The 72,089-nt window shown below is 38.2% G+C and overlaps 4 long non-coding RNA genes across 5 annotated transcripts in view; 2 read left to right on the top strand and 2 right to left on the bottom strand.

Moving 5' to 3' along the window:
* Positions 1–13,975, bottom strand: part of LOC126815752 (uncharacterized) — a 17,801-nt gene extending 3,826 nt beyond the window's left edge. The window contains exon 1 of the long non-coding RNA XR_007678048.2: positions 13,765–13,975. This is a non-coding gene — a long non-coding RNA (uncharacterized LOC126815752). The remainder of the gene's footprint in view (positions 1–13,764) is intronic.
* An 11,745-nt stretch (positions 13,976–25,720) lies between these two features.
* On the top strand, positions 25,721–28,124 carry LOC126814950 (uncharacterized). The gene is made up of 2 exons (XR_007677814.1): positions 25,721–26,191; positions 26,690–28,124. It is a non-coding gene; the product is annotated as an uncharacterized LOC126814950 (long non-coding RNA).
* A 10,593-nt stretch (positions 28,125–38,717) lies between these two features.
* Positions 38,718–58,462, bottom strand: LOC126815708 (uncharacterized). Its single transcript, XR_007678042.1, has 4 exons — positions 58,337–58,462; positions 48,216–48,451; positions 42,014–42,208; positions 38,718–39,932 (listed from the first exon to the last, which is right to left on the bottom strand). It is a non-coding gene; the product is annotated as an uncharacterized LOC126815708 (long non-coding RNA).
* Positions 58,463–58,891: 429 nt separating this feature from the next.
* LOC126814975 (uncharacterized) lies at positions 58,892–71,665 on the top strand. 2 transcript variants are annotated; one of them, XR_007677818.2, is made up of 4 exons: positions 58,892–59,130; positions 66,503–66,723; positions 67,559–67,753; positions 70,193–71,665. It is a non-coding gene; the product is annotated as an uncharacterized LOC126814975 (long non-coding RNA). The 2 variants fall into 2 exon arrangements; XR_007677819.2 differs by lacking the exon at positions 58,892–59,130 and adding an exon at positions 63,389–63,471.
* The last annotated feature ends 424 nt before the right edge of the window (positions 71,666–72,089 follow it).

Here is a 72,089-nt window from a genome sequence, read left to right as displayed (position 1 = left end):
AAATTTTGAACTATAAAAAACGAAACAAAATAGGATCTGTGTTTTAATCGGATTGCTTGTAAAATACACTTGACGCCACATTAAAGAGATTACTTGAAAATATGAAAGAGATTACTTGAAAACATTAAGAGATTACTTGCCCGGAAAACGTGCTATATTATGTATAATAAACCAGTGTTTTATTGTGGTCAGTGGCGAAATATTACTCCGGGACTACACTTGATACACAACAACTTGTAAAATACACGAGATTTACCTACAAACTTGGCAGGCTGAAACCAAGGGCTTCCAGATCCAGGGTTCAAGGTGTATAATAAATTTGACACGGTCATATTCTTACACACTCGTTAGTCTCAATTATACTTCACCATCTCCCGCTTCGCTCAGTTGTATTGAAAACACGGTATCATCTACCTCTAGTCGTGAGGGACGGGAACTTGTGTGAAATAGTTTTATTTAACATCCGACTTCACCGAATTGATATCAACAACAAGTGGAAGTTAAGTGGGAGGAGCCTCATTAGTACAATAGCCAATGACAACTCTTTATCTAAATGTTTGATATCCGTTATTAAGGATTGATCAAACAAGTGGACGGTGGGTGGGAGGAGCCTCATTTGTAAAATAGCCTATGTCCGCTCTTTATCTAAATCCGGCAATGTTTAATATCCGTTATTACACATACACACCACATTTCAGACATTGTCAGCTATCACTTAATCTAATGATAGTGGTTCGTCTCGACTTCTAATGATGGATTATATCTATCTAATGACCATGATCTCCTGACTTCACTGATCAGTTTTATACTTTAAACATCCAAATCATTGTAAGTAATCAATTTCCTATTTCTTATCTCCTTCATAATCTCTAAATCTCTCTCAAAAATGTTGGGATAATGTGAACGACTTTAGACATATTAACTAATATTGTCATTAATTAAAATACAGATATGACGTCATTCTTTGATGTTGACGTAACAGTATTTCACACAATGTACGGACAACGTGTCAATTATAAATTATAAATTATTTGTACTTAGATGAAATATTAGATTCGGGTGACGATTTCATTGACATGCAGTTGCATGTATCTGTATTTTAAATTGTTTAAGGATCTCAAGCAAGACATTGTGTTATATATTGAAGCAACACCGGACTAATGATCCAGTGGGCATTATAGTAGTTAATTTCTTGCCCCCCCCCCCCCCGACAGTTATACCACACATAGACTAAAAACAGTACCAGCAATATAATTTTGTGAACAACTGAATCGATTTCCTCGAATTTGTATTTTGACCACTGGATTAGCGTTGATGGGGTTTGTATTTATAAATATTGTTGGTAGTGCGGTCTATTGACATACAATATCAATACGGAGAGAGAGAGAGAGAGAGAGAGAGAGAGACGGGTTTAACGTTCACTCGACACAAACTAGGTCATTTCGAGACTAACACATGGTTCAATTTTATTTCAATAATTCGCTTGCGAGTATAGTCTTTAGCAGTGGGCGGAAACCGGGCGACCGGGAGAGAGAGAGTGTGAGAGATTGAGACATGGGTTAACGTCCACTCGATACAAACTAGGTCATTTCGGGACTAAACGACGGTTCAATTTTACTTCAATAATTCGCTTGCGCGTAGGGATTTTAGCAGTGGGGGAAACCGGACGACCCGGAGAAAACCCACGAGGTTGGACAGGTGGTATCAATACGGACACAGGCACATTATACAAATCAGCATACCGTCCCTCATCGAGTTAGCTAGGAATGGACTTCCTTGTATTTATAGCCCCCCCCCCCAACACTTATTTATAGCCCCTCCCAACACCTATTTGCACGGCGAACTTTGTTGATTGCTTAGCATAGCATCAAGGGTTTTTCGTCAAGTATGTACGGCCTACACGGGACATGTGTTTTCGTCCCATCCGATCGACTATACACTGTTCCTTGCTGTTGATTTAGCGCCTTACTCATTGACGCACCATGGCTTTCTAATCATCTCGACCTGGTTCCATCTTACCTGTAGATATTTACATTTGGTAGACTGTATTAGTATTACAGTGTCTGCTTATACCAGGTGAGTTGATGTTTATAAAATCTGGGTGGTCGAGTGGCCGCAAGTGTTGTCTGTTGAAACGACGAATTCAACTCAGTTATTTAAATGATTCTGGAACTAGAACTGTCTGGCGTTTCTACACAGTGTATGCTTCTCCTCCTCTTTAACTTCTGATGGGACTCATAATGCTAATAGTAATGACTCGTCACGAACCACCAAATATTTTCCTTTAAATTCCAATCTCTTCGTAAAGTTTGCTTATGATAAATGGAAATTTTGTCATGCAAAAACGCCACAGAGAGAGAGAGAGAGAGAGAGAGAGAGAGAGAGAGTATGATACAATCTATGTTGAGCTAAGAAAACGCCTTTATACAAGATGCTGTACAACGTATCACGTTACACGTGCATCGTATATCTGTCTAAAACACTCGCCAAATATAAACTATTTTAATGTAACGACTTATGGTTTTATATATTATTCACAAAAATTCTATTTTAATGTAACGACTTATGGATTTATATATTATTCACAAAAAATCTATTTTAATGTAACGACTTATGGTTTCATATACCATTAAAAACCTACTTGAATGTAATGACATATACTATTAAAATAAACTATTTTAATGTGAAGACTTCTATCTAGAAATTAAAGTAAATTTAAATATTGAACGTAAATCATTAGATATATATACCTATATTGATATGTGCTTTTAGACTCATGCTGATCTATATTAATGTTTCAGAGAATACAGCTTTAAGCCATTAATTATATTCAGCGTGGTTGTTTTATCAATAACAATACTGCTAATATAACGTAGTTGTTTCACAACCAGACTCAAAGGTTTTCCAAATATTAGCTATCATACACGAAGAGTTCATACATCACACAGCCAAGAAACATATATAACTATTAAACATCAATTATATATGGAACTTATATTAACAGATCATCTTTCAAGATGTTTTATAGATTATCTCCTCTCTAGTTCTTGTCTTCAATGTGGTTTTGTATTTATGTTATAAAGGAAGTGTCATCGTTTGCTGTGTGTGTTTTACTTGATGAAGAATGAACAGAACGGCTGGAGTTTAAGCTATGTTTTGGTTTAAACCGTCGACTATTAGTTATATCTCAACATGGGGGAAGGGGGGCTGGTTCGCTCACCAGAAGAACAAGGGATTGCCCCCCCCCCCCACACACACACACACACTTTGGTAAGGGCTCCTCGAGATTTTCCGGTATCGTTTCATCTTGTCAGTCTCGGAGGACTGGTAGGAAATAGCGTCTGGGATGAAAAACCGAGGACCCGTGTACACGTTGACGTGCACGTAAAAGAATCCTTGGCAGTTGGAATAAGAATTTCGATATAAGAGTAGGTCGTAGCGCAACTATCCTGGTACAATTTCCCTCATAGCACACTGCATGGTGTATGTCTGTCTTCATTAGCCCAGTCGGAGCAGAACAGTAGGACATTAAACCCCGTTTCATTTCATTTTGTTATCTACATCAACTTAAATTTCAACAATTTACAGAAACAAACTCAATCAAATATTTTTAATCGATATACTTTGAGGTAAAACTATTGTGTTTTCATCTTGGTCTGGAATATTATAGACCTTTGTAGATGCACTATGTAAGATTTAGATAAAGAACTGACCGTTCAAAACTAGATAATGAAAAAATGAATATATTGAAAAAATTCCCTTCAAATTACTTTATTCTGAAAGAAATTATCATTGTTTAAAGATGTCGCATAGATTGTTTAGTATCGTAGCAACGGTACTTGTTAATCGAGACTTTATTCGCCATTTTTAATTTAAATCATTAAATGGTGACTGTGTTTCAATCTGATTCAATCTCCACCATTCGATGGTCTAGATAGTTAATTATAGGCTTGTCATGTGAACAAATGTCCAAATAATATTTTGTATAACTTTTAAAGCCAAAAGAGAGAGAGAGAAATGGGGTTTAACGTCCACTCGACACAAACTAGGTCATTTCGGGACTAACATATGGTTTAATTTTATTTACATAATTCGCTTGCGCGTAGGGGTCTTTAGCAGTTGGAGGAAACCGGAGGACCCGAAAAAAAAAACCACGAGGTTGGACAGGCGATCCTACTCCTTGCCACGTACAACCGGGGATTGAAGCCAAAAGAAAGACCTGCAATAGGCCGATTTGGCTCTTACATTTTTTTCTTTAATTTGTGGTATTGCATAACGCATCTTTAAATATAATTTTCCTGTATTAAGTACCCTGATTGCAACATATCATAATAACATATAAAAAGCAACGTTTATCATTAAATTAGGTTTATATTTAGAAACTCTTTCTCATATCGTTATTAAAATCTTAACTTTTAGAAATGAATCTCACGTTCCTAAATGTTTTATCAATATCTTTACAGAATATTAATTTCACGAATCTTCTCCTATTCGGTGGGTGGTTATCTTAGACGTTATAAATGCCCATTTCTCACAAGTAAATGATATGTAAATATGATAGCAGTCTATCCAAGAAATATTTGAAATGTGGGCGTGTCTAAGAAATGTGGGTGTGTCTAAGAACTGCATACTTTTGTTATCATTTTCCATTTCGTTGCATTTTAACGGTTCACGAGTGCCGATTTCTCATGACTCAACCGTAATGAAAGGTTAATATGGTAGTAGTCTACAGATACATATATATTTGAAATGTGATTAAGAAATATGGGCGTGGCTAAGACATATAGGCGTGGTTAAGATATACGGATGCAGCTAAAAATGAGGTACTGGCAGAAACTCGACATTTAAAACTTTCGTTATCGTTTTCCATTTCGTCTTATCTTATATAGCCTCTTCACAAGTTTTCTTGACTGAAAATCGGTCAATCCTACTCTTCGTCGAATACTAATAGCCAAGGCTCTGTCCGTGTCACGCCACATGGACAAGTCGAAACCCGAGGAACTGTCCCGGCTAACACATCTAAATCCTGTGGTAAATTGTAAACACAAACAGATTAAGTTAGGTTTTGACATACTGCGATCTACGAAGATTTATAAAGAGAACACCAAACACTGTTTTTCTCATAGTAGAAAGTCGCATATCCACATAGTAGAACGTCGCATGCGCATCTTAATTAGTCCGACGGGTGCCCACAAGTAGGGCATTAAATCGCATTTTATTTTATTTCTTACGGTCCTCGCCAAAGCCACGCCCACGTATCTTAGCCACGCCAACATTTTAATATATTTGGTAATTCCGTTTCATTTCTATCCCATTCTTCAAAATGACAACGATATGTAAAACCCATACCATTCCAATCTATTTAAAACATGGCTAGAAGTAGAGTTTACTCCCTGCTGACATGTCAGGTAGAATAGAACATGATAAAAGATGGCTGACTATTGTTATTTCACTTACACTAACAAAAACTACTACCACTTGGCGTATACATCACATTCCTACAGCTACATGCCAACTACTGACTTAACAAAAACTTTCTGATGATTTGTCGAATTTAAAACATATACTACACCATAGTTCACTTAAATCAAATAAAACAATATGGAGTTCAACGTCCTTGTATTCTGCTACATACTGGGCTAATGAAGACGTGAAATGAAAGGTATTTGCTGATTGTTTGGAATTCTTGGAATTATAACTGCCATCGTGATTTTCGTTGAGCTAAAACCGGCCATGGCGTCGGGGAGTATGGGGGCGGGGAGTATGGGGGTGAGGGGGTGAGGGGCGGGGGTATTTATGTCTTTCCGGTAGGGCTAACACTAATATGCACATGTGTACACATTGACAGGTAAAAATGAATTGGAATTCGAAGATAAGAGGAGCGAAACACTGCAAGTCGTCTCTCATCGCACTGCAAACCCGAAAACAACCGTCTCGCATCGCACTGTAAACCGGACAATGAAATTACTATATGTGAGACTCAAAATAAAAGAAATTCAAGTTCCCACATATTTATTTTCATCTTGATACACTTCCGTTTTACAAAATAAAATCTCACAAATCTCACAAAATCTAATGAATGATTAAAGCCGTCTTACAATATATTATATTGGTCTACTACCGGAAAGGGCGTCATACTCAATGAACTTCCGGTAATGGAAATGATTAGGAGAAAATATAATCTATTGCAGTTATTTTTCTTCATATGACAGCTCAATGGAATTAATTAGCTAAACGAGTAAGTACATCCTGCATCGTGTACGACAACCGTCTTTTATTGGATACATGAAACCGTGCTATAAGAAGGAAAACTGTTAAATATATATATAGATATGAATATTACATTATTAGCTATGTATTCAACGAATCATCTTTCCTTTTAAAATGTTGTATAAAATTCCTCAGGACTTCCCAACGTGGTTTCACGTGTCAGTGTTATAACAAGGAACAGTGTCTAGTTGTTCAGATAGGACGAAGAAACGAGGTATCGGTAACATATTGCATTGCAGAGCACGTAAAAGAACCCTTGACAGTTGAAATTATAAATAAGAGTATATATAGTCCGTTGAGCCAATTTCCAGGGCAATATATACCCCATAGCACACTGCATGGCCGTATGCCTGTCTTCATAGCCCACGACATGGGCCGTATGCCCGTCTTCATAGCACACGACATGGGCCGTATGCCCGTCTTCATAGCACACGACATGGGCCGTATGCCCGTCTTCATAGCACACGACATGGGCCGTATGCCCGTCTTCATTAGCCCGGTTGGTGCAGAAAAGTGGGACGTTAAACCTCAATTTATTTCATACAGTGAGTAACGTATAACGTTATAATTTATATCTATAAATATATAGCACCAGTAATAAGTGAGTATTAACGTTATTTATGGCACTAGTAATTAGTGAGTAGTGTATATTTTTAATTATAGCACCTGTAATTAGTGAATGCTAATTATTTCAGCATGACAGTCAGTTCATTTACCAGACAAACAAAAAAATACATCAAAAACAAAAACAACCCCTCGTTTCATCAGCTGAATGTCAAACATTCTTTATCTTGAAACGTTGTGAGAAAATGCCAATCCTACTTAGATCTGTATCAGAAACTGGCAGTAATTTAACATGAAACAAATACAAGTACTAAAAGCAAGTGATTCGACAGACATGTAGCAGGATGTAGGCATATTATAATACTTAGTACATGTATAGTACCTATAATACATCTATAATACTAATGTGTACATGTATAGCACTTAGTGTACATGTATAGTCGGAACTAACACTTAATTAAACATACATTATGCAAGAGCTAAATCTGCCTAAGTCTCTCTTTAGGCCTGAAATGTTTTATAGATAGAACTATAATCGTTCATAGTTTGGTTTTATTTTCTTACTGAAATGTTAAAAATCGATTTGAGTACATAATAGCATGACTTAAAGGAGCTAAATCGCTAACATTTGGAATCTAGAAATTGACACAAGTGGGTCGCAACTCATATAATACTGTAAGATGAATGTATATAAACAATGGTTTCCGTTTTTACTCCAATTTCAAATCAGTTATGTTCCGCGAAATAAGCCCGCAGTCTCAATCGAATACAAATTTCTAGCGCCTGGTTATTCCAGTCTACATACGCTGTTTGGTTTGGTGCAATATGTCTAGCCTCGTTCTTCGAGTCTCTTGCTAGAACTGGGGCTGAAACGCATTATGGTAAACGATTCGTGTACCAATGGCAAAATGTTTATTTTGTCTTAAATATTGGATATCAGAAGCCCATCTTTTTCCGGTAAGCTCACAGCATCAATGTTGATTTAAATTGACAAATAATTTGTGTTTTCAATGTTGAAGATTTTGGATGATATCGAGTTAGAGACTTAGCTACTTTAAGGCTTAAAAAATGAAATATCGTCTCGAAGTGCTAAATCCATCAATATACCGACAACAGACCTGTATACAAGAAAAAAATGATACACGCCTGATACAAGAACGGGACACAAAATGAAATGAAATGGGGTTTAACGTCCTACTGTTCTGCTCCGACTGGACTAATGAAGACGGAGAACGTGACATAATTAGATATTTACAGAATATATTATTGGGTAGGAGAAAACTGATTTAACAAAACATGTAGTGAATCTGGGCAGATGATGAAATTACACAACAACAAAATTGATCATGTTTGAAAGGTTTCATGCCAACTAGGCTAAAATAATACAAAAATCCACCAATCGTTGTTCACTGAGAGAAATGTTGTATTTACCCAAAAAGTACCGGAGTTCTAAAAAAAGATAGCCGTCTTCATTAGCCCCGAAATGTAGGGCGTTAAACTCATTTCATCATAATACTTTGTCACATCTAGATATTGTAGTATCAGTATTTTGATCAATAAATACACTCTGATATTATCATACACCAAACAAAAACATACCAAGAACAAGCAATAACTGATTAGCGTCATTTACAAATTGTCTGTAGTTTTTATCATCTGATACCCGCCAAACATCATAGACCTAAAACCAAAACACCTTACTCATATAAATATAGTTCGGGCAATAAAACCTTTATCGGTTCCATGGTGTATAATTATAGTTTACCAAACCTGATAGAAAAGGTGATAAATGAACCAGTCTAAATAATTTTGGGGGTTGGGTGGCTGAATGGTTTAACGCGTGCGCTTTTGATCTGAAATTAGGTCAAGTAGGTGTGATTTCGATGCCCCACTTTAACGTGACTAGGAGTAGGCTCGATTGGCTATTCTCGTGGGGGTTTTCTGGATTCCTCCTATCGTCAAGCGAATTAATGGAAATGACATTTATTTCAGCGAATTTTCCGTTATTGAAAATGCCAATGTTGCCCCAGAAACTAGGAGATTGTAGAGATCTATTTTCCTGGTACAAGTCATGAAGACATTAGTTGTGGAGATATTATCTATGTTTCGATCTTTTACGTGCACGTCAATGTGTAGAGGGGACTGCGGTTTTTCGTCCCATCCGAACGAATAGACAGTTATCCTTGTCAGGCCCTGTATGAGGATAGTAAAAGTTAGACATTAATCTCTATTAAAGCATCTGATAACACTTCCAGTTTAATTAATTAATTAACTTATAACATAAAGTAGGTAATTAATGTATATTTCAATTAACTAATACATCTGTTCTGCGTTATAGAAAAACCTAATCATATTCGCATGATAAATATTAAATGAAATGGGGTTTAACGTCCTACTATTATGCTCCTAAACTGGGCTAATGAAGACGGGCATACGCCATACAGTGTGCTATGAGGGAGATTTTGCTCGGGCAGCGACGCTAGAGCCCACTCTTATATCGAATTCCAACTGCCAGGGGATCTTTTACGTGCACGCCAATATGTACACGGGACCTCGGTTTTTCGTCCCATCCGAACGACTAGACAGCTGTCCTTGTCAGGCCCTCCGTCCTGCATCACTGACAAAGAGAAACCACGCCGTAAAATCTGGATAAACTTTCTCGGCCAATGCAGGGATCGAACACCCGACCTGCAGGCTAGCGAGCCAGCGTCTTACCCACTTAGCCACCGTGATCCCCGAAATATTAAATGAAATGAAATTTTCGGCACTGACTGGGCTAATAAAGACGGACATTGTCCACGAAGTGTGCTATGGGAGATATTTTGACCGAGCAGCGCTGGTACAGCCTACTCTTATTTCGAATTCCAAATGTCAAATCAGGGTTCTTTTACGTGTACGCTAATGTATACACGGGGTCTTGGTTTTTTGCCCCATATGAACGAGAAGGCGTTGTCCTTGTCTGACGAATCATCTTACACAACTGACAAGGGAAAATCACACTGGAAAACGGGTGCAAGCCAGCGTCTTACTCTTATTTCAATTCCAAATGTCCAATTATAGGGTTCTTTTACATGCACAGGACTTTGGTTTTTCGTCCATCCGAAGGACTAGATAGTGATATTGTCAGGCCCATCGTCCTACACTACGCCGGAAAATCCAAAGGAACTTCCTCGGCCTACACCGTGATCGAACCGAAGATCTCCTGGTTTGCGAGTCAGCATCTTACTCACTGAACCACCGTGGCTCCATTATAACTTACAGAGGTTAAATATATATAACACGGATCTTGAATATGTTCAATTCATTTAGCACTGATGAATCTATAAATAGGTTTGGTTTATTTCTACATGTCGGTTATTACGGTGTTAGAATCTTCTAGTTGCTGTAATCGGCTCAATCAGCGTATTCGCCAGTCAGTCATACCGTGTAATATATCAACCTCCAACCATTTTACCTTAAAGCACGAACACTCATCCATCAAGAATGATAAATATTCACTTATTACTAACAATACACAATCGCAAAGAAAATCTTGGCCCATATTTTTACGATCTTTAAAGAAACATTATTTAAGAGCTAAATTTGTCAATTGCTGGTCTTTTCTTTTAAAACGTTTATACATTATTAATTAGACATATTAACATGACATGACCATAATCAATTCTCGATGTCATCGGATGCTCGAGATTGTAACTAGATTAGAATGGTTCAGCCATTTAATGATCTAATTTAAAAACAGAAAAGCGAGGCTAAGACTCGAATATACCAGTACCTTGATTACGGTAATCTATTCACAGTGACAACTTTGATCGGAATAAAGTAATTTTCAATATATTCATTTTGCATTATCTATTTTCGAACTATTATAGCAAGAACGACCAGCTCTTTACTATAAGTAGCTGTAACTTGTAAGGAGAAAAAAAAAGTTCTAAAATGGATAATGTAATGAACACGTTGGCCAACAATAATTCATTTTGTTAAGATTAAGGTCCCATATGAAGGACTATACATTGTCCCTCGACAGGCCCCCCGTTCTGCGCGCACCACTGACAAGGGGAACCATGCCGCAAAATCCCGAGAGAGAGAGAGAGAGAGAGAGAGAGAGAGAGAGAGAAATGGGGTTTAACGTCCACTCGACACAAACTAGGTCATTTCGGGACTAACATATGGTTTAATTTTATTTCAATAATTCGCTTGCGCGTAGGGGTCTTAAGCAGTGGGAGGAAACTGGAGGACCAGGAGAAAACCCACGAGGTTGGACAGGCGACCGTACTCCTTGTCACGTAAAACCGGGGATTCGAAACCACGCCAGTTGACTCAATGGCAGGCTTTATGATACAGCGCGCACGTGCTATCCATTCAGCCATCCAGGGGGATCACGTGGCTAAGTGGGTAACGATGCTGGCTCGCTAGCCTGGAGGTCGGGTGTTCGATCCCTGCATTGTCCGAGAAAGTTCATCACGATTTTCCGGCGTGGTTTCCCCCTTGTCAGTGATGCAGGACGGAGGGCCTGACAAGGACAGCTGTCTAGTCGTTCGGATGGGACGAAAAACCGAGGTCCCGTGTACACATTGGCGTGCACGTAAAAGATCCCTTGGCAGTTGGAATTCGATATAAGAGTAGGCCGTAGTGCCGCTGCCCGGGCAAAATTTCCCTCATAGCACACTGTATGGTGTATGCCCGTCTTCATTAGCCCAGGTTAGGAGCAGAACAGTAGGACGTTAAACCCCATTTCATTTCATTTCATTTCATTTCAGCCATCCAGCCCCCCCCCCCCCCCCCGTGGTTAACTTATTAAAGAAGCAGTGTTTTGTACAATTATTCTACTCTGCAGTAATAAAATATATTTTAAAACAATACACAATATTACCCAAACGAGCAGTAGATATAAGGTCTGCAGCAAATGATCACGTGATCGTGTCAATGCCAACATTCAGGAAATTTCTGTTCTGCAGAAAACTATTGAAATCTGATAATATAATTGAAAATTCATTTTTGTTTCACAAACCAGTGGCTTCTTTAAAATGTAGAGTCTGCTCCAGATAAAGGATCTTTTCCCCGAATAATGTCGTCTGCTGTGAGTTATTGGCGGGCTATTGATTAGTGTAAATGTTGTATTGAATAATTTGTATTATTTCCGAGCTTACTGATCACCATGTCTGGGCACCACGATCTTTATACAATATGTCGGGTCAACGTGATCAAATATAATGAAATGGAATGAATCGAAATGGGGTTTAACGTCCTACTTTACTGCATCGACTGTGCTAATGCTAATGAAGACGGGTATACGTCATACAATGTGCTATGAGGAAACTTTTAGCCCGGACAGCGCCACTACGACCTACTCTTATATCGAATTCCAAATGACAAGGGTTGTCTTACGTGTACGTTGGTTTTTTGTACCTTCCGAATGACTAGACATTGTTCCTTGCAAGGCCCTCCACCCTAGACCACTAATCTCTAGAAACTTTCTCGGCCAATACCACCTGCTCTTCTTCCATTTTCTTATGTCCACGCAAAAGAATATATTAATGGGCCTTGGGACTTTTTTCACAATCTCCGAGTTACTAGATACGTTTATTTTTATAGCCACGCATACGCCACTGACGACAAAAATGGCCCGGTTTGTAAAGTCACGCGGATTCGAGCCCGCCCCCAAACTACTACGCCCCCCCCCCCCCCGCCCCCATCTTTCCAGGCGAATCCCATCATGAATATTTGTTCCAATAAATTAGCATTGTAATGTATTGGGAATTTAATATAGAAGTTAAGAGAACGTATTTTGTATAAAACCATTTCCATGAATCAAAGCATGTTTATGGAGTATGAAACAGGTGAAGGTATTAATTATAAAGTTGTATATCACACCAATTACACGGTACATCTTCTCTTCTCATCTGTTTACCACATATTATCAACGTACCAGCCATTGGTAATGCGTGCGCGTTTGATAATAAGGTCTGCCATTGAGTCAAGTGGTGTGGTTTCTATTCCCCGCTTGCACGTGACAAAGAATAGGGTCTTCTGTCCAACCTCCTTGGTTTTCTCCGGGCCCTCCGGTTTCCTTCCACTGCTAGAGACCCTTACGCACTATCGAACCATTGAAATAAAATTGAACAATATGTTAGTCTCGAAATGACCTAGTTTGTGTCTCCACCAGCATCTGCATCTTGGAATTATGATGTGATATTATCAATTTCGTGCATGAGGTATGCTTATCTTTTTCTGAACAACTATTATCAATCAAAACTCAACTCATCTGAATACATCAAAAGTTCCAGAATGGATCAACATGTAAATCTTTTAAACAGGATTTCTTTTCCGAATGCAGTATGTAGGTCATTATGATACTAACATAATTACAATTTGCGGGGGGGGGGGGGGGCACTTAATCTTCTTCGAATTATAAACAATGAAGGGATCTTTAACGTGCACTGTCAATTAATATATTTCGGACCGCGGGTTTTGTAGAATGTCAGACGCTCTAACACCACACCAGTGGCTCAGTGGGTAAGTTTCCCCATGACATTGGTGCAGGAACGAGAGCTGAGAGGTTCCTGTGTGGTTTACCCATGTCAGTGTGGTGCAGGACGGAGAGCTGGACTCGGAGCAAGGTCTAGTCGATCGGAAGATATGTGCACATGTTAGCATGCACATAAGCATCCTTGATAGTTGGAAAGAGTAGGCTGTAGTGCCGCTGTCCGGGGAAAAAATCCCTCATAACACGCACTGCACTGCGTATGACCGTTTTCATTAGCCCAGTCAGAGCAGAAAATGGGACGTTAAACCCCATTTCATTTCATATTGCATTACAATTTTACAAGAGTGCAAATAAACCTGAAAAGTAAAACTCTTTTTCATTACAATTCAGCGAGCGTAGAAATAAATGAACAATATTTGAAATGAGTAGAGTTATAAAGTGCTTACCTAGACTATACAATGAGGGTATCGGATGGATGCCAAGCTTCAGTGTTATAACTCCTCACACTCCAGACTCTAACTAGACTAAAACTAACAGTCTGTAGATAATTATAGATCTCTTGACGAGTCGATTCCTCCACTAACATCCTCCCCAGTTAGTCTATTTTAAACTTTCTACATTATTCTCTCTCCTCCTTCTCCTAGTTCACGCTGTTTTAACATTAAATTAGTAATAATACATTTATTGCGCAACCTTCATCCTCTTGCCTGCAACATCACTTTAGATGGTAGGGTACATTAACCCCCAGTTTGCATCCCGCTACGCATCGATCCGGACCCGGTAGAGTGTTTTGGGTTAGAATCCCATTTTGGTCCCAGAAGAACCTCTTGGTTAATTCCAACATGGGATAAAACAATGGGCCAAGTCCTTCGGATAGGCGACAAAACACTACAAAACATACATAAATGGAGCTGAAATGAAATGGTGATTAACGACGTACGTTTTTTCGGTCTAATGAAAGCGAGCGTATCGCATGTAGTGTGTTAATGGGTGGTGGGGGGAGGGGTACTCTTATTTCGTAATTCGAATTCCAACTGTCTGGGTATTTCAAACATACGGGAACTTTTCCATGCCAGACACCTCATATCATTCATTTTATAACCCACGGTTTGTATTGAACATAACCCACGTTTTGTATTAAATATAGTCCACGGTTTGTTTTGAACATAACCCACGTTTTGTATTAAATATAGTCCACGGTTTGTTTTGAACATAACCCACGTTTTGTATTAAATATAGTCCACGGTTTGTTTTGAACATAACCCACGTTTTGTATTAAATATAGTCCACGGTTTGTTTTGAACATAACCCACGTTTTGTATTAAATATAGTCCACGGTTTGTTTTGAACATAACCCACGGTTTGTAACCCATGGTCTGCATTGAACATAGCCCACGGTTTTGTTTTACACAATTTTTACCTCTAGTTATTCGTCATGGAAGATAAATGTAGACCGCTATTAAATCTCGTGTTTTATTGCCAGTGAGTCAGCGTTGTTATCGTGTACACCGTTTTTATGTTTTACTTGAGAATTCATCATCTCCTTCTCCTTGTTTAATCAAACTATTACCACGCGTGCGTGTTAGATCATAAGGTCTGTCATTGAATCAAGTGGCGTGGTTTCTATTCCCCGCATGTACGTGACAAGGAGTGAGATCATCTGTGCAACCTCGTGGGTTTTCTGGGCGAGCACATAATTGAAATGAAAGATGTTGGTCCCGAAATGACCTAGTTTGTGTTGAGTGGACATTAAACCCCATATTACTCTCTCTATTACCAAACCCTATACGTAAAGATGCATTCCCACGATGTATTTAGGGGTAGTTAGAAACACTCAATCGTAGTAGAAAAACGCCATGACAGTTACGTCACGTGACGAAAAAGGATACTTGAAATAGATTTATTTTTTTACGTCATGGAGTATTTCCTTTCAAGAAAATGTTTTGAGAAGGATTTAAAGCAAACTTTTGATAAATAAATTAGAAGTTTTTGGTCTAAATATATCATTAAATTACACAATTTGTACGTGGGAAGGCATCTTTAAAAACTACAATATCAAGTTTCTGATTATATCACACTGAAGATAGCTTGTAGTAGTTTATCGTGTATGGAAGATAATGTCAGATCAACTGTAATGCTATACATCCACCCTTCAACCTATCAAAGTGTAAAACAAATTTTAAATAAAGTTTTACCATGTTTAAAGATAAAGTGAATTAGTTGTAATATTTATATACTCACATAAAGTAAGTTTTAAATTCTGTATAAAGATCCACACAGTGTGGGGATCACGTGGCTAAGTGGGTAAGACGCTGGGTCGCTAGCCTGGAGGTCGGGTGTTCGATCCCTGCATTGGCCGAGAAAGTTCATCCAGATTTTCCGGCGTGGTTCTCCCTTGTCAGTGATGCTGGACGGAGGGGCTGACAAGGAAAGCTGTCTAGTCGCTCGGATGGGACGAAAAACCAAGGTCCCGTGTACACATTGGCGTGCACGTAAAAGATCCCTTAAAAGGCCGTAGTGTCGCTGTCCGGGCAAAATTTCCCTCATAGCACACTGTATGGCGTATGCCCGTCTTCATTAGCCCAGTTCGGAGCAAAACAGTAGGACGTTAAACCCCATTTCATTTCATTTCATTTCCACACAGTGTAATTATCTTGGCCCCGAATTCACAAAACATTCTCAGACTAACTCTAGAATTTACTCAACTTTCATTGACTTTTTATGAGAAATATCTATGATCCAGAAACACAATACTCGGGGCTTGGTTTCATGGATACTGTGCATCCGATGTAATATTCTGTAATTTAATAGTCCATCTGTACTACTGTGTTATAATAATACCCACGAAGTAGAAAATCACACCCCAACATTTTACGGCATCCTGGAACAAACAACGGGTTTGGAATACATAAATATCAGCCCGTCTTCATTAGCCCAGTTTAGGAGCAGAACAGTAGGACGTTAAACCCCATTTCATTTCATTTCGTTCTAAAAAAATGTTGCTAACATAAGACCAGAGCACATGTGCTAAAGTAGAATTATGTTCACTATTGTAGTTGCTATTGGCACCGATAGGCTAAATGTTATTATGGTCGTGTATTAAAAGCATTTCAATGAAACTTATTCTCATTCTCCTGATTTAATATTATCAACAAATCATTTACAAAGAAACAGAGTTATCTTATAATGGATTCTAAAGCTTTTAAACCCAGTTTGATGCCATAATAAATCCAAATGGCTTGTCTGGTCGAGTCTACACGCCGCCTGGAACAAAAAATAAAAATAAAAATGAAATCTCCACGATGGTTTTAATATCTCACACGGTTTTATTAAAGCAGATAAAATGATAAATATAATCCAGATTCTTTCTCTTTCTGATAAATATTTGTTTTTTGAGATTTATGATCAACATTAATTTAAAATTTTCTTCCCTTGCAAAATCATATTACATGTAGTTATGTGCATGTCGAGCTCCACATGCACATACATCTACTTCGTCATTCTCCCGTCAAAAGGCAAAACCTAGTAACTCACTTTTTTCTTATTTTGAGAAAACAAAGGAAAACGTAATGAATGAATATTAAACCCCAGCTCATCCATTGATTTGACTATTGAGTTACTAGGTTTTGCTGTGGCAAATGAAAGAAGTTGCTAGATTGTATCATGGATGTAACTGCTTACAAAATCAAAAGATTGGAATATCTAGTACAACAACAGGAAGCACATACCCTAGTAACTAAAAATTTGGTCCTAACTAAATTTTGATAAAAAAGTGAGTTACTAGGTTTTGCCTTTTTATGTTGAAACTATTCGAATATATGTTATTATTGATAGTTCGCACATTCATTGGATTCATCAATGGATTGTATGGATGCCAGGCCCGTTGTTTGGTAGGACATTTGTCTTACAACCAGACTGTTCCGTGCTCAATTCTCTTCGGATAGTGGTTGTTGGGTTGATTAAGCGACAGTAGATTTGATGTGGGGTTGGGTCGGATAGTGGCTGTTGGGTTGATTCAGGGGTAGTGATTGTGGGATGGAGTTGGGTCGGGTAGTGGCTGTTGGGTTGATTCAGGGGTAGTAACTGTGGAGTAGGGTTGGGTCGGGTAGTGGTTGTTGGGTTGATTCAGGGGTAGTAACTGTGGAGTAGGGTTGGGTCGGGTAGTATGTGGAATGAAAAACCAGGATCCTGGCAATTAACAGCTGCAAGGGATCTTTTAAATACACGGGAGGTACAATTTGGTAGTGCTTGTAAAAAATCTAGGTTCATTCAAATTATCTGCCCTTATGTCTGTGTTTGTCAAGGGAATCATAGTGGCCGAGTGAATAAGACGTTGGCTTGTTAGCCTGGAGGTCCCGTGTTCGATTCCTGTGCTGGCCGAGAAACCTCATCTGGATTTTCCGGCATGCTTACCTGTGTGATGCAGGGCGGGTGGGGTGGGATGACAATGTAGAACGTATAGTCGTTAGGATGGGATGAAAAACGAGGTCCCGTGTACATATTGGCGTGAATGTAAAGGGTCATCAGTTTGAGTAGTAGGACGTTAAACACCATTTCATTTTATTGCATTTTAACATACAAAGAGTCATAATTGTTTCTTTAAACAATATGACTGTGTGCCAGAGACAATTCGACGTGAACATTAATCGTAGATGGCTGGTAGAAGTACCGTCTGTATGAGTGTACAACTAAATATAGAAGATAGAAGAAATTTAATACATCTTGTGTCTATTCTTGTCGTGTTTTATATATGAACAGAACATTCCATATCTAACATTAACATATTTTTTTACTCTTTTATTCATTTATGTATTTTTTACTATCCTTTTTCTCTTTTCACTCTTTTATATAATCCAACCCTCGTGGGTTTTCTCTGGGTCCTCCGGTTTCCTCCCACTGCTAAAGACCCCCATACGCAAGCGATTTATCAAAATAAAATTAAATTATATGTTAGTCCCGAATTGACCTAGTTTGTGTCGAGTGGACGTTAAACCCCATCTCTCTCTCTCCCTCTCTCTCTCTCTCTCTCTTCACTCTCGTGTTAATATTCTTGGTGGGACACAATAAATGAAATGAAATGGGGTTTAACGTCCAACTGTTCTGCTCTGACTGTGCTAATGACGACGCACATACGTCATACAGTGTGCTATAAGGGAAATTTTACCCGGTCTACACTTATATCGAATTCCAACTGCCGAGGTTGGTGGAACACTACTGCAATCTTATAAACCCTAACCATTTCGTGTCCCGGACACGGGATGTTCTGAAACATCTGATGTCATGTTTTGTTTGCGTCACGTTCCCCCACCGAACCCCTCACGACGCCCGGTTCTCGGTCATAATATTCCCACAATAATTTCACTCTGGTGTAAATATTCTTGGTTGGACACTACTGACATCTTGTAAACCTTATCCACTTCGTGTACGAAACAGGTAATATTTGTTCTTTCTGGAACACCTGATGTCACTAGTCCAGAATCACTGTGTAAACGTTTGCCTCATTTAAATGTGCGTAACCGGAAGTCAGCCATCTTCTAACGAGTTGATGTTTTCATGTTGACCTCTACATACCATAATAGTTAATACAGGAAATGAAGTAAGATTAGGTTTAACGTCCTCTTCTTCTGCACCGACCGAGCAAATGAAGACTAGGGTTAGGGTTAGGACTTGTATATCGTTGCGAAGTATCTCGAGAAAGGCCAGGCGGCCCTACTTCCCGAAATATTTAAATAACTTGGTTGAGCTCCGGGTCTTCAAAGACAGAATACAGATGATCCACAATATCAACACGTGACACCACTCTACACGTATGAATTATTCAAACGACAATCCTGCGGAAAAGAATCAAACAGCATAGATCAGATGAACTTGGGGGGGGGGGGCTGCCTTTAGCGTTCACGGTACCGTACAGCCAAAGGGCCTGACACACATTTCGTGTCTTCGGGCAGCTTGATTTCATTCAGGTTCATAATATTTCGAGGGAATGTGTGGGTGCAAATTATCTGACGCCCTACAAGACTTACTGCCTATTCTATCGTAGAGTTTTACGTCGTTCTGTAATAGCATTGAGAATTGCCAACTGTATGAACAAAAACCAATCACAACTCCTCCCCACCCCACCAAAACAGTTTATTGTTGATCAAATCTTGGTTTATTCTAAAAACAGAATCTATTTAAACTGTCAGGTATTGTTTTGACAAGATCTAAATTAGTCGAGTTATTTTTATTATTTTTAGATGTATGAACCCTGGGTCAGGTGGTAAAACCTGTCATTAAAAACACTGAAGAATATAAACAGTACATTACAGCCACCACTTTAATGTTACTTATTTTGTTAGGAATGCAGCACCCCCCCCCCCCCATTTTCTTCCCTTTCCATGGCAATGGTAGTGTTAACTTTGAGTTTTAGAATAAAGTGTTAGGTTTACATTTATTCTGTCAGCTTTTGTGAATGTTTATGATTTTGAGGCGGGAGAGGATGTTTACTACTATGGTTCTTCCCGTCTGTGAACCTCAAACGTGCCTTTTGAACAAGACGTTGCGAGATGTTACCCGGTCTGTGGATGAAATGATTGGGTTAAAGAAGATGGACACACGCCATACAGTGTGCTATGAGGGACAGTTTGCCAAGGCAGCGACACTATCGCCTACTCTCAATATCGAATTCCAACAGTCAAGGAATCTTTTCCGTGCACTCCAAGGTATACACGGGACCTCGTTATTTTTCGTACCATTTGAACGAATATACAGCTGTCCTTAACAGGCGGGGATCACGTGGCTAAGTGGGTAAGACGCTAGCTCGCTAGCCTGGAGGTCGGGTGTTCGATCCCTGCATTGGCCGAGAAAGTTCATCCAGATTTTCCGGCGTGGTTCTCCCTTGTCAGTGATGCAGGACGGAGGGGCTGACAAGGAAAGCTGTCTAGTCGTTCGGATGGGACGAAAAACCGAGGTCCCGTGTACACATACGTAAAAGATCTTGGCAGTTGGAATTCGATACAAGAGTAGGCCGTAGTGCACACTGTATGGCGTATGCCCGTCTTCATTAGCCCAGGTTAGGAGCAGAACAGTAGGACGTTAAACTCCATTTCATTTCATTTCATTTCCTTAACAGGCCCTCCGTCCTGCACCACTGACAAGTGGAAACCACGTCGAAAACACCCGATGAACTTTCTCGGGCTAATGCAGCGATCGAACACCCGATCTCCAGGCTAGCGAGCTAACGTCTTATCCCCTTAGCCACCGTGACTCCAGTACGTGGTAAAAAAAACATTCAGTCGATCGAAACATTGAAGATCCAATAATCTGTCTATTGAAGATGTTTATTTATTTCAAACGTTATATAATTATAATTTAAAGATTTATTCACATGACAAGCCTATAATCAATTCTCTAGAACAAGGGATGGCTTAGAATTTAAGTAAATTAGAACGCTTCAGCCATTTAATGATTAAATTTAAAAATGGAGAAGCGAGACCGAGTCTCGATTAACAAGTACCGTTGTTACGATAATATAAATAATTTCTGTCAAAACTCTAAATAGTGAAAACTTTGCTCAGAATAAAGTAATTTGAATGAAATTTTCTATATACAGATATTGATTTTGCATTAGTTCAGTAACTACAATACTATCCAATGAAACGGTGGAAGGGGGCGTGGAGGGATAACGGAACTTAATGTCCCGCCAACTCACGTTCCCCAATTATATGTTAACGATGCATTGCTACATAACTTATCAGTTAGACATTTATTCAACTCCCTAGACCATTGGGTGGCTGATATATTGAGTGAATTACATAGTGCCCACGTTGAGCTGAACGCCACTCACCGACACTGCGGATTAAAGAAAAATTTACCTTATTTATTGTCAAAACTTCAAACATTCATAACGGTCTGACTTTTTTAAAGATACATTATGGGAGATTAGAAACAGAAACAGAGCAGACAGTTCTTACTATAATAGTTAAAAACTAGATAATGTAAAGGGTATTCGCGGAAAATGTCAGACAAATTGGTCCACTCTGAACCGAGAATTGGGCGATTGAAATTTCGGCCTAGCCTCGATCATCATTGTCGGTACGATAAAAAAAACATAGTACGATTATCCATTTCATGATTAAATCATGAATGAATGTTGAGCAGCAAATCGGATCCTAATCCAGTAAATATCGCAGGCTAGCGATGACACCGAGAGTTGATTATGGTCTGGATAAGTTAATTAATGTATAATTAATAATTTAGATAACATTTCAGACCTAGTGAAAGACCTGCAATAGGCAGATTTAGAGTTTAGCGTCCACTCGACACAGACTAGGTCATTTCGTGACTGACATATGGTTTAATTCTATTTTAATAATTCGCTTGTGCGTAGGAGTTTTTAGCAGTGGGAGGAAACCGGAGGACCCGGAGAAAATTCACGAGGTTGGACAGGCAACCCTACTCCTTCTCACGTACAACCCTGGATTCGAAACTACGCCAGTTGACTCAATGACAGGCCTTATGATACAGCGCGCATGTGCTAACCACTCGGTCATCCAACCTCCCACTTTCAATGGGATAATGACGGTGAATCTTACTTCCCTTATTTCCAAAAAAAAACGTAATTAAAACATTCCCTCTACTCAATGACAGGCCTTATGATACAGCGCGCACGTGCTAACCACTTGATCATCCAACCTCCCACTTTCAATGGGATGATGTCGGTTAATCTTACTTCCATTATTTCCATACAACGTAATTAAAACATCCTCCCTACCCCATGTTATCTTTTTAGACGAGATATGATGACCGCCATCTTGACAATAAACCGTTTAATGGCTGAATTAATGATAAGCCAGGTTTACAGCAGCTGTTGTCGATCGTCTATTGGACTAATAATTCATCAAATTAATTCTGTCTACGAAAACATGTCTACAAAATAGTCTCTGATTTATTAGGCACGTGCTGTAATCAATATGGCGGATCAAATAAACCGGATCTTCTCTTCTTATGTTTGAGAGTCAATCAAGGGACATAAATCAGGTAGATTTTCTTAATTACTTGACATGTGCACTGCCATAAACGTTTAAAATCTAAGATTGCAAAGTTTATTCATTACCAGTTGAACAAGTCTTTATCATTTATATGGTGGCTCGGTAACCAAGAAGTCTGGGTTCGATCCCGCTGTTTTCTGAGAAATTCTTCGATATTTTCCTTCGAGGTTCCCCCTTCTCAGCGGTGCCGGGTTGGGTGCCTAGCGAGGAAAGGTATCTGGTCTTGTGGATAATACCAAAAACGCGAGGTCCCGTGGATGCCTTGGTGTGAACGTAAAAGATCCCCTTAGAGTTAGAATTCGATACAGGAGAATGGCGTATGCCCATCTTCATTAACCCAGTTGGTGCGGCACATCAGGTAATAACCATGTTCGAACGTATTTTCCTAAAGGTGCTGTAACAACCAAAAAGCTAAATATTACTGATTTTCAGAATCGTTAACAACAGATTTTTTACGGCTTTAATTGTTATCGTATTTAAGACGTCGCTATGCCCGACATTGGTTTCAGAACGGAAGGACCAAAGGAGATTGTTATTGACACCGGTTACCACGGATTTCACTCATTCTGTTTATTATTTTCTCTTTCTTCAATTTGCAATTTTTGCTTGGCGATTTTTGTTGGAGTTTATGGCGTAGAATCGACGAAAAGGGTATGAATTTACATTTTTGTCAGGTATCAGGGAATATTCATGCGTTTGAGGTGAAAGGATACTGGTTTTATTTCCCGATCATATCGAGCATTACACGACTATTATAAAGGGGGTATAGCTACGATGTTTTTAATCATTATAAAAAAAAAACTATACTCCTATGCATTGTTTTTTGTTTATTTTTTTTGTTGGAGGGTGCGGGGGGGGTCACGTACCATTTCTGTCACGTACAAGCAGCGTGCACGTTCAAGAACCAGTGACACTTGAAATTCGAAAAAAATAGACGGAAACTATGCTAATGGCGTATGGCCTTTCTATTTAGCCCAGGTGGTAAACTCCATTTTATGTCTAAAGAGGGTGTGTAGTCTTTGGGGGTACTCGATTGAACGTTCCAGAATTAAATTCTCTCAGTTCCAAAAATAGTGTCAATCGAGTGAAAGGGGGAATTTCGGAGTACAACGCATGTGCAATGCATAAAAAATATCTCAACCAATCGTGACAACTAAAACATATTTGTTACTTAAAATACGTCACGATTCTACTCACACCACCCCAACTGTCGGGACTGGCAGAACTGTGTCAGGGCTGAATTCCAAATCACTTGATTGTGAATCTGTCAATTCGAGACGTTCCTGATGCAGGACGGAGAGACTGACAAGGACAGCTGTCTAGTCGTTCGGATGGGACGAAAAGTGCCGCTGTCCGGGCAAAATGTACCCCATAGTACACTGTATGGCGTTTGCCCGTCTTCATTAGGGCAGTACAGAGCAGAACAGTAGGACGTTAAACTCCATTTCATTTCATTTTATCTACATAAAGGTAGACAACTCTCTTACAACTAGCCACGAATGGAAACTGATAATGTTCACAGTGTATGTAGTGAAAGATAGTCGATTTGATTATAAATTTTACGATAAAATGAAACAACGTCCAGTTTTTCTGCACATACTGGGCTATGAGGGAATGTTGTCCGGGGGGACGGGCCTCGGTTTCTCGTGCAACCCGAACGATTATACGTTGTCCCTTGCCAGGCCCGCTGTTCAGCATAGCTGACAAGAGGAAACGACGCCGAAAAATCCTTATGAACTCTCTTGGCCAACGCAGGAATCGACTTCTTGAATATTTTAGAAAATAGTGTATTAAATATATTCAATATTTATAATAAATATATATATATATATATATATATATATATATATATATATATATATGAGAGAGAGAGAGAGACACACACACCATTACCCACCCACACAAGCATACAGATAAATGGTCTAGGGTCTTCGGGGGCGGATCCAAGGATTTTTGCAGGGGGGGGGGGTCATGTTCCAAAGACAATGCATCTCCCCCCACCCCTCCCGCATGGTCTCTATGGACATTTTGGAGTATATACATACACATTGAGCTTTTTAAACAGAGAAATTCAACACCTCGTTTGACGTCAATTTTTATTATGAATTAATACAATGACATTGCGATTCAATTTTATGGATGCCAAGCATTAATTGTGATATCACATAATGTCTATATCATTATCTCGTGCTTTGAGTGCCCATCCTGTCCCAAATCTTACGATAAAGGATTTAGCACACGGCCGAGAAACCTTTCTCATAAAAAGTGTTGATTTACAAAAAAATTTATGTAGCTGAGCAGTGTGGGGGGGGGGGGATCGACCCCCCCCCCTCTGGATCCGCCCCTGGTCTTGTCATGTAAATAAATGGTCTTGTTATGTGAAAAAAGCTGATACCGTTGACTTATGAAGGGGATCACAGTGGTTAAGTGGGTAAGACGCTGGCTTGCTAGCCTGGAGGTCGGATGTTCGATCCCTGCATTGGCCGAGAAAGTTCATCCCGATTTTCCGGCGTGGTTTCCCCTTGTCAGTGATGCAGGATAGAGGGCCTTGTTCACTTATGCATACACACTTCTCTTTATATTATTGTTTATCTATAGCTCAGGTTAATTGATTTTCCATTAACAGTGTTAATTCACTGATCTTTATAAATATAGCATTCACCTCCTTTTAATCTCTGTAAGATATTTCTGTTTTGTAGATTTAGTTCCTAATGGCCCCTTAATCAAAAGCTTTAATTGCATTTGATTATTATCTTTGTTGCATATTCTGTATATATTTGCCCACAATTCACATATTTGTATCATTTGCTTGATCAAGACGAGAGTATTCTCATCGAAACGTCGCTTAGTATCAAACTCAGTAATTGTGTATCCATAACATTGTACCTCGTGTCTCGCACTTGCAGACCTCTATCACAGCGGGAGTAGATATTTGAATGTTACAGCAAGGTGACGCGTGGGTGTTATACATCGAATTTCAGCCGATCAAGCGGTCTATTGAAGATGTCTCTCTAGTTAATATGTCCGCCATAATTTCTCGGGAGGCGGGGGGGGGGGGGGTGCTTCTTTATACATTTCTTATTTAAAACACAAAAACAATGTAACTATACTTTGCTCTGTTGCCGAATGGTTTAACGCCTTTAATCATAAGGCCTGTCAGTAAGTCAACCGGCATGGTTTCGATAACCCGCTTGTTCGTGACAAGGAGGGTCGCCTATCCAACCTCGTGGGTTTTCTCCAACTGCTAAATCCCCTACGCACAGGCGAATTATTAAAATGAAATTGAATTACAATTTGTAAGTCCCGGACTTAATGGCCTAGTCTGTGTAGAGTTAACGAACATTAAACCCCATTTCATTTCATCTCAGTTTCAGAACGTAACCAATTATATAACCTATGGACCTGCATACCACCTGTTCGTTGGTGGCGACATTACAGGGTCACAGATTGGTGATCGCAACAATATGATAGAAAAAAATTATCATTTACTTGAAGAAAGAATTGAATCACTGGAGGAGCGAATTATGATGCTGGAGAATAGGCCAAACCAAGCAGGAAATGACCAACAAATAATAATCCGAGCAGACGACGTTGATCTGATACTGGAAGAGGAATTAGCTAATAATCAATCAGATGACATTGAACAGGAATGTCACGTGTACGCTAATGTCTGTACAATAAACCAAGCAGACGACCTTCAACAAACCAGAAACCAAGAAGACAATGTTTGTACAATAAACCACGCAGATGACCGTCAACAAACAAGACACCAAAATGACATTGACCAGATAACGGAAGAGGAATCTGATGATAAAGTTAGACTGAAATTATCTGAACATAAATTGTAAGTATGAAAACTTATCTGCTCAGTCGCAAGAGTTATCTCAAATATAGATAACTCTTGCGACTATATTTTTTTTTATTTCAACAACTTATCCGACATTTGATCATACCTTTATCTTTCAAAAGGTAAGACAAACAACCCTTTTCACTAAAATCACAACGGAGACACCACGTCGTAAACAATGAGCCAAGAAAGGGAAATATAGGTTTGCCGAGTTGATATAGGCGACAGAGAGTAGTAGTAAAATCATTTGTTTCTCACTTGTTTCCTACTGAAAGAGAATCGGTTTTAGACGAGTTATTTGCTCTTGGATTTGATTATCAAGTCTAAAAAACAAATAATAATATGTGTATATAACGCTTTTACATTTATCCTCATTTATTGTCTACGGTATCACCTCAGATGGAAGTGGACGTAAAACTCCAGGAAAGAACGTCCTCATTTGTAAATGTGTATTTACTTGTTATTTATTGAATTAGTATTTACAGATTTCTATAGTTTCAGGCCAATGGAAGACCACGGCGTCATAGAAGTAAGGATGAATATAACCATAAAAGAATTAGTCAAAGAGGTACGCAAACATTTGAATAAAAGAGTTTGGGTTATGCGTATTGATAGAGTCGAAGAAGGTGGCATGATTTATCAAACTTTGGCTGAGATAGGTATCCAAGATGGCGATGAAGTTCGGATTCTATGGTAACAATATTCATATTGAAGTATCCCTTTGACCAAAAACCATCGAATTCCTTTCATTCTACAAATAACGACACGTGTTAAATTTTCTATTTATACTGTTTAATGGGTATTAAGAACTTGGACATTAAATTAAATACAAGAGTTCTAGTTTAAAATGTCTTATGAGATGTGGACACAGTGACGTATTTCCTATTCACTAATGTTTTTATTGCTCATATATATATATTTAGTTTAGTGCTGTGCTTGAAAACGATAAGAGACGCCTTGTAGAAACGTAGTTCTAATTAAAATACAGTAAATGTTTGCATAGAGCTATTTACATTTAAGTTAAATATTCAGTTCTAGAAAATCGGAAAGAGTAATTATACTTTGGGGGGGGGGGGGCATGGCAGTTATGTCCGACAGTATGATTGGTCGATATCTTCGAAGGCCAAATTTCATAGTTTGTTGTACGAATTGCCAAATTGCGTGGTCTGGCCATAAGGCACTTGTCACAGACAGTGTTAGCCACAAATTCTAAATCTGCCATGTACAATTCCCCTGGTGTCTGTCATTTTGCCTGTCACAGATTTTTTTCCAATTAACCAACGTCTTATTGTACCCCGCCGGTCGGTCGGTCCGTTGTTCCGTCCGTCGGTCACACTTTTCAGGACACAATAACTCTCCTAATTGAGCTAGAATGTTCAAACTTGGTGTAGGTGTTTATTAGGTCGATGCAGTGATGGAGTTGGAAGATGGGGATTTTCTGCTTAGCGATAACTTTGAAAATGCTTGAAAAGAAACCCTAGACAAACTACACTATGTTTTTAAATATATAAACTGTCTCCGGAGCGACTCCACAACCTATTATACTAAGTTCACATTTTTATTGATATTGACAAATAGATTTTAATCTCGATCACACTAGTATTTCATTTACAATTTTATGAATATTTTTGGCCTGTTTTCCAATGTTGTTTGTTTTTACTAGTGTGTATTTATATTTATGTATATTATAACCTACAAGATATACTATACAAGTTCACCCATTTTATTATGTGTGTGTGGGTGGGTGTGTGTGTGTGTGTGTGTGTGTGTGTTTTTGACATTTTAACTATGTATATACATCTTTTTGTTCTTTTATATTAAAATTATGTATGTGTTTATTTAACATACAATATTATATACCATTTCAAGCCTTTAATTACATATTATATATATATATATCTTTGTGTGTTTTAACTATGTATATACACCCTTTTGTTCTTTTGTATTTATATTATGTATATATATATATTATTTAGCGAGAGGAGTTTTACATAGACTAAGCATATTCCCCAATCCCATTCAGATATCCTGAATACAAATATTGTTTGACAAAAAAAAACATTTGAAATCAACACTGTTGTTAATTCACATAGCCTTGCCTACAAGGTAAGTAGGGCGGATCTTCATATTTGGCTCTCTGATGTCCTTACTTACAATAGACAGAGAGAGGGTGAGAAATATAGTTTAACGTTCACTCTACACAAACTAGAACATTTCGGGACTAACCTATGATTCAATTTTTTTTCACTAAAGTCCCATCTATCAGAAACCATCGCCACAACTTATTCCCCGAGAAATGATCATGATTCCTATCAAGTCTGTCTGGCTATATTGTGAGTAAAACCATGTAAAACTAAACAGTGGGCATCGCCATAATGTGTAGTCTGTTAATAGGACATGGGTTTGGTTTCGGGCTTCTATTATTTAATATGTTAAAAATGATCATGAACGTTTGTGTTTGTAGATTTATTTTAACGAATCAGTTGATTAATTGGTACCCTTCCTGTGAAGAACGTTATGTAATTTTCGGGGTTCGAATTGAGCTTTTTACTTCATTGTGTTGATTATTTTCCTTTAACTGGCGAATTCTCATACTCCTCGCAGTGTTTCGTTTGATTAGACTCACGATTTTATTATGCCCAATTAACCAGTGCATGGCAGAATATTGCAGAGAAACTAATTGCGTGGCAAACGAGGCTATCAAAATGGATACAATGTAAACAATACTGCTTGGAAACGAACAAGACATTTATCGTTTGTAATACCTTAAATCCCTGTCCAAAGTTTTAGGGAAGACCCCAGATTAAACAAATGGCTGTCATGTTGCTGTGCTTGGGGATAGATTTGATTGAACGGGAAGAATAGACACATTCCCCCCAAAAGCTCAAATATCAAAAGCCAATCCAGCAATGGCCGGGAGGGGAGGGGGTATTTCTTGGGCCATTGCTTCATTAATATCGTAAACTCCCGAATTCAGACTTTGTAGAGGATTTATTTTTTAACACAAGAAAATTGGGTTAATTAAATTCATCTGAACAAATCTGAATAGGCTAATAGAACAAAAGAACATTTTCATTTGTATATATTGGTCAGGTATGATAGGCCTAGTAATCGACTAAAAGTGGCCATTTTACATATACTCAAAGCCATTAAAAACGCAATGTCTAATTCGTGAAATATTTCTGATAAACGTTTTCTTGGGCTTTCCTATCTTATGGCACATAGGTGAAACTTGTGATGGGTCTCTTTTTGTGGGATTCTGGGTTTGAACCCAATATCAGTTCTCGATAATGAACTTTGTTCGTGCAAACCCAATGCTTGTCTTTTTTCACAATTTTAAGCAGTCCCATGTCACACGTATTGCACGTGCATTTCCTGCACTCCGACCCTTTAAATACAAATCAAAATTTCAACATTCATCACTTCGGAAAAATGCCACGTCTTACACAAGAAAAAAGGAACAGAGCTATTGGCATGATGGATCAGGGGGGTCTATAGGTAGCCGTCGCCAGACACTTTAATGTCCACCCATCGACCATTGCTCGCCTCAGACAACGCTTCCACGCCACTATAAGAGTTGCCGATCGACTCCGACCTAGAGCACCGCCTGTAACAAGTTTTCCTGATGGACGTACCGTATCTACCAACGTCGGCATGAACGCGTTGTTCGTAACTTCGTGCTGGAAAGGGATCGTTTCCGGGGAGGTGGCGTCGTGGTTTAGACCGCTATCAACGTCAACTTCCGGTCCGTGTTGGTGGTGGTCCAAGGCAATCTCAACGCTTATAATTATGTTGACGCCATCCTTCGTCTGCTCATGTAAAGAAGAAACATTTGGAAGTGTTCATGGGACATTTAATATCTGGTATTGATATCTTTGAAGGGGAAGATGGCATCGATCACAACAGGATTTATGGCATTCCAGGATAATGTTTACTGCATCTCCTACAGATACCTATGTTCGATCAGAAGTGCTCACTTACTTAGATTCCTCTATTCGAGTGTAAATGCTCTCTGACCTTCCTTCAGCCCCAGAGTACTGTTTTGTTTTGTAGTACTGTCACGTATGAAAACGGTGGAAACTCTACGTGGGAAGGTGGTGGACCACAATAACCTATTTGGCACAAGATGCGTGCATTGGTTGTTTATTATCGTAAAACCGATACTGTTATTCGAAACTTAGCCTGGCCTCTCCAATTTTATATTAAATCTTTAAATGACCGAAGAGTCCTTATCTACTTAACACCAAAGCAATCCGATGCCCTAGAGAGTTGATTATGGGCTTGTCATGTTAATGATTTAATCATAGCTTATGTAACATTTGAAGCCAAAATACATGGAATGGGGTTTAACGTCCTACTGTTCTTTTCCTATACTGGGCTAATGAAGACGGACATATGCCATACAGTGTGCTATCAGGGTAATTCTGCCCGGGCAGCGCCACTATGGCCTACTCTTATATCGATTTCAACTGCCAAGGGATCTTTTACGTGTACGTCAATACGGGTCCTCGGTTTTTCGTTCCATCCGAACGACTAGACAGCTGTCCTTGTCAGGCCCTCCATTCTGTACTACTGACAAGGGGAAACCACGCCGGAAAATACCGATGAACTTTCTCGGCCAATGCAGGGATCGACCACGCGACTTCCAGGCTAGCGAACCACCGTGTTACCTACTTAGCCACCGTGGCTCCCGAAGCCAAAATAAAGACCTGCAATAGGTAGATTTAGCTCTTACATAATGCATCTTTAAAGAGTGCTATTGTTATTACCTTTCCTTTTTTTTAGGTCTATATTAAACATGCATTATGCAAGAGCTAAATCTGCATATTGCAGGTCTTTCTTTAGGCCCGAAACGTTATCTACATTATTAATTAGACATTAGTTAACTGATCCATGTCATAATCAACTCTAGATGCCATACTTAGCCTGTGATATTTAGTGGATTTGAATACATGGATAATTTAACGACAAATGGATAGTCGAGAACTAGTTATATAGAACTAACCTTTGTAATATTAAATCGTTAATATCTGGGTTCAGAGTGAAGTAATTTGACTGGATTGTTCTGTTTTCATTATCTATTTTTAACTATTATAGCGAGACCTGTCAATGTAGCAATATCGGATCTTTAATCTCAACGTTGTATTCTCGTTCGTAACTTAAGTTACAACTAAAGCTCAGGTTCTTTTCTTAAATATTTTATTTGAATAAACTGGAAGCGTTGCTCACAAATCTTCGTCGTCTTAAATAAGTATATAAGTGATATGACCGGCGGTGTGAGTTCTACCGAATTCTATCTCCCCACTATATTAGATTACGTCAGAGACTGTCCGCCGTCGCGATTCCAAATATGGAACTGACACACCCTATACCTGGCAGGGACACGTTCCATTCCTGACCATACAGATGGCATATGATAAATGTTTTTCATTAACCCTTGGTTCAATTCATTATCATGCCATCCCAGACCCCCCCCCCCCCCCGTGCTGTTTCGAGTATTTATAAATCTGTAAACCATAATTAAACACAATCCACAACACTACAACCATCACACAGGTCAATTAGTACTCGTACTGATAACACCTAATGCACCAGAGCTCCAAAGCTATCGTCTAAATTTATCTAAAGATAAAGTAGCCTAGCAAAGACTCGAGAAAGACTCTCCAATCGACTTTAAGACTCTACAAAGATTCTTCAGTCCCAAGGTTGTCTTTCTATCTTTTTTCTACTTATTTCGTTCTTTATTTCTTATACCTGTATAAGGTATAAGTTTCTCTTCTTTATTTTTCCTTCTCTTTTTAATTTTTATTTTTGACAGTTCTTTTCGGTTATTCTGTGTCATTTTTACTTTTATTTTTCACATTTAGTTGGGTCTATCTCTCTTGGTATTCTTTGTTTTCTAGGATTTTTTCTTTTATTTTGGACAGTTCTTTTCGGTTATTCTGTTTAAATTTTTATTTTTTTTATTTTTTACATTTAGTTGAACCTATCTCTTTTGGTACTTCTTTTCTTTCTAGGATTTGTTCCTTTTATTTTCATACTTTTCGTCTATTCTAGATTAGTTTTTATTTTTCTTGTTTCTTTTCCTTTGGTTTCTAGTTTACTTTTCTTGTATCAATAGCCTCATATTTTTGTTTATTTTGGTAGTTATTTCTCATATTTTTCTCTCATTTACTTTCTTAGTTACATTATCGTTACAAGGGCTTCATTTCTATTTTCTTTGTTAGGCAATCAGTGTCCAAGCGATCGGAGATTAGCTCAAGCGATTGAACTACACTCAGATCAAAGATATTAAATCAAGGGCTTAGCCGCCTTTGTTGAGCTAACGATCTGACAGCTGATCTGCTAATTGGCTTATACAAACACTAGGAACCTATAGTTAATTAGTGTAATCAAAACTGATTAACTTGTGGATCTGTGTGGAAAGGGTCAATCGCAGATCATCAAGTAATCAACCAATCAATTACTATTTAATCCTAACCACTCTACTTTAGAGTAACAATTAGAACCATCTCTTGTTGATCCCTCTTTAAATTTAGACTTTCGAAACAGGAAAAGGGAAATGGAGTCCGTGACTAAGCTCAACATGTCGATGGTTGAGGCTTTCAACAGCAGTCCGGCACCATCGACCTTTCCAGCGGCTAAAAAGAGGGAGGAACAAGCCTTCGTCGTCCGGGTGAGTCCCGCTGAAGGCAAGTCCTTCAAAGGGACCAAGCTGACGGCGATAGGGAAGGAGATTAAGAAGACCTGGGGTATTATCGATATCCCAGACATCAGAGTAACTGTCCCTGAACACGTCCGACTGGCTTTAAAATCACAGGAGGACATGGACAGGGCAGTGAACCAGGTATCCCTTCTCGGCATAGAAGTGAGGGTATCCCAGCCGTCAACCTTGTCAACCGAAAAGGTGGTGGTTCACGGGATTCCCTCCGAGTATGACGGAGAAGAAATCCTGGAAGACTTGAAAGACAGAGGATATGCGGTCACGGAGGTGTACAGATTCAAGATTGCTGAAGGTAAAAGCCAGGGAAGCGTCGCCCTGACCTTTAACAACAAAGCACCTGAACTGTTAAAGGTAGTATATCTATCCCGAAGGACCCAAGCCTACATCAACAGGGTAAGGCAATGTTCCAACTGCCAAAAGCTGGGCCACACAGTCAAGTACTGCAAGGGAAGGACTGTATGTGCCCAGTGCGGTGGGAGTCACGCGATGGCCGAGTGCAGGGCGGGCATTCAAACAAAATGCTCGAACTGCAAGGGCGGTCACGCCGCGAACTCCCCCGAATGTCCCAAGATACAGAGCACCAAGGCTGCGCTAAAGATACAGGGGAAGGAGAAAGTGAGTTTCAGTGAGGCTGCACTCATTCTCAAGAAAAAAGAGCGGGCAATAAACGATGTCAGGAAGACGGCTCCGGTTAATAAACCAACTACGGAGCCAATTCCATCGACATCGACGCCGGAAGAACCACCAAAGGCAACCCGCTCAGAACCACTACCAAAGACTCCAAAGAAGAAAACCAACCCAAAGAAAAAAGAGGAACCAAAAACGAAAGCTGATGAAACTCACTTTATTCCGAAATTCAAAACGGAAAGTGGTTTCATGAGCTTCATGACTGAATTCCTGAAGGTGGCAGTGTCAAATGAAGACCAAACGACAAAAATGGCAAGCCTCCTAGGGAAACTTAGAGCGTATATGGTCAACGCAGACGCTCTAATCAACTCTATCAACACAGTCAAGAAAAGATCCAGAGATAAAGACGAGGAAGATGAAAAAAACGATCAGGAGGTAAATCTCGCTCTACGTAGGAGGATATCTCATGTTCGCCACTACAGCACTGGCGATATGCCCAGTTGCTTGCCGGTGTTAACACCAAAGGCGAACTCAAATGAGGTACCTTCTATGGAAAGCGAGACACCAGTAGATCAATAGAACACAACCAATGAGAGGCATCAATCCGGACAGTCATCATGGCGGGCCAGGTAAAGGTTCTTCAACTTAACGTTAACGGACTGGCCCCCAGATGTGCTGAGCTGAGAAAATACATCACCCACAACCCCAAAGATGTAATATGCCTCCAGGAAACCAAGCTACTACCAACTAAGAAAGACATCTACCTACCCGGATACACTTGTCAGAGAAGGGACAGACCGGGCAGCATGACTCGTGGCGGCGGTCTTGCCATCTACGTCAGTGATAACTTAAATTATACTTCTGTTACGCTGGACGTAGCGGGCCCTCTAGAAGCAATGGGCATAGCCATCACATTGAGCAATAATAAACAATTGACAATAGTGAATGTCTATGCACCCCCAATAGTCACGATAAAATCAGTAGACTTCCAGTCACTTCTCGACCAGCTTCCAATCGGTGTTTTGCGGGGATTTCAACGCAAAACACGCTCTGTGGGGGTCACCGAGGAATGACTGTCGGGGGACTAGCCTGTGCTCAATAATCGAAGGGAACGACCTATGCGTACTAAACGACGAGAGCCCTACTTTTGTTGGAGGAAATGCCCCACCTTCACACCTGGATCTCACGCTCTGTACGCTTGGTATGGCAAACCGCTGCGACTGGCAAGTACACGAAGATGAAACACTTGGCAGCGACCATCTACTGATAGAACTCTACATCCAATGTGAAACAACCAGGGAAGTCTATAACGGGAAACCCAATTGGAAAATAAAAGAGGCTGATTGGGCTAACTTCCGTGTAGGCTGCCTTGGGTGGAAAGAAGAAGACATCATCGATACCAACATCGACGTGTACGCAGCCAACATCACGAGTGCTATTATAGGTGCCGCGGACGACTCCATTCCCAAGACTTCTGGAGGGCAATCAAGGATTAGAAAACCTTGGTGGTCACCAGAATGTCAGAAGGCGGTTAACGATAGAAAGAAGGCACTACGCCTACGGAAACGTCACTACAATGAAGTCAACCACCAAAACTACCTGAAGTTGAAATACGCTGCTAGAGACACCATCCGGAAGGCACAAAGTGGGCACTGGATGACATTCTGTAATGCGTTGAATCAAAACACGCAAACAGGTGCCGTCTGGAAGAAGCTAAACGCCATGAACGGGAAGCGCAGATCATTCAACATACCAAACCTAAAGAATGGAGATGAGTACGTTACCAACGGCAATGAAAAGGCAGATCTACTTGCAAAAGCCTTCGCTGACGCAAGCAGGGACGAAAACCAATCACCAGAGTTCCTGAAGAGAAAGGAAATCTTTTACTCACAGCACCCTTCATTAGAAATTGAACCTAATGAAGGGGCTAAACCAATCAATCTACCCTTCTCTGAGGAGGAGTTAAATAAGGCTCTTTCCCTCAAGAAGGATAGTGCGGCTGGTGAGGACAAAGTAAAGTACTCAATGCTCAAACATCTGCCTAGAAATGCCAAAAGGATACTACTAAACTTCTTCAACACATCCTGGCTGGCAGGAGAGGTACCTAAAGAATGGCGGAAAGCCAACGTCATCCCTCTTCCAAAACCAGGCAAAGAGAAAACAAAGGCAGAGTCCTATCGACCAGTAAGTTTGACATCCACACTGTGCAAAACCTTGGAGAGCAACCGACTGATCGACGAAAATCAAAGCGGGTTCAGGAAAGGGCGTTCAACAATGGACCACTTGGTAAGACTGCAGCAAGTCATGTCGCAGGCACTCCTCTCTGGGAACCTGTTATGTGTCGTGTTCGTAGATTTAACTAAGGCTTTCGATTTAGTCTGGCTAGACGGGCTGCTATTCAAGTTAGGACGTATTGGTATAACGGGCATAATGTTTCGGTGGATCAAAAGCTTTCTGAGCGATAGAAGGATACAGGTGAATGTTGGCAGATTCCTGAGTGCCGAGCAAACATTAGAAAATGGCACGCCTCAGGGGTCGGTTATCAGTCCCACTCTCTTCAATATCATGATCAACGACATACAGAAATCTTCCTACCTCGACGCCAAAACTGAGTTAGCTAAATTTGCTGATGACAGTACCATATGGAGGAAAGGGAGGAACTTCTGTGAACTACAAAAGAACATGCAGAAGGCCTTAGACAAATTCATGGCCTGGGCAAACGATTGGGGATTCAAGGTCTCGGAGAAGAAAACAGTCGGCATGCTTGTAAGCAGGGATAGAGGGATAAGCAGAATGACTCTGTCTATGAACGGGAAAAACATCGAGTTTAAAGACCAAACCAAGTTCCTTGGCGTAATCTTAGACCGAAGGCTGACCTGGAAACCGCACATCGACGAGACTGTAGATAGATGCACCAAAATCCTAAACTTAATGAGAAAAATAACGGGCAGTACTTGGGGGTCCAACAGAGTAACACTAATGATGGTGTATCGTGCTCTAATACGATCTGTATTAGACTACGGCTCTCTGGCCTTCATGAACTGCGCGCCATTACTCTTAAGGAAGCTTGACACCATCCAATACAAAGCTCTGTGTATTGCGACTGGCGTAGGGCAAGGGACTGGGAGAGAGGCACTACTGCAGGAAGTCGGGGAGTTGCCCCTATCCCTGAGAAGAAAAGAACTAGCGACAAGGTACTGGGCTAAGATCTCGCAACTGGGCGAAAGATCCCCAACCTTTGTCAGTCTACAAAAAACAAGATATGTGAGAGATCCTAGAAAGAAAAGCTTCGGCCAGGGTATCAGGGAAACAATCAAGGAACTGCGACTGGGGGAGCTCGTGATAAATGAACACGACCCCCCAGCGATCGCCCCTTGGACGCTCCCTATACCGCCGGTTAATCTAGATCTACTACAGAAAACCGAGAAGAAAAACAACCCCACTGCAGCACGTGCTTTTTCTCTAGAACACCTGGAAGACAACTGGCCGTCTGATGACTGGGACCATGTGTACACGGATGGCTCACGCAATCCTGAAAGGGGCACCAGCTCGTTTGGAATATACCTGCCAAACGGGGAACAGGGAATAAGCAGGAAACTGCCCAATAACTGTTCGGTGTACACTGCAGAACTTGTGGCCATTCGTGACGCTATATCATGGATTTCCCATCAAAAGACTAGTAAGTTCGTCATTCCAAGCGACTCTCTGAGCAGTCTGATTTCAATCCAAAATGACAACTCGGACTCAAGACCAGAAGTCATTTTGGAAATCAGGCAGCTGTACCAGAGGGTTTTAGAGAAGGGAAGCAAATTAGAACTCGTGTGGATTCCATCACATGTCAACATTAGAGGAAACGAGCAGGCAGATCGACTAGCCAATGAAGGTCTCAAGGACACAGCACCACTCCGCACCATAGACTACAGCACCACGGAAATCTACAGTATGGTCAAAAGACAGGTCAATTCAATCTGGGAATTAAATCTCGTTGAACTTGACACATACAGATTCCGGCTGGATGACAAGATCTATACAAAGACAACACTCAATCACCCTAGATGAGATATATGTAGACTTATATCGAAGCTAAGGGTGAAAGAGTGGCTGAGAGACTACAAACACCAAATCATCATCTGTGAGTGCGGAGAAGAATGTACCACCAACCATGTCCTGGTAGACTGCGAGGTATACAAGGAGGAGAGAATGGACCTAGTGAGAACAATGGAGACTAACAACATACCATTCAACACTAAGAATCTACTCTTCCCGAGACCAGATTTGAAACTGCAAATCTTCGAACAAATCCACGTCCTAATGGACACAGTTGGACTAAGTAGAATAGTGAAGTAAGAGGGGGTCACGGCTAGACGGGCTCGGCATCTAAACACTAAACTACATAGGGGATTTATACCACACTGGCAGGATAGTGGAGTAAGGGGGAGTCACGACCAGACGGACTCGGCATCTAAACACTATTCCGCCAAAAACAGACACCAAACCTACAGAGTGGGATAGTGGAGTAAGGGGAGGTCACGATAAGACGGGCCTGGCACCTAAACACAAACCCCTCAAAGATGACATCTACCAAACTAGCAGGATAGTGGAGTAAGGGGGAGTTACGATCAGACGAACTCGGCACCTAAACACTATTCTGCAAATAAAAACTGACACCAAGCCCAAAGAGTGGGATAGTGGAGTAAGGGGAGGCCACGACAAGACGGGCCTGGCACCTAAACACTAACCCCAAACGATGACATCTACCAATCCAGAAGCAGACGAAATCATCCACCAAACGATATGTTTTATATTAAATAAAGGGAAGAACTTCCCACTAAACCAAATCCATGGCCTAATGCCAAATGGAAAGATTGCAAAATCATATTCTAAAAACAGGAATCAGCTAAATTCGGCTCTCCTATGTCTTGTCTGCGATATCACTTATGTGGAAGCAGACGTTAAACACCAAGAACTACTACTACTACTACATAATTAAACAATGCCATAATATTTTCGGTTATGACATTAGAATCAATAATTTGTAAAGATAACAATATTGTTTCAGCCATCATATTTCTCCAGTAGTCGGGACCTCGGTTTTTTGATCACATGGAAAAGACTTCTTCCTTGCCCCCCCCCCCTCCAGCTCTATTGTGCACCACAATAAAATAAACGTCATTGCACATGACACAGTTTAATCAATTCACATATAATACAACACAGTGAATGAACTGAAAATTACCATTGTATTTCAAATTACAATTTGATTAATGAATGACAAGGTACAAAATTATATAAATATACTGTATGACTGTAAAGAAATTAAATAGAGGGGTTGAGAAGATGAATGACAATGTTTACTATGGTTAAACGGATATAGTAATAGGGTTTCACCATGACTATACACTGAATGGTAATTCCTAAGGATTTAGAAAACGGACGACAATCTATGCACACTTTGTAAATTTCTTTTGAAATTATTGATTTGAGTCGGACGAGGTGTTTGCCAAAGGTCAAGGACAATATTTCATACTAGGAAGACTTAGTTGTATGTCTTTCAACTACATGTTGCAAACAAATGTTTAAATATCAGCTTAACTATATATTAAAATCCATCGATGGGTGATTTTCTGGACGAATAACTATTTGATTTATAAAAGAATAGAATAGCGACGAGTATATCGAATTCTTACTATACGATAAAGAAGGAAAAGGTGTTTTTTTCTATGTGTATCTCGTATAAAATAGCCCTGACACTAAGATATATTTATATTTGCTTCTACTTTCTAAAGGGCAAACATGTTCGTGTCCACCAGTTTTACATATGTGATAGAAATGGTTAAACAGATTCCAAATCTATATTTAAAGATGCATAATGTCAGACTTAGATAAAGAGCTGACCATTCTTGCTATAATAGCTTCAAAATAGATAATGTAAAATGAAAATATTGAACATTTCTTTCAAATTACTACATTCTCAGCCAAGTTATTGTTTGTAGTTTTGACAAGAAGTGTCCATTCTGGTAACCAAGGCACTGGTGTATTCGAGACAGCCTCGCTTTCCCATTTTTAAATTAAATTTTTAAATGGCAAACCGTTCTAATCTAGTCAAAATCTCTAGTATCTGATGCCATCAAGAGTTGATTATTGTCTTGTGTTGTTAATAAATGTCTTAACTAATAGTTTATATAACATTTCAGGCCTAAACAAAGACCTGCAATAGACAGATTTATTTTATATGTATAAGTGGCGGACACCAACATTTTTCTTTAATTTTGAACGGACGAGGTTACAGCATGTATAACACATGCAGGGAGGTCCACACTGTGTCCTCTTCCACGTATGCCATACATACGCCTCACGAAATGCCTATATGCTGTAGACCGGTAACGTCTGTAAAAAAAAAAATACATATACGGGCGCACTATTTGGAAAGAATGAAATGAAATGTGGTTTAACGCCATGCAGTGTTCGATGAGGGAAATTTTTCCCGCACAGCACCACTACGGCCTACACTTATTTCGAATTACAGCTGTCAAGTATTCTTTAACGTGCATGCCAATGTGTACACGGGGCCTTTTTTTTTTTTGTCCCATCCAAACAACAACTATTTGTTCTCACTTGCCAGCGATGACAAGTGGAAACAACGCTGAACCACCATGTGTCCCGCTCTATTTGTATCAGGACCAAATGAAGTAGGCATCATCCGTCGCCACAATCTTGGAATTGTTATAACTGTCCAAGTAACAAGCATGCCAAATAAGATGGATTGTAATGCAAGGATCAAAACATACACTTGCATGAGGCTAAGCCCATCTACAGTCACCTGCCCTTGGTGATAGTCATGCTACACCCATTACATTCCTGTATCCTCGATAATAATTCGAGACTAAACCATATGCCAACAGTATCATCTATCCGAAGCCAATGAAATGCCTAGCTTCGGCACGGCAGCAATGTGATAAAAGTAGTCTTAATGGCGGACTGTCACTGTGCACTGACCCTTAACAACCGTTGATTACTATGTATTGACCCATAACAACCGTTCATCAAACAACAGAATGTTCCTAAAGATCATTATCAAAGTCTGAGCACTCTTGAGCGTCCATGCGATTAGCTGTTCCAGATCACTCAAGAATTTGCAACAAATAAACTAAATTACTCGCCAACATTTGAATCTATTCGATACAAGGAATTTATTTACTAACATTAGTCTAATAAGAGAAGAAACTATCTGTTATCCACAAAAGATTATTAGTCGATCCAAATTATTTACTAATATTAGAAGATTACAAAACCAGCGGTTGCAAGGCAAGATACGTCCTTATTTTGCAAGAGATGGACTGAGAACAAGATAAAATAATGCGATTTTTAGTACAATCAGGGACCATAATCCAGGTGCAGGAATATCGACAGGAACCGTGATCGTTTGAATATAACATATATATTTAAGTTTCATCAAAATCGAATAAACATTGTGACTTTTAGAGGGTCCATAACCTTGGTATGGCATATTTTTACACTATTTGCTATAAGTAGCAGCCGTTTTGTCGGGCAGCTTCGGTCAGATTTTGTCGAAATTTAACTAAACCATCATTAGAGTGTAACGGTGATATATTTAACCTTATTTTCAAATCTGGAAAAATTGTGATTCTGAAGGTTCCAGAATTTAAAGAATCAGGGCCCATAATCCACAGGTTACGGTGCGATATGGGCGAATATTTACGGACCTGAAACATGTGTGCTATTAACATGAATTTCAAGTTTCATCAAAATCGGATAAAAATTGTGACTTCTACAAGCAAGGTATAGCATACCTTCAGGCTATAAATATACATTTCAAGTTTCATCAAAATCTAAAGCTAACAAAAAAACGCGGTTTTTGGTACGATCAGGGGCCATAATCCAGGAAGTTATGGTGCGATATGCGCGAATATTGACAAGAACCAGGATCGCCGAGTTAACAATATATATTTCAAGTTTCATCAAAATCGGATACAAGTTGCGACTTCTCGAGTGTCCACACCCTTGCTATTACGTACGTTTAGACTAATTGCGTACATGGAGCGGCCATATTGTCGGAATTTTACGAAATTCTAACTCGAATATCATAGAGGTGAAACGCTTAAATAATTAAACGGTTTTTAAAATTGAATACCAATTTTGACTTCTAGAGGTTCCACAAGCTAAATGCACGAAATTCGAAGGGCACCAAGATCTTTGGGTTATAAACATACATTTCATGTTGTGACCTCTAGAGTGTCCACAAGCTAAAAACGTGATTTTTCGTACAATCAGGGGCCATAAACCATAAAGGTATTTCGAAAGGAGTCGAGATCTTTTGGAGATAGACCTATATTTCAAGTTTCGTCAAAATCGGATAAAAAATTCTAGCCTATAGAGTGTGGACAGGGGAGACGACAATATACGACCACATGAAAATGTTGGCGTATAAATTATAAAAAAAAACTCACATATATCTTCCTTTGCCGGAATATTTGTGAAAAACTTTTTCCAGATAGGGAATACTTAGACATTCGCGCCTAAAAAAGGGCATTTTGGTAATGCATTTGTTTGCTCCCATTCTTGACACCATGTGGTGAACGTCATGGCAACAGATTGGTCTAGCATTCTTCAGCGGACAACAGGAACATCTACATTTTGTAGGTCTGTAAAGAAAAAGATAGGTTGCCAGGCAACGAAACATACGCCCACATCAGCTAAATCGTCCGGGCAGTCAACATGAGTTGTCGCATATTTCTACTTTTGTTGGTAATGAAACATTATAATACACTAAAATCTGATTAAGTGTAACAACTCATTAAGTAATTATCAGAAAATCATTAGAATTTGTTTGGCCCATGCTAACGCTTAGTATACAAAACATTTAATATCATGTTTATCAAAAATCATTAAAAATCGTCTCAAGACCTTAAACTCTGTGTATCAATCTAAAGTCAATCGAAACGATTATATATCAGCGTAAACACAGTGTATAAATATAAAATCAATCAGATGATAACTATGATCTCTAAAGCATCAACAAGTGATCAAGGGCCATAACTCTGGCAGTTATTATCGGAAATCGTTGAAAATCCATAGGTTTCTTCGTCTGATGATCTTAAACACTGTGTATATAATTAAGGTCAATTGGATATTAACTTTAACCTCTAGAGCGTCTACAAGGTTCTTCAAAGTGATCAAGGGCCATAACTCTGGCAGTAATTATCGGAAATTGGTGCAAATCATTAGGATTTTCCGTCTCATGACCTGAAACACTATGTATAAATATAAAGTCAATCGGATATTAACTTTAGCCTCTAGAGCGTCCACAATATTTTTCAAAGTGATCAAGGGCCATAACTCTGGCAGTAATTATTGGAAATCGGTGAAAATCAATAGGCTTCTTCGTCTCATGACCTTAAACAATGTGTATAAATTTGAAGTCAATCGAATATTAACTTAAGCCTCGAGAGCGTCCACAAGATTTTTCAACGTGATCAAGGGCCATAACTCTAGCAGTAAATATCGGAAATCGTTGAAAATCAATAGGATTCTTCATCTCATGACCTTAAACACTGTGTATAAATTTAAAGTAAATCGGATATTAACTTTAGCCTCTAGAGTGTCCACGAGATTTTTCAATGTGATCAAGGGCCATAACTCTGGTAATAATTATCGGAAATTGGTCAACATCAATAGGATTCTTCATCTCATGACCTTAAACACTGTGTATAAATTTAAAGTAAATCGGATATTAACTTTAGTCTATAGAGTGTCCACAAGATTTTTCAAAGTGATCAAGGGCCATAACTTTGGTAGTAATTATCGGAAATTGGTCAAAATCAATAGGATTCTTCGTCTCATCACCTTCAACACTGTGTATAAATTTAAAGTAAATCGGATATTAACTTTAGCCTCTAGAGCGTCCACAAGCAATTGTGGACGCCGGACGGGGGCTACGACAATATACGACAAAAAACCTGTACCCGAGAAAACAAAGAGTCATCACACACTTAACGAAGGTTTATACTAATGAAGGTTGCTGCCATTAAATCATATGACGACAATATCACTACAAATTCAAAAAACAGCAACACATTGTTTTTCTTAAATACGTTTTATATAACGCAGAATACAATATTTACAAGCATAAATCTATGAACGCAAAAATAACATGTCTTTCATATTCCTGAAGCAATGGCCCGATAAATCCCTCTCTGGCCATTGCTGGATTAGCTTCTGATACTTGCGCTTTTGAGGGAGTGTGTCTATTCTTCCCGTGCAATCAAATCTATCCAAAAGCACAGCAACATGACAGTCCTTCGTTTAATCTTGGGTCTTCCCTAAAACTTTGGACAGTGATTTAAGGTATTAAAAACGTCTCAAAACAATATTGTTTACATTATATCCAGGGAGTAAAAATCGTGTCGACAGTTGATAGCCTTGTTTGTCACACAATTAGTTTTTCTGCAATATTCTGCTATGCACTGGTTAATTGGGCATGATAAAATCGTGAGTCATGACGTAACATTATGTAAACATATTTGGTCCAATTTGGAGCTCTGTTTGGCATTGTTACGCAGTAAGCTATTGGTTGTTAATCGGACTATTGACCAGTCATAATTTAGAACAAGAATTTGCTTTGTTTACAGCAGTGAGTAGTGGGATTAGCTCTAATCAAACGAAACACTGCAAGGAGTATGCATGTCTTTCAAGCAGGCTATTTCAACTCCTCTCTGCTCGGTCAAGCCAGTGTGGCTAGACTACCGGACACATTATATCATATCCTTCTTAGAATTGAAATTAGTGATTTGATTCGCCAAGCTTGTCATGGTCTTTTTCATTCCCTGGAATCACTTATTGAATATTGGTGTCGGCCATTATCACATATCCGTAGCAATAATCTGTGTGTTGAAATTATTTTTGGAACGTGTTTAACCAGTTCTATCACATATGTGATGATGACTGCAATGACACCAATATTGTCCTTCAAGGGCGTTGCGCGGTCTAAAATGCACATTTGAGAGCTAGCACTGTACATTTTGTTCATAAACTGGGGTGGAACAACTGCATATTAATCACAAACAAAATACCTATTTTATTCAATATGTTCCTTAAGCATGATAATATAGGGTGCTGATGACAACACACACTGCCTGGATGTCCATCAAATTTGAATTGAACAATGCTAATTACAATTCCAAGAAGGCCAAGGGGCATTTTTTGACTGTGGTGTGTCTGATATCCTTGGAAACGCCCAATAACGATGATGGGAGTTTTCTTGGAAATTTTATTACTACATGCTAAAAAGAAATATCGACACCAAAAACGTGATATATCAACTCAAAGTATTTTTAAATCTTTGTTGATTATTTACCTTCAAGCGAGATTTTGTGATTTTTGGAAAATTCTTTGAACACGTCCACAACAAGTTTTAAAATACAACAATTCGGATGTAAAATGTAAATATTTACTTCAGTGTACTACTCCACCGCTCCCAAAATCATTTTATACATTAAAAAATGCTAGTCTTCGACAATGAAAAAATGAAATTCAGCCATGTTCCAGTCGGCATGATCTTGTGTGAAACGTGAACGGTGTGGTGTGTAAGACGTCATAATTTATCCAAGAACGGATCTAGGTCGGAGAATCCTTCTCGTTTGCCATAAATAGATGTTTTTAGCTTTACTCTTGTATCTCCATTATTGTACACAACAAACGGTACTCTTGTATCTCCATTATTGTACACAACAAACGGTCGGACTGATATGTGTCCTCTGGGTTATTTTAAACATGGAATAAGTGTGCAAAGTCTTAATAAGATTGGTACGTATCTTGCACTACTCAGCGCTTTAATTAGCTGATTGGTTAATTATGTCTAACGAATTAACCAAATATGGATTTGTCAACACGACTGACTGATATATTTTATGGTTCGAATTAGGCCTTGACTCTACATAAGTCACAGAAACGCCAACATAGCATCCTGTTATTAATTATTACTTTGAAAACAACTTATTAGCGTTTTAAATAAATATGTATTAGGTCTGACCGCTATCATGTTCATATAATATCAAAATTAAATAAGAATGTTAATGAAAATTATCCCTTATTTTATATCATATTCTTTTCCAATAGCCTTTCTGGGTTTGTTTAGATCGACATTACTTTAGAAGTTTACTATTCTTTTTCTATAACTTATAAAATTAAAAGAAATGTGTTTTAACGTCCTACTCTTCTGCTCCGACTGGGATAATTAAGACGGGCATCTATTACTTGTAAGGTGAGCCACGGTGGGTAAGACGCCGGCTCGCTAGTCTGGAGGTCTCATGTCTGTAGTATAGTGTCGATGAAATCTGTATCGTTTGGAAACTACGTTAATTTTAGGTTTAAAATGGCACTGTAATTTATTCAAGGCATGTACATAAACTTCATCACTGTAGTGATCATCTTCTGGATTGATATCAGGTCAAGTATAAAAAATACGTTGGCCTTCTGCTCCTAAGGAATTGAGTAGAATAGCTTTCTTCCGTTTTGCTGACCATCTATCTGCTGCGAAAGCTAGTAGGGTGGAATTTATAAATGTTTTCTTGTATATATTTAAATAAAGTTTATGTAATATATGGTGTATGTTGTTATATCTGCTTTGTGGTTTGAAGTCTAGCCAATATGTCGTGTCCAGTGTGTTGTTGTGTTGTAATTGTGTTCACTGAGTTGTTTTAATGAGTGTACCTGGTTTGCACCTCCTTGTTTCAAACAGCACTTATTTCTGGACATGAAAGATGGCAAGACCTTTGTGTGTTTTCTCTGGATTCAGGTATATTTTATTTCTTGTTTTTGTAATCTGATCAGGTGTTATCTACCAGTAAATATATTTATTTAGCTTAGGTGTATTTCAATAGTTTAAGTAATAATTCTTGTAATAGCAATTTCCCTAATTTATATATAATTCACATCTCTAGTTTTCTCGCTATTTTTCCAGTGGTATTTATTTATTGTGGTGTACTTTCTTTTAGTTTAGCTTGTATAATACTGATATAATTAAGACACCTTTCCTAGGGTATGTTTAGTTTTCTTGTTCTCTTCTTTCTAAATGTATTTAGTTCGTATTTTATGTTTCTTTTGTATATTTATTGCTATTATGATTATGTCCTGTCTGGCATGTTTGTATTTGTATTTATATTTTCAGTGGTTTTTGTGGGTTTTTTGTTGGGTTTTTTTTTGGAATAAATAAACTGTTTAAACCAGTGCTGTTCGGTCATCTCCTCTATAACCTATAAATCCCCGAGTTAAAAAGCTCCGGCTACAGAAGCAATTATGTAATTCGTAAATAAACGTTCCCATTGAACCCATGGAATGAAAGGATTACCTGGTGTAGGTAGGAACGGCATGGGTAAATGAATCAAAGTGGACAAATGTGTAGAATTTCTTGTAGATAAATGCTCTGACATGGCTAATTCTTGTAAACGTAGATTCTTAAATAACTCGTCGCCAAATATGTAGTGTGAATGAAATGAACACAATACTGTTCAGAAGATTAAGATGGATTTTATTCATCATTCTGGACCAAGCATATAACATGGTTACTGCACGCCATAGAATTTCACTAACTTTGTTAGATCGGAAGTTATATTCGACCACCAAGTCCCTGACTACCGTATGACAGGTAGGTTAAATAAAATGGACTTACTGATCGAATATAACTCAGGCGCGGATCCAATTTAAGGGGCCCAAGGAGCACGAAATGTTCATAAATACCATTTATCCGAATTGTTTGGAGGAGACCCCACGCCCCGCCCCCCCCCCCCCCCATCAACCAATAGTGGGATTGTTGTCACTACAATACTTCAATATGGAGATCTGAAATTTTATATATTACGGTTTTTTGCGGGACGCAATGTTGGTTTTAATCCTTTCAAGTGTCTCTGAGAATTGTGTAGTAACGAAGTTGTAATACTCGACAAAACGCTATTTGAAAATTTCGTGTAATATACCCTCCATTTATTATTTTCACCAGCTTTGACACGTGAAAGTTGAAAAGTCACCATGGCTCAGTGAATAAGGCACTGGTCCACTAACCAGGTCCTGGGATCGACGATCCAGGTGATTGCACGGTAAAATTTGTAAATCGCAATAACCATACTTGAGCATGCTCCAAGCGCAGGTCAAAAACATACAGAGCTGTCACAAAATGAATACTTCCTTCAACAACAAGCGGTTGCCATTCAAAATGTGGCAAGAGATGGGCTGGGGACAAGGAAAATCAATAGGGTCCGATATGCTGCAAAACAGAACCAAGATCGTTGGGATATAAACATAAGTTATAAGTTTCATCAAAATAAGATAACAATTGTTAACTCTGAAATTGTTTTGTTTCGTACAATCTAGGGCCATAATCCGATATGGGTCAATATCTATAGGAACCGGGATCTTCTTTACGGTACACTTTAAGGAACCGAGATCTTTGGGATATAAACCTATATTTCACGTGTCGTCAAAATCGGATCACCAATTGTGACCTGTAGAGTGTCCACAAACTAAGTCTGAACGGAAGGACTGGCGCGACAACAATATACGTCCACATGCAAATAGTGTCAGATCATTCCGCGTAGGAAACAGTCATTTATTTTCTAGTTATTATAACACTTCTCGCGTGGATAACACAATACTCACACTTCATGAATCTTTGCACCGTAAGTTCTTTCTATTTCAGCGACCTTCTCCTCAAGGATACTTATCGTTTTACGGAGTTCGGCCACATCAACCTTCAATTGGTTATGCTCTTCAATCGTGTTACGGTCTTGCATCTCGGCTTTACGGTAATCGTTCACATTAATCACATTGTCGTTCCCAATCTGCACCCGTTTACTGTTCACGTTGTACGTGTAGTGCTTTGTTACGCTCTGTACCTGCAAGAAAAAAGAGAAAGAAACTGGGGGGACGAGGTTGATTTCTAGCAATCAACACAGAGTTAAGAATTGTCCAACTTTCACTGTCCACATCACTGCCCTAGTGCTTCTGATTCCTTAAGAAATGCTCTGCCGGATAATTCCTCAATGTTCGGCCTGGTGTGGACAGGAAAATGTTAATACGATTATTCTTTCAAAAAGTCGACGCATATTTTAGGAACTATGAGGCACAGTATTCTAATTATCAACATAAAAATGTCATGTCTGTTCATGGAATATCCTTGTCGGAAGACAACATAATCGTGCCGTCCCAAAAAGTTATTTTGAGACAACTCTGGATTCAATATTTATGGGAACTCGTCTTTCACTCTAGCTACATGTGCTAATCGTCTGGTCAAAGTGTGTGGATCGCATTTTATTGTTGGAGTTTCTTGACTTACAATTACCACTTCGGTTATTGTACGAGGTAGACCTTTTCTCCGTTGACTGTAAACCAGCGGCGTTGCACCGAACCATATACTTATCGCCTGTCGTCCAGTCTGCTAACAATACGCAGAGACTTTGTCATGGACCACTTAATGCTTGTTCATTGCATATCACAATTATTATCTACCACCTGTGTAAGAAAGCAGGGGACTATGACTATTAAAATGGTTATGTCCACCCGTCGCACGTTTTGGGACACAATAACGGTCTCAATTGAGCTACAATTCTCAAACTTGGGGTATGTGCTTATTAGGTAAATGCCTTGACGGGGTTTGAAGATGAGCAGAAATAAGTGGCGTGATTGGTTGATGCTTTTGGACACGATAATTATGGTTCTAATTAGGAGAGGGTGATGAAAGTTGATGTATAGTTTGATAATGAGCACCTTCTTAGGCTATTATACTTCAGTCTGATTGGTCGAGACTTTAGGACAAGAGGTAGAATTATCAAACGTGGGGTAGGCGTCTATTAAGTGAATGCCCCGACAGTATTCGATTCGATTGGAACTTTCAACTGTAACACGTTGCAATAATTACTCAATATAAGCCAAAAGGATCCGCCTTGTTCATTTATAGTCCGGCCCTGTCTTCAGTATTAAAATATAAAATTGAACACAAAGTATATTTAGTTATCCGTATTGTAGTAATGGCAATCACGGCGTGTGTTTTTTTGTTTTGTTTTTTGTTGTTTGTTTTTTTTTTGCAAAATATAAAATAATTACGATGTCGTTTAACACTCACAATAACATATTTGGTTACCGGCCATTCAGCCATTCAGGTCGTACATGTGTCAAGTATACAGTCATATATACAAACGCCTAACTATAGAAGTCTACCATTCTTAATTTCTACTTTTCGCCCTCCAAAACACGAAAGTCGAAAAGTAGCAGTTACGACAAAATGTGAGGCGACAGCAACGCTATACAAGCCAAAATCGACTCGAAAATAGGAAATCAAGAAATAATACACTGCGATAATAGCGCCCCTCGTTTTTTTTCCTAATTTCTTATTTTCGACTTGCATTTTGGCTTGTATACCGTCTTGTCGACTTTCGACTTAGTCATATTTTTGTATTTATTGATGTCAGTAAGATGTTACTATGGAGAACGTAAATTTCAGATTATACATTCCAGACTTCGTAATTGTAAAAGTGCTCTAAACTTCCATAGATTTTTAATGCATATTTCATATAACCCGACATGCAGTTGTGGTCATACTCAAGAAGACAGCGACCATTATTTTCTGCACTGCCCAAATTATTCGTCTCAGCTTATCTCAACATTAAATACCCTCCCATTTAAATCCATAAATACAAAAGCGTTCCTATATGGCGATACCAACGAAAGTAACCCGTTCAACAAAGTGAGTTTTAGTAAAGTTCACAAGTATTTAAAACTAAACAAGCGCTTTGAATAGATAAGGTAATTGTCAGGCGACAATGATTGGTGTTAAATAGTGATGATGACGATGATGATGACGATGATGATGACCATGAAGATGATTTATTTATATATTTATTTATATACTAGAAGAATGCCCGGCTTCGCTCGGGGGTCATTACTCCGAAACCGGAAGTGGTAGACTAACGCCACCTGGCCTATGTTACTCCCCGGTCCGAGCTACCCCTATACCCCAAATTTCAGACTCGGAAATGACAACGTGAATGATGGATCAGTCGAACGACAGAGTGAATGACAGGAGTTTTCCAGTCGAATAATAAAGATAATGGCAACTCTGGTCATAGCATATCTGTTTATAATATATTTCATATAAATGTTTATACACGTATTTGAAAAATACATTTAGGTCTACGTGTAATGTTGAATGTATAAATTCGGAAATGTTTGATATCTTGAACTGTATTATTTAAAATACACGATTAACGTATTAAATTGTAAATAATGAATCAAGCCAAGACATGTATTAAATGTTTTAAATGTTTTATTGAATTAGAATAGAAACTGAAAACAGATTAACACCCCGTGTGAGATATTTCATTCAAATATTGTGAAAGGGTTGGTAATAAAAATTAAAATTGTCATTGTGTCATTTTAATATTATTGACTCGTCCTATTCTGTTACGTGGTCGTCTCAACATATTGTTGTCATGGGTTACTTCTGCAAAACAACTCAATAGAAACGAGTAAAGTATTATAAAAGAAATTATGTCTAAAGAGTTCTTCATGACATGTATTGACTGTAAGACACAAAGCGTACAGGGTCTAAGTGTGATGTTAAAGGTCAACACGCAAATATTGAAATTGGGTATGTTCGTGGATTGACTTATAGAATGTTGTTAATATTTCCATTTAAATAAATACAAAAAGCAATTCGAAAAATAAACTATAAGTAAAAGAACCATCTCAGTGAATAAAGCTATTAATATGCCGTTAACCCGTGAGGCAAACCGAATGATGTTTTATAGTAAATTAGACGAATAAAACATATAACGTTGCCATCTCGACCCTGATGCCCATGAACACAAATGACGAGTTTAAGACAAACCAATTGCGGAATGGAATTGATTAATGGAATATAAATTTTATTATGTATTGACAATACTTTTCTGGTTAGATTTTAGCCTAAACACGACATGTGTGTTGGTGACAATTTTGCCAGTCATATCTGAATGACTCAAAAACTGTTTATATTTCTTTAACTTTTGGTATACCTAAATTCGGGCTATTATTTATGGTAGAAAGATATATTAAAATGACCTAAAGCTTTAAAACATATTTTTAAATATGTTGAGGCACCCTAAATTGAATTTGAAGCACCAGGGATAAATAAATAAAAATAGCTATAATGCATGATTTTATTGTAACTAGTGAACTGATAAATATTGTACAATTTATCTAAAGAGTACATTTATGAAAACGTGGTACTTTTCTGATATCTAGTTAAATTAACACTTACCCAGATCTTGGCATAAGCATGACTTAAAATGATCACGGCTAAAACAATTCCGTGCGAATCAAGAATTCTTTATGTAAGAATAGAGCTTTATAAGACCGTAAATGCACCACACATTATGTCTCCATAAGATGGTAGCTATAATCTTTCAATCCAATCCCCTAATTAAGTATACCCCCTACCAATCATAATAAAATAATAACATAGCAAAACGGTGTTTAATTCTGATCATCTAAATTATCAAATGATATTCGCCGAAGTAGTAACTGAGAAGGACGTGTTTTAAGATATACATAATGTATCTTACTATTTTTCGCTTATATAATTTGATTTTCAAATACAAACCATTAATACCTATCTTAGCATTAAAACAATCAACCATTTGTGGTTATATTGAAATCTGTAAAAGACGCATTCTTTTTGAATATATTTTTAAAAAATAATAAGTTAAGTACAACAGTCCAGTAGGTTTTGCTGCATTGGAAAAAAACATATTATTAACGCTTTTTCAACAAGCAATTGTTATACTCTTAGTGATTTGTAGAGCGTCAAATCACAATGTTATTGTACTGTTTTAAATTGTAGATTTTATTCATTCATGTAAAACATTTATTACAATTTTATAATAAAATGTATAAAACACTGAGTTCGAGATTCAAATCACAAATCCATCCAAGCTAGGATACTGCAAATCCGAATATTTTTGTTTATAAAATATTTACTTTCCATTCAATAAATATTCCAGTCATCTAGTTTTGGATTTGGGGAAATTCATTCTCCTTTTCCCATATATACAGATTGCCGTATTATTTAATAATCAAACCAAACAGCATGTAATCAAAGAACGCTTGTATCCGCCATATGTAATATTGTCACGTGACATTGTTATGTTTTGTTTCGCTCGGGAAGCGTTTATTATACATAATAGAACTCCAGTGTAGTAAGCCATAACTATGAACACTATCATGTCCCAAATAAATAATCTAATTTGTAGATCTGCAACTGGTCACATGATGGTCCGAACATTATTTGTATGGCTCTATTTGTTGACAGCAAATACCGCTAATAATTATCTTGGATAAAATACCTCGTTTAGTAAACGAGGCAATTTTACCCAGCCTCGTTCTGAACGTTTTTGCCTCGTTTGGACAGAAATGCCGAACGAGGCATTCTGAGGTTTATAGTGTAATTTCAAAACACTATAACACATCACGTAATATTTATAAAGTTCAGGTTTCACTTTAATTCTGTCTCAGGATATCTCAATTTGGTAAACAGGTAAACCATTTCTTCTTCTTGGATTTGTATTGGTATGTTTCACCTACCATAGTATCAAGTTGAAACTTTCTTTTTTTCTTTTAAGTATGATTGGTTTGTACAATTTTATCCGCCAATCAAACATATCATTGCCATCAGACCAAGAATTAACTATTCCTATTTTTTTTTAAACTTTATTTTGATATTAATCTAACATTATTATTTCGAAAAATTATTTGTAAATCTTACTTTTAATTAAAATTAAACTTTATTTTAATATTAATAAACATTGATGTGTCCCTTTAATTATAAAACTTCAAACTAATTTTGACCTCTTGACCTTATCCCAATATACAAGTTTATACTTTCCGTTTCTGTTTTAGAATTCCGCCATTATTATTTTATATTTCTCAGTCAGTAATGGACCTTTTTGACCTAATCATTTACAATTTTGTATTTCGTTTTTTATAAACATTCCTATCAGACTGACACAAGCTGAGCTCACACTTATGACAATACCAGTGTTACATTTTAACTAGAATAGAACTGTCAATCATATATGGCCAGTATATGAATGACATTCCATTTTATCCTACAGTACCTATTCCATCATTAGTATTATATAAACATTATTACATAGAACCATATCCCAAGCAATTGGCTGTACACTCCATTCACCTAGAACACAGTCTATATTTTATAAACACGACAATTAGAACATACCTAACTTTTAATTACACATACAGTTAACTACATGTATATCCTATATAGTAGTAGTTGTTTATTATTATATATTAACGCATTCCGTGACTTTTACACACGTCAAATTTAACAGTGTTGGAACCTACTGTTTATTATAATTCGACCTAATGTCAAATTACACATTCCTAACCATCTCGTGTCGACAGCTTAAAGCAATTAGCAGTATATATTAAACGTTAATATTATGTTTCTAAGCAAAAATTTAATTACATAAAATTATATACGGACAAAATTTACCGTATAACTCCACTTTTCTAAAATAAGTGTCGTATTTTTAACTTTAACCTCCTATAAAACTCGTATTAATGACTTTGCGATAATCTCACAATTTAACGAGCCTTTAATTTTAGTTTTTCCCCAGGAAAACTATTACCAACATCCCTAGATTTTAACCACATGGGATTTTTTCCATGACCTAACTTTTTAATCAAAAGTTAAATTACAACAACTCTAAGGCCTGGACTAAGGGCCTCAAAATTATATAGCTTAACAGACATACGAAACAACACAAAAACACAAATTAACGAATCACAGTAGAAACCACGGCCAACTAGGAAACTAGAGTTAATCACTCACAAACATCATCCTTAGCTCTGCCGTCTTTCCACTGCGACCCGGAGACAACATTAGTTCCTTATTTTATTCCCTATTCCGTTTCCTTATTATTCCTTAGTTATATCAAAACATTTTTTTTTAAAACTTACTCCCTAAACTTTCTCTTTAACTTTAATTTTACTACAGGTCATGTTAACCCAATAATATACACACCCAACCAGTGATATTATATTGTTTAATAAACCTATCAAACTCAACTTATGAATCATTATATTTGATTCTCTATATAGTTAAATTTTAAATATTTAGTTTCTAATCAGATTTTAACCTTAAATTAATATTATTTGGTCTGTAAACAAATTTAACACATTTAATTTACCAAACAAAATGTATTTACCCAATTTTTCGAATATCTTCACCAGAGTTTTTTTTCCACCAGACTTTTTCTGTTGCTGGATTGTACAGGTTTTCGTCTTCTAAAGTGACTTACTCCAAGGGTCGAAACTTCAGCACGGCACCAAATCAAATCTGTAGCACCATAGGTCCTTTGTCTGACGTGGAGAGCGGGCGTATATGTCGGAAAACCGGTCGCCACATCCTACGTACGACCCATGCATCTTTTCTTACTACATATTTCTGTAGCCTTGTGATCGTCTAGAATTTGTCTCTAGCTGTCTTTACTTCTGCTTCACGTTCTGTATTTACTTCTTACAGTTTCTTAAGACGTTTGTCTTACCAGGAAGAACAATGCAACAGTTTGCTTCTACATTTTATATATATATATATATATAGCTGAATACAGGTATACAAGCATAGCACAAATTACGATACTAGCTAAAACCATTTCTCTACCCTAGCCAGCCTCGCGGCTGTCTAGGAACTCAGATGGAACCTCTCTGGAATCTAATGGAAGTCTAACGAATTCTCACAAGTATGATAGTTTTGTAGCTGTGGGTTTTGGGCGTTCAATTATCTAATTGGTCAAATATCATGTAAATATCATGTCAAACAAGCCAAATGATGCAATCGTAATTTTCCATCACATGTTCTCTCTGTGGTATTTTATAGACACATTTTATGACTAAATAACTCTTTTTTATATAACAATATGTCATTTATACCGTAAGTTGATTTAGTACACACTACATTTAATATATATGTGAAACTATTAATTTGCCAAATATATTAATTAATGAAATATAAAGTCATCTTATTTCTCTATTCCTTGTCTATAAATTTAAAAACAATGTCGCAACGACGATGGTGCTACAGAGTATGCTAAGCTAAAAACGTTCCCGTCCCTGTTGCAATTTCCGAATTTCTTTTCATTTTCCTCAATTTTCCTCCCTAGCGAAATAATTAAAACAAAGACAGATTAATTTGATTCTGAATATTAGGAAATATTAAACAGGCTGTGAAATTTAATCTAGAAGCCATCAGTGGAAATCAGGATCGGGTTAAGCTAGCATGGGGCCCTTTCATCAACAATAAAAATAATAACTGGCATATTCTGGTCATTGTCCTTCTCACACTCAAATGCAATTTGTATGTCAATATGGTTGAGCACAACATAATAAATCAAATCATAAATTATCATAAACTAATTTGGGGATCCTGTCTGTGACATCGTCAGCATCTACTTAATCCGAGCCAGGTGGAAATGGATCGGATTTTGAATCCCGAAATAAAATTAAAAATATTAGCCCGCGTAGTTTTCTGCAAACATTTATGCCAAACTCACACACGTATAGGCCCAGGGCAAGTTGTTGTCAGGGGCAGCTTGGTCTGGGGGCCTGATCGAAAAAACATAATTTTCAAAATTACTAAAATAAATTGAACTTCGTATCCACTGAAAAATATAATGACCTCAATCTGAGGATAACAATGATCTATTAATGAGGTGCAGGAATAGTTAATCAAACTAGTTTCGTTTTCTCATCATGTCACATATTCTTCACAGCGATGAGGGCCCAACGAAACTAGTTGGTCCGAGAGCCCAGAGCTACCCAGTCAGTCCCTGAGAATTTCAATACAGGGCTAAATGAGGAATTGTGATAATAAATGGTTGCAAACTGCGACCTTTTTAATACCGACATCAAAATCAGAGAAATTTGGATATCAGCCACAATCCCTCGTTCACCATAAGCCTTAACTGGTTTCCTGTCCCACTGAGCGCCTACAAGTAAGGAGGATTGATCGATGATGCATGTACGTATATTGAGCGAGATTGGGCTTTAGTATCGCTGAATCTGTTAGGAACAGGGAAATAGGGAGGAGCAGGGGGCACAATGTTTTTATTGGGACATTGGGAATATTATGATGACATTAACGCTGCCATTGCCATGAGTATTTAAGATCATTCTTTCGAAATTCGATGGCACTTTCTCAGAAATGTGGTAATATTTGCGGATGGGAGGGGTACATAGCCACGCATTCACCTATACCCTTGTAGAAAATCGCATCGGATTCGAGCGTTATAAACAATTTCCGTTTTCTTTTATTTATTTTTATTTTATGTTGGCAACCCGCCCAGTATGCCTCTGCCTCACTGTTGGCTTGTCAAACAACATAAGGAGTGCTCGGGTGTATAGTAGAGGTTAAACTTTGCATCTGAATTGAAAATTTGCAAGTGATAGGGTATGTTTAACAAGAGCCTTAAATAGCCGTTTGATACGTGACGGTATTTGATTAAAGAAAAATGTCAAAAAATATATCGGGTATTCCCATATCATCGTAAACGGGTATACCCGATGTGAATTATATAGTGACCATAATACTTTAATAGACTCAATATTTGACCCTAATATTATTATTACCGCCTCATATGGGGTATACTCGTTTACGATGATATCATCTTTATAAACGCAGTATACGAGAATTAGATAAATAGCTGACCTCCTATACCCGGACATCTGCTACGGCCTACTCTTATATCGAATTCCAACTGTCAAGGGATCTTTTACGTGCACACGGGACCTCGGTTTTTTGTCCCATCTGAACGACTAGACAGCTGTCCTTATCAGAAATGAAATGAAATGGGTTTAACGTCCTACTCATTTCCTTGTCCGGCCCTCCGTCCTGCATCACTGACAAGGGGAAACCACGCCGGAAAATCGGGATGAACTTTCTCGGCCAATGCAGGGATCGAACACCCGACATCCATGCTAGCGAGCCAGCGTCTTACCCACTTAGCCAATGAAATGAGGTTTAACGTGCTACTGCTCTGCTCCTAACGGGGCTAATGAAGACGCGCATACGCCATACAGTGTGCTACGAGGGAAATTTTGCCCGGAAAGCGGGACTACGGCCTACTCTTATATCGAATTCCTACTGTCAAGGGATCTTTTACGTGCGCGCCAATGAGTACACGGTACCTCGGGGTTTCGTCCCTTGCCATGCCCTCATCCACTGACAAGGGGGAACATAGCTACAAATGTCGTAGCGCCTGGAGTAAGGCGGATCACATCAGTAGTGGAACCTTTTCTAGGGGGAACCACGCCGTAAAATCTGGATGAACTTTCTCGGCCAATGTAGGGATTGCACCCCCGACTATAGCGAGCCAAAGTCTTACCAGTTTAAAATAAAAAAGCATTCTCGAAGACAGGTCGCGAGCTGGGGTTTTTAAACTGGTTTATTTGCCCCACATTTGCGTTCAGACGTTCCCCGGGATTTTAAAGCCAGTTCAACTTCAGCGTTACTGCAGATGGAATGGTTATGTTGTTCAGATTGCATATTAAGGTTAGTCTACACCTGACAGATGTCCTGTGTGAGAAAATGTTCACGATTCTATCATACAATTTCACAAACATAAACTGTCATTTTCTCCGATAAGGATCCCAACATAACTCAAATCCATTTGAGATCAAATAAAATATAGATATATCAATTCAACCAGTTTTTAAAATGTACTCACTGTGCTAGACGACATTGCTACTGATATTTCGTTAGGTTGTTTCCTATTTCCTAGAACAACGTGCTGCGTGGAAAACGAACTTAACTTTTGGATAAATTTAATAAATTCAACTGTATTGGAATACCCGATATATGTAGGTCACCTGTTGTTAGATTGGAATACCCGATATATGTAGGTCACTGTTTTTAGATTGGAATACCCGATTATGTAGGGGGGTTGGATGGCCGAATGGTTAGCATGTGCGCGCTATATCATAAAGCCTGTCATTGAGTCAACTGGCGTGGTTTCGAATCCCCGGTTGTACGTGACAAGGAGTAGGGTCGCCTGTCCAACCGCGTGGGTTTTCCCCGGGTCCTCCGGTTTCCTCCCACTGCTAAAGACCTCTACGCGCAGGCGAATTATTTAAATAAAATTAAACCATATGTTAGTCCCGAAATGACCTAGTTTCTGTCGAGTGGACGTTAAACCCCATTTCTATCTCTCTCTCTCTCACCCGATTATGTAGGTCATTTTTTTTGGATTCTGATACCCGGTAAACATATATAAATCACAAAACAAACTCAAATGTGTCTCTAAATGAACAGTGTACAATTAGCTCTCTGAAATTTTACGATACGATCGTTATCAAAGAAAGCGTTCAGGGGTTGCCATTGTTGAATTGACCAGAGATGCTAACATATGATGATTGGAAAGAGGAGTCATAGGCCATAAGCACCGATTAACTGCACGGCGTGGAAGGAATGTTAGAAAAATGCAATCATTTCCTGCATTCTGGTGAGATTTGCAGCCAATTTGTAAGTTTTATTTGATTTTTAATTCTTTAAACATACATTTGGAAAGAGTTAAATCTGCCAATTGCAGATTTTTGTTTAGACCTGACATGTCATCTAAATTATTAATTAGACATTAATTTACTTATCCAGACCATAATCAACTCTCGGTGCCATCGCTAGCCTGCGATATCTACTGGATTAGAACCCGGTCTGCTGCTGCTGATTAAGAAACAAAAATGGATAATCGAGACTGTTTTTTATCGTATCGACTTTAATAATGATGATCGAGGCTAGGCCCAAAATTCAATCGCTAAATTCTCGGTTCAGAGAGGATCAATTTGACTGAAATTTGCTGCAAATTCCCTCTACATTATCTAGTTTTTCACTATTATAGTGAGAACTGCCAGCTCTTTATCTAATCTCCCATAAGGTATCTTTAAAGTAGCAACACTGTTATTAATTTATAAAGATCAATCAGGCTTTGTCTTTGCATAGAGTTAAAACACAATTTTAAAAACTGTTGAATCTCCACATTTCTTAAATACAAGGCTTAAAAAATCAAATTCCTAAACGGGCTGGATACCAACACAACGTTTGTTTACAACATGTGACGTCATACGAAATTATTTATTCAAGAATATTGCAAATACCAGAGTTTAAACTGTTAAAATTTGTAAATTAATATACATATTCAACAATTTTAGTATGAAAAAAGTTGATTAATGACGACAAATGATTCTGAAGCAATTCATATGTTGCCTCTTTAAGCTTTTGTGAAGAATTCGTCAGGAGTAGACCTTTATCATTTTGCATTGCAATTTTATGAGTTGTAAATGCATTTAGGGTTGCAGCCTTTTGTTACATGCTGAAAGCCCTTTCACAATCAGCATTTGATTGAACGACCACCAATATCGACATTACAACTTTCAACAGCAACGGATATTTGAAATTGCCTGTCGCTGGACTGAAGGTCACTGGTTCGCAGCAGGTGGTGGCCGCTTAAGTTCATCGGGATTTTTCCGACGTGGTTTCCCCTTGTCAGGGGTGCGGGGCGGAAGGCCTGACAAGGACAGCTGTACGGATGGGACGAAAAACCGAGGTCCCGTGTACACATCGGCGTGCACCTAATAGATTCCCTGGCAGTTGGAATTCGATATAAGAGTAAGTCACAGTGGCGTTATCCGGGAAAAATTTCCTTCATAGCACACTTCATGGCGTATACCCGTCTTCACTAGTCCAGTCGGGGCAGAACAGTAGGACGTTAAACTCCGATTTAATTGAGTCTTCACTTGCTGAATACGAAATTATTGTGTTCTTGTTCTGGATTTTAGACACACCCAGATGTGCTTTGGTTTGCGTATGTCTCACAAAGTCCATTTTCCGCCAACATACTTTACCTCATAACCTTCCCCGCGGTTAGATATTCAAAAAACGGAAACGCTAATGAATAATCTGCTTTGGATTTTTGTTTTGTACGAGTCTCAGTCATCAAGACGTTAATTTAATGAGAAACAAATAGGCAGAAACGGCGTGATGACCATCGTTTTGCCTTGAACTTCCAGATCGTAATCAACACTATTAATGGCTGGGGTTTGGGCTTTACGTCCGATCCACCTAGAGTGATATCACACACTATATACTATCACATAATGAGCGTCTATTTATTAGATCAACACCTTTTATGACTATTTACGGACATAAAAAGAAAACAATTCTCCCAATTCCTTGTCTTTGAAATTTAGTGAACGTGTTAGACACAATGACACAGATTCACCTGGCCAAATTATATGGTACAACAGTTCTTGTGTGTTAAGGGTGACAGGAATTGACATCTACATTATATTTTGTTTAGTATTGGTACTTTGTAATATATATCAGATAATGTACCCGTTTATGTGAATACATCCCATTGTGAATTGGATTTTCGGATGAATATTATTGATACATGTTATAAAATAATAGAAGATTATCAAATGATTGGAGCCAGATTAAGAAACAATCATCCAGTATCGTTTCCACTGCTTTTCGAAATATATTTTGGTCTCTAAGTCAATTGTTTCTTCTAATTTGGTAGCTGTGGGTTATTCTAAATATCAACTGCTAGTGAACATTTATTACGCATTGCACAGCCAATAATTAGAATGGAAAATAAAGCAGTTGATACTTTCTAATGACTTGAAATTTATATTTTTGCTCTCTAATCATCGTGCTAAGTGGTTGAAATATATAGTGGTTTGCTATCCTATACATCCTATGCGTTCTCCGTCATTTTTCATTAGACAGGTTGATGCATAATATGCTCCACCGACCACAAATTATTTTATTACTCATCTACGTTTTTATCCATTCCCATTACGAGCGATATTATTATCACCCTGTCGCACTGCCTTACCCAACCGGGAAACCTTGTGCGCGTTGACAGATGGGAACTTAACTTTCCGTGTGCATTTTGGCTTAGAGCGTTACTTTGCCATCTGTGCAAGCAAAGGCCTAAATATGTCGTACCTATTGTTTAAGTTTAAAGGAGCTAAGTCGCTAATATTTAGGACCTAGAAATTGACACAAATGGGTCGCAACGCATACAATAATGTAATATGAATGTATATAAATTGATTTACATTCAATCGGTTCTGTTTTTACTATAATTTCTAATCAGTTACGTTCAGCGAATTACGACAGTATTCTCAATTGAATTTCAATCTCTAGCGACTGGTTATTCCAGCCTACGCCGAGAGTATTTATTGGGCATGCTCTTCAGATAAGAATATAGCGTCACCGTTTGACATGACTTGTGTAATATGCCTAGCCTCGTGTTTCGAGTCCCTTATTACAAATAGCATTGAAACGTATTATGATACACGATTCGTGTACCAATTGTAAAATAATTATTTTGTCTTAAATATTGGATATCAGAAGGCCATCTTTTCCCGGTAAGATCACAACATCAATTTTGATTTAAACCGACAAATAAATCGTGTTTTCAATGTTGAAGATTTTGGATGATATTGAGTTAGAGACTTAGCTACTTTAAAGTTGGATTTGCTCACAAATACTTTTAAGCATCTGAATCGAAAATTTGCAAGTGAAAGGGTATGTTTAACAAGAGCCTTAAATAGCCATTTGATACGTGACGGTATTTGATTAAAGACAAATGTCAAAAAATATATCGGGTATTCCCATATCATCGTAAACGGGTATACCCGATGTGAATTATATAGTAACCATAATACTTTAATATCGGGTATTAAAATATATCAAGCAAACATTTGATAATCTTATACGACGTAGACTCAATATTTGACCCTAATATTATTATTACTGCCTCATATGGGGTATACTCGTTTACGATGATATCATCTTTATAAACGCAGTATACGAGAATTAGATAAATAGCTGACCTCCTATACCCGGACATCTGCACCAGGGCTCAAACTAGGGACAAATTTTAGGGCGAAGTGACTTCTCCCTACAGACAGAATAGGGAGAAGTGAGGGGGACATAGGGAGACTTGAAGAAGAGGTCATATTTCATGCATTGCTGCAACCAATCTTACCAAGTCGTTACACAGTCAATATGCTAAATAAATAAACAAACATCGTTTAGCTGCACACGTATATTTATTTCAGTACATGTCATCATACTCTTACTGGTATCAAAATTACTGTGATAATAAATTACATATACTATATACTAGTACTAAGACAGACTTGACTTTAGCAATACAAATAAGATTTGTGATACCCCTCTATCAAATACATCAATATTTATACCCTTTCGTGACTAAATACATTTAATTACTAGTCCTGGGTCTATTGTGTGATTGTTTTAGCACCTTTCCTTTGTTTTCTCAAATTTGCATTCAATAGCCTTGCTAGGTTTTTCCAGATAACAGGAGAAAATGAATTGAAATGGTGTTTAACATCCTACTGTTCTGCTCCGACTGGGCTAATGAAAATGGTCTATTCTTACATCGAATTCTAACTGCCAAGAGATCTGTTACGTGCACGCGGGACCTCAGTTTTTCGTCCCACCCGGACGACTAGTCAACTGTCCTTGTCAGACCCTCCGTCCTGCACCAGTGACAAGAAGAAAACCACGTCGGAAAACCGATGAATTTTCTCGACCAACACCACTACCTTTAGGCCAGTGAGCCTAGTCAACGTGGCTCCCCCACGGGAGATAAATTATCGGCTATTCCGATTGACCTACATTTATCGGGTATTCCAATAAAAAACAGTTGACCTACCTATATCGGGTATTCCAAAGTTTTAGGTTTTTCCTTCCAACACGCGGTTGTTCTGTTGATTCGTGAAAATAGGAAACACCCTAACTTAAAATTTTGTAACAATGTCGTGTGGCACAGTGAGTACATTTTAAGAACTGTTTTAATTAATATATTATGATCTCGACGTTAATGAATGGCAAGTTGATTTGAACGAAGTCGTGTTCCTTTCAGACAGGTGTTTGATAAGGTGGAGTGGACAATAATCATTGCATTTCTATTGTATCGGCTTGGAATCATTTGAGACAAAAAACATTTTTTATCATTACATACGGTTTAATGTGTTTATAGAAAATGACATTTTATTTTATTTTTGTTAAATGGTTTGATGGAATCCGATGTCTTACGACAGGTCATAAAAACTCGTTATGTGAGGACTCAAATTGACTACTGCGGTTCATTTATCTTGCTTCAAATGTTATACAATATCATTTATTTACATAACAAGCCGGGGGGTTGGATGGCTGAATGGTTAGCACGTGCGCGCTGTATCATAAAGTATGTCATTGAGTCAACTGGCGGGGTTCCGATTCCCCAGTTGTACGTGACAAGGAGTAGGGTCGTCTGTCCAACCTCTTGGGTTTTCTCCTGGTCCTTCGGCTTCCTCCCACTGCTAAGGACCCCTACGCGCGAGCGAATTTTTGAAATAAAATTAAACCATATTAGTCCCAAAATGACCTAGTTTGAGTCGAGTGGACGTTCAACCCCATTTCTCTGTCTCACACACATAACAAGTCCATAATTAGACGATGTCCGCAATCTGCGTTATACACTTCTATGGCGGACGACGACGAACATGTCCAAAAATGCATAACGTCACTCCCAGAGGCTGTCAATGAAAGCCTGCAGTATAGCTTTCTATTCTTATAAAATTAATTAAAGGTCTTATTTAGATTAACAGTAATACACATTTAATATAAATTTAATTGAATCCGCTGTCTAAAGCCCGATAAAAATAGCCCTTCATACTTCACTCAAAGTAAAGTAATTTGACTAAGTTTTCGGTCTATTTATTTGTTATTATCTATTTTTAAAATAGTATAGCAGGTCAGCTATTTCTCTAATTCTCGCATAATCCGTTTATAAAGATGATATCATCGTAAACGGGTATACCTTGTGTCAGGTAGTAACAATATTATACCTGATTATCTAGGTCACGATATACGATTGTCAACTGTTGCTTGATATTGGAATACTCAATATTAAAATATTACTGCCATTTCGGTTTAAAATAAATATTCATGGCTCCGGTAAAACATACCCTTTTACTTGTAAATTTTTCTTTTCAGATGAAAAATCTAGCATCTAATATACATCCATGCAAAACCATACGTATGCTGTTTAATAATGGTGATATACGCAATTCATTTTGAGGCGCTAAGCATATTTTGGCGTATACCACAAAAGAATCACCTTTCTACCCAATTGTTTAAATTACATTGATAACTTCTTTCTGTGCTGCATTGACAAGATTAAAAAGTCATAAAAAAACTTGTGTGAAAACTAATATATACAAACTTGTGTTCTTTATATTGCATTAATATAAATTTTGACATTTGCATTCTTATTACTGCCAATATGGATAAGCTGTTTAACAGATCGACGGTCTTTTCAAGCTCTAGTCCTTCTAGCCCACCAGAATCTGGTACCCAGAACTAGTTAATGAACAGTTTATAATGAATGTCTTGAACAACGATGCCATAATTCTAAAATTAGCAAATGCCACAGGCAAATATCAACATTCGCGATTTCAGCCGTTTGCCGTGAGTAGACGTAACTTTCCGCCAATGACAAGCCGTGACGGAATTTTAGCCCTTCTGCTCACAGAAATATAGACAAGAATACGAGGCTTTAAAGAAGCTAAATCGTTAATATTTGGGACCTAGAAATTGACATAAATGGGTCGCAACGCATATAATAATGAAATATGAATGTTTTTGAACTGATTTACATTCAATCGTTTCCGTTTTTACTCTAATTTCAAATCAGTTATGTTCGGCGAAATACGCCATAAGTCTCAATCAGATGAAAATCGCTAGCGTCTGGTTATTCCAACCTACACCGATATTATTTATTCCGCATACTCTTGAGATAAGAATATGGCGTCTCCGTTTGACATGACTTGTGGAATATGTCTAACCTCGTTCTTCGAGTCCCTTGTTACAAATGCCGCTGAAACGCATTATGGTACACGATTCATGGATTCTTTTTTCAAACGATAATCACTTTAAAATGATTAGACAGTGTTGCGATCAAGAGAGGTCAATGTGAAATACTGTAAAATTCTTAAGGTGTCATTAAGATATGCTTACTTTAGAGACTGTGACTTTCAAACGAATACATAATTATATTATTGATTAAGGATGTGCTAATATTATTGATTAAATATCCTATGGATAATAGTACAGTAGGGATGTGTTACCATGATTATTTAGCCTTTATTGCATAATTTAAAAACCCATTATTTTCCTATTCAATAATTTATGCTTAATTAGTTTTTAATGTTACTGTATGCTATTATAAGACCTTTCATATTTTTAATATTATTCAAATGTTCATTTATTTATTTCTATAATTTAATGACTAAAACAAAACATTAAAAAATCTTATTACATTATAGTTGAACTAGAAAAGGCTAAATCATGGGGACATGGGAAATGTTGCTACACTGGGTATAGAATGACGAAACAAAACACATAAAAACAACACATTCGATACAAGTTTGTCGTGTTTCAACTCAAGTTTTTGTTGTTAAATAGAGACACCTAACTTGAGTTGAAAAGTTCGTTTTTCTTTCAAATTCGTCAATTCTGAACTTAATGGAAGATCTATATTTTCTTGGAATGGTGTCATTAACTCACAAACCGAGTACATAATTTAGATCATAAGGTTTGACCTTGAGTGGTTTCGATCCTAAGTTTGTACGTGACAAGATGTGGGATTGTCTGTCCAACCTCGTGGGGTTTCTTCAGATCATCCGGTTTCCTCCCACTGGCAGAGACTCCTTCGCACAAGCGAATTATTGAAAACAATTTATGTTATTACCGATTATGACAAATTTGTGTCAAGTGGACGTTAATACCCAATTTATCACTCTTTTCTCGTTTACAGGTACAGCCCGTAACAAATCACTATACATACAATGTGAACAGTAAGCGTGTGCAGATAGGAGATGGAAATGTGATTGAAGTGAACGAAGAGAACGAACGCCTGAAAGCTGAGATGGCTGGTCTCCGCAAAACGATTGAACACCTGAAAGCTGAGATAGCTGAACTCCGTAAAATGATAACGACCATTGAGGAAAAGGTCGCAGATACAAAGATACATGGAGCGTGAGTATTATATTACATTTTGCTTTGTCCAACTTACACCGACATGTGTTATACACGAAAATGAAATATGTTTTAACGCCTTACTGTTCTGCTCTAACTGGGCTAATGCAGACGGTCAAATGCCATACAATGTATACACGCGGCCTCGGTTTGTCATACCACTCCGCCTTGCCCCAGTGAAAAGGGAAAATCACGATGAACTTTCTCAGCCAACACCGGGATCGAACCCGTGACCTCCAGACTAGCAGTGAAATGAAATGAAATGAGGTTTAACGTCCTACTGTTTTGCTCCGAACTGGGCTAATGAAGACGGGCATACGCCATACAGTGTGCTATGAGATAAATTTTACCCGGACAGCGGCACTACGGCCTACTCTAATATCGAATTCCAACTGTCAATGGATTTTTACGTGCACGCCAATGTGTACACGGAACCTCGGTTTTTCGTCTCATCCGAATGACTAGACAGCTGTCCTTGTCAGGCCCTCCGTCCTGCATCACTGACAAGGGGAAACCACGCCGGAAAATTTGGATGAACTTTCCCGGCCAATGCAGGGATCGAAACCCGACCTCCAGGCTAGCGAGCCAGCGCCTTACCCACTTCACCAACCAACTCAGTGCCTTGGTCACCTAGCGACCGTGGCTCTTCAATAATTAGGGAGTGTGATTTTGCACCTAATGAACTACATCACTAATTTCTAACCATATTCTATATTTTAATAGCATTAGTTTTGGGTAATTCCGTAGGACGTTAAACCATTTTTAATTTTATTTCAGCTTAACAGTGTGCGAAAGCTGGCGGTATTCTCAGTTATTTGTACTTGTTTATTTACAGATCAAAATGTAGGTGTTCCTGTTGTCCGTTAACTACTGCTAGTTCAATCTGTTGTCATGACGTTCAGCACATGGTGTCAAGCATGGGAGCTTATAAATGTATTACGAAAAAGCCCTTTTTTAGGAGCGAATGTTTACATATTCCCTATTTGGAAAGTGTTCATCAGATATATTTCGGCAAAAACAGATATAACATGTGAGTTAGTTATTTATAATCTTTTAATAGTAAATATTTTTTCTTATGGATAAATAATAGATAATCTCTTATCTTATTAGTAAATAATTTTTTTGGTTCGAATTGTTTTAAATGTACATAAATAATTGATTTCTTAGCACTTGGCACTCTTAGCATGGAAGACCAAACAATTCTTTATTCAATGTTCTTAATTCTTAGTTCTTAATTCATAGTCCTTAATTCTTATTTCTTCATTTGGTGTCGTATTCCGACATTTGTACTCTACACTTAACATTTGTATCTTAAAATCAATATCTGTTTTACAAATCAGACATTTGTCATAAAAGATTTGTGAAATGTGGTTTGGTTTAATTCAATTTTGGTTATATAAAGTTCAAATTTAAGTTAGAAAATCAAAAAATTAACCTACATTTACATTTCATCCGACACATTCAACGAAAAACAAATCTCGAACAATACATTTCCAAATACAAATCTCGAAATACAAATCTTGCAAAACATTTCTCCAAAAACATTACTCCAGAAACATGTTACGAAATTCATTGAACCGAAACATTATGACAAAATCAGCGGAAATCAACCTTGCATACAATAAGTCACCATACTATAATGGGGAATCGAGCAAGCATACATTAAAGGCTCAATACCATGTATAATAATATGTCCCAATCTTTATTCTGGTCAACAAATTGTACTATTTTAGAATATTTCAATTAATTGATGATACAAATTTCATCTTAACACACCTTATTTAAAATTTTTTAAAAATTCAACATAATGGTTTGAAACGTCTAACGTAAACTTTTTCAAATGAAACTTCGATTTAAAAATATTTTCGAACCCTCTGGACAAGTAAAATAGGATGTAATGGATAATTTACACAACAGGTAGGACACTTAAACATCTAGAACTTAGATAGAGATATTATTTATTTTCTGGAGCTTTCAAGCCAGCAAGAGTGTTATTGTCCCTATAAGAAAAATCGCTCGATGACTGTGACTTTGGCGAAACCACGTGCGTGTTATGGATAATCCATAGTTGTATGTTTCTACATATATTGGTTAAGCCGACCTAACATTAAATAAATAAATTGAAAGTAGCCTATTTTTAGTAATTATGTTATTTTTTGATAGCGACACATTGGACACACATAAAGGACTGTATCTCTTCTAAATCATGTAATCATGAATGTGTCAGTAAATAACTAATACTCATGTATTCAATGACGATAGAATAATAATTTCCGATGATGCATAACTGAAATTTCCTATTAAGAACCGTATTGTGTGTGCGGGGGGGGGGGGGTATTTAAAATTTAAAATACGAGTTATCGTGTCATGTTTGGCTGGCAAGTATTTCAATATATTACTTATTCCCTGGCACATTCATGATTACATGATTTAGAAGAGATAAAACACTCTTTCGTTTGAGCAAAAAGAAATATCGCTATGAGACAATAACCTAATTTTTGAAAATAGACTACTTTCAATTTATTTTATTTTCCGAACGCCCGGCCCAATTAGCGATACTACGCACGTGGTTTCACTACAGTCGCGGTCGTACAGCGATTGTCCTTATTGTATATGCTTGCTCCAATTTCCATTATTGTATGGTGACTTATTGTATGCCATGTTGATTTCCGCTCATGTCGTCATAATGTTCCGGTTCGATGGATTTCGAGAAATGTATTTGGAGATTTGTATTTGGAAATTTGTTGTTCGAGATTTGTTTTTCGTTGTATGTATTTGATGAAATGTAAATATAGGCGAATTGTTTGATTTTCTAAAATAAACTATATCTTTATATAACTAAAATTAAATTAAACAAAAATACAATTTACAAATCTTTTATGACAAATGTCTAATTTGTAAAACAAATATTGATTTTAAGATACAAATTAATGTTAATTTTAGAGTACAAATGTTGGAATACGACAACAAATGAAGAAATAAGAATAACGGATTGTGAATTAAGAACTAAGAATAAAGAGCTGTTTGGTCTTCCATATCTTAGTTCTTGAGTGCTTTGGAAAAGCTAATCGTCTGGACTTTTATAATGACATTTCGTAATATTTGGTGATCTAATCAACTCCGAACAGTTGTTATGGGCCAATAGTGTTACAATAGTAAAGCTATTTTATCACAATTCTGTCGTGTCGAAATTAGACATTTCATTGGCTTGGGATAGATGATAATGGTGGCATATTGTGTAGTCTCGAGTGACTCCATATCATACAGTAATGCAATGGTTGTAGCATGACTATCACCAAGGGTAGGTGACGGTAGATGGTCTTAGCCGCATGTAAGTGTATGTTTCGTTGCTTTACAATCCATCTTATTTGGCAGACCTGTGACTTGGACAATTGTGCATCGATTGATATGACGTAACAATTCCAAGATTGTGGCGATGGATGACACCATGTATTTGTTTTCTTTACAGACGCTACAGGTCCACAGCATACAGACATTTTGTGAGGCGGGTGTATGGCATACTCGGAAGGGGAAACGGTGTGGACCTCCCTGCATGTTATAACCGCATCCGTTCAATATTAAAGAACAATGTTGGTGTCCACCATTTTTACATATATGATAGAAATATAATTTAATATAGCGGTCTTGGCTACGGTTGGGCGATTTGAACATTCGGGAAGTGACGTAAATAAAGTAATTCAGTAATGCCTGGGTCCCACTGGGCATTTCTTGAGTATGGGAGATGTAATACCGATGGAAATTAATGTACTTCGAGATGCGTCGGGAACAGGTTCCCTGTTGTCCCGGGCAAACTTCAGGAACGTCGCGAGTCATGCTTGATGTGTCCCCGACCAAATAGGGTGGGAGCACCCCAGCAGCTTTCCAGATCAACGGGGAAGCTCCGGGGAGATGATTTCCTGGAGTTTCTACGACATATTTTATTCCCCCGTGGCATTCGGACACCTTCCAGATATATATTAAATCCCCGGCGAATTTTCGGCTACCATTCGATGAACTTTTGGTAACACATTCCCGATCTCAGGGTTCCATCCCCGAATATTCGGCGACGGTTGAAAAGTGCTGGATTTGCATAAAATACATCTCTTTTCAATCGGCGATCATTTACATAATGTCTAGGTCCCACTGGGCATTTTTGGCCTCTGAGATGTACTGCCGATGGAAATTTATGAGCCTCGGGAGGCCTCGGGAAGAGAGCCAGAGGGAACCATCAGAGGGCACGGGAGAAAATTTGTTTATGTCCACATCATCCACCTAGGCATAAATGAAAATAGAAAGATGCAACAGCTACTTAGACGATTTTTAGTTCATTGATAATTCCTTTGAAATAACTGATTTCGTTTAATTGCGTCACTTTTTGGATCTTCAAATTGGTTTTACGGGTCCGCCGTAGCAAAGATCTGTGTCAAATTTGATCTGGAATTTATTTAATCAGGTCTATCCCCTATGTAAAATTGGTAGACAAAAACATTGTCCTTTACAAAATACAGGACAACTCAACTCAAATTTTTTATTTATCTATGTTTTGCATAAGATGCACATAGAAAAACATATCGTATCTGAGAACCCTTTCGTCTTTGTAATAATTTGCTACCAGGTGAGAGAGTACAAGTTAGAGAATACTTGACCGATCGCTGACCGCTAATTACATATCCTAGTGTTCAGGTGTCACCAACATCAATATGATTATAGTGAAATAATCTATCAATGACAGCTGATTCATTGTGTAGTTCTTTATTTAATATTTTTAATATCAATAATATATGTATACGCATACGTTAATTAACTTTATACCACATCTAAGTTAAGTATAAATTAGCTGAGGTGTTTGAGTCAAATCAGTGGAGCTTGGGGGCTCACCAAAGACGGGTCTCTCTATTTTCTAATATTGTAATACTGCTAGAATAAATTAATGTCCAGTCCAGATCGTGTTCTACTTGAAATTATGTTATATGTCCGCACATACGTTTTGGGGTTGAGTGGCTGAATGGTTTAATGCGTGTGCGTTTGATCACATGGCCTGTCATTGAGCCAAGTGGCTTGGTTTCGATTCCCAATTTGTACGTGACATGCAGTAGCTGAGGGTCATTTACTAGGGCAGCAGTAGCAACACGGCACCCCAACCTTGCCCTCGCGTGTTAACCCGAACGTTAACGATATTGATATCTTTGATAGCCGGAGTCGTCAGCTTGAATTGATGACGACAAATCCAAATCTTTAAACAAAACAGCGCTTTTGCCATCGAAAGGTGTAGGTCTCAGGGTTCAATGAACCGGATTCCACGTGCTAGGCGACCTCCCAAGGTTATGACTGTCCGTTCCTGCATCATTCAGCAAACCTCGGCAGAT

Source organism: Patella vulgata, chromosome 3, assembly GCF_932274485.2.
Source record: "Patella vulgata chromosome 3, xgPatVulg1.2, whole genome shotgun sequence".
Lineage (NCBI taxonomy): Eukaryota > Metazoa > Mollusca > Gastropoda > Patellidae > Patella > Patella vulgata.
The sequence above is the reverse complement of the archived record's forward strand: the minus strand, read 5'-3'. Positions and strand labels throughout refer to the sequence as shown.